The sequence below is a fragment of the Ylistrum balloti genome, unplaced genomic scaffold (assembly GCF_031769215.1).
Source record: "Ylistrum balloti isolate Yb309-2 unplaced genomic scaffold, AGI_CSIRO_Ybal_v1 Utg370240, whole genome shotgun sequence".
Taxonomy (NCBI): Eukaryota; Metazoa; Mollusca; class Bivalvia; order Pectinida; family Pectinidae; genus Ylistrum; species Ylistrum balloti.
This window is the reverse complement of record NW_026782195.1, coordinates 1,850,002-1,922,090: the sequence shown is the minus strand read 5'-3', so window position 1 is coordinate 1,922,090 and position 72,089 is coordinate 1,850,002. Positions and strand designations below refer to the sequence as shown.

Here is a 72,089-nt window from a genome sequence, read left to right as displayed (position 1 = left end):
CGTATGACGCCTTTTAATTTGGCCTTTGATTCTATTTTATCTACGGATCAATTTTGGTTTGCCATTCACTTTTGTGTGCTTTGTTCAATGTTTAAACATAACGAGCGGATCTAACTTTTCATTACTATCAAGAGTATACCACCGATGATAAGATGCCTTAAGATAACATATAAATCTCAGTCTTCTGGAACTAAAACCCCTTTTCTTTGTTACATCATGCAGGGGTGATTGATTATTTTCCTCCCATGCTTATTTATCGATGTCATTTGTAATGATGACCCCGCACACTACGCTATCACCAGTGGCGAATTTACAAATTGATACCGCATACCGCAGCAGTCCTATAAGTGTGGACACGATATCAGGCTAAAGACGTAAGTAGGCTGATATCTATAGTGGAGGATACATATAAATTCATTTTTGGCATTATTCAGAATTTATAACTAATTATCTGTGCAAAGTTGAATTAATAAGTAATAAAACCATTATATATAACAACATATCAATGTAGTGTAACTATTATGCTTATGTCAGTTAAGGGTTTAATGCTAATACACAGGTGTGATATTGTATGATACTTATATATTGATGCTCCATAGTACTTCGGAAAATTTCCGTAAAACATGTTTGTGTTTACTTTTTCTTCACGTTTTTCTTCTTCAAACAATAAGCATACTGCATATTGTGTCATTAATCATCTTAGATGATCATACGACCATCTGCTTATGAATTAAGTCTCCTTTAATCGGCATTTACCCTTTGTGCCTTTTATAACACTCGACATAATGGCTTTGACCATATTAAGTATTTTATAGAAACCAGCCGAGCTTCTGTTACGATAAAAATGAAGTGAATGTTTAATAACTCGTTGTTTAAAATAATTTGAAAAGAATACTACGTTGTATTTTTAGCAATTTCAAACGGAATTTCGATTATGTCAGTAGAGCAGTTATTTTGCTGCTGTCTCAGATTAAAGAGTATGTTTATCTCTTGCCACTCTTGAAATAGAGCGATGTTCTGTATATTTAAGACAAACAATAAACTCTCTCTATAACTGTATTTGTGTTTACATGATAACCTCTGATAGCGCTTACAATGATATTGACATTTTGACTTCGCTCCGTCTCGGGTAAACTAGTTAGCTTCATGGTTCACTTCATTTGCAAGAAGTTCACTTCCTTCATTAGTTCATTTTTAATAGCATAGAAGATATAAAGTGATTTTAAAAAAAAACGTGAATAGTACATTTTAATATAAATCCAGAGTTAAGTACAATAAAACCCAATAATGAATTAAAATACATCGTATAGCGCTCCATCTAGGACTGATCAGTAAGGATAAGGAACTAAAAACAAATCTAAAATGATCGAAAGAAATTTCTAAATATAGCTTTGTAGTAACAAAATAAATAAAATGATCAAATCATAATGTGGAGATAAGTCATCGTAACGATTAGTTCAATACCACATGTGACACATAAATAAAGTATGTAGATCTGCAGCATTTTAGTTATACACTGATAGGTTCCATTTCATTGCCACAAATATGCTTATATGAAAGTTTTGACATCGTACTTGAAGCATGCAACGAAAACTGTGCATTTTAGTCTTTACCACAGCTGCTGAAAAATCCAGCTTACATGATTTGGTAACAAGTATACATTTCAGATAGTAAGCATGAACGTTTGGCCGCACTTACATTTTGTATTTGATTAAAAGTACAATATTACTATTATTATTAGAGCACCGTAGATAAATCCCATATGTAAACGAGACAAGTAATGTAACTATTATATGGAATTATCACTTCTCCGGTTATTGATGTCTGAACACCTAATTATCGATATATATCGAACACGTGAACGTAATTTGTTCATTTAAAATTGATCACTGAAACAAGCTTCTCATCTATGTTTAACTCCATATGCCGATAACTGTCATTAATTTACTGTACAGGGAGTCGAGAGATACGGGTTGATGACGAGTATGGAGAAGCATTAGGGCCACTCTCGTGATCTCATTATGGAATATGCCATTCCTTTGTGCGATTTGAAGTTATTGTCGATGTCTTTAATGGCCCTTAGTATGTTTGGTGGTTTCATTGCTGTTAACCCTGTTTTAAAATGAGAACAAGACGTAAATGACTTGGTGGATAGTCTTAAATTCTTACAATAAAAATCTTTTAATATATAAGTCTATTTAACGATAGAAATGGTGTGTAAGTCATTTAGTGTTTCTAATTCAGGGAATTAAACACGTAACTCTTCTAACTACGTTTATATGACTGTGTCCACGCATGCATAAATGCTGTTGAATTTATGTGTATATATAGATTCATTACTCTCTGAAAACATGTTAAAAGATGTATCAAAGTCATTAAGAACTGCCCTTCGTTTTTATGACTATTTTCTGCAGTTACGTAGAAACTTATATCATTGCAAAACATTTTTTTCACTTCCCAAACTAATCAGCATGGCGAATGTACAAAAGACACAAATGAATAACACCTTTCCATAATTTAGAGTGAGATATAGTAGAGTCAAACAATGAATTAAACTGCATCATACAGCTGGACTTGTCAGTGATGCTAACATTTTGAAGTCTAGGAGGCGACTTAAGAAAATCTAAAATGATAAAAACAGGTCAAAAACAAGACGGGGAGGTGCAACAGCTCCATAATCAGATAAATTTTGTGATTTTCATACATCAGATAATTTAAGAAAAGCGTCAGGTACCTGTGTATTTTGTTGATCGTGCCTGTGTTCGTGTGAACTAAAATGTGGCAAGCAGATAATGGCAAACCTCGGGGACTTAAAGTCCACCAGCAGTGTCAACCACCTGTTGTCTTAAAGATTGTACAAAAGACACAAGTGAATAGCACCTTTTCATAATTTAAAGTGAGATAGAGTCGAGCCAAACAATGAAGTAAACTGAATCATACAGCTGTTTTGTCCTTCTAGGACTCGTCAGTGAAGTCTAGGATATATTTAATTTTGATAGAATATATATTTAATACAGAATATATAGCAAGTAACACATTTACCGGTGTGGTTTAAAAATAATTCTCCTTTTATAGCAATGAGCGAAAATGACATGAAAGTTATTGTATGTCACTACCTCCAAGACATATCTATATTAAGAGTACACACATAATGAGTTATCAAAATTCTCAAACACCCCCAATCGGAGAAACGATCTTCAAAACGCGTGGTATTTTGAACACAACTCGCTTCTAGTAGACAGTTGCGCAAAAATGTCTTTGTTCGCTGAGGGTTGGGAAAATTTCACCGCCTTCGGTTATGACGTGTGCTCAATTATCAGATTGCTGAACATAAAATGAAATCGACTGTAGCAACAGGTAGCATATTAAGAACGGAGAACAACTGGAAACATCAATACCTATGCCTGTAGTGTACATAGCAGTGTCACATCATATATCAATTCATGAACTGTAGTGTCACTTCTTGAAAGGATCATTTATATTTGATTTCTGTTGCAACGTAAGTATGCAGAATTGTTACATTATGATGTTTTGTTCTTTATTTATACTTTACCAAAGTTTTTTCTTCTTAAATCATTAAATTTTGTTTCTCTTACAGATATTATAAATATGCATATCTTACACACATACGCCGGATATACCAGTGTTGTTTTCATCATCGCTCTGGCTGTCTGTTTACAAATACGTAAGTACGACTTGCTTATTCTTTTATAAATCAAATATTTTTAATCCAGTTTTTATGAATAAATTGGTGATAAATATGTGACATAAATGGTAAAATAGCTATCTTAATAATGTAAAACAGCAGGCGAAGAATATAGTTATATTGGATAATTTTTCATCCTGAATTTGTGAATTAGTCAGTCATAAAACTTATTTAAAAACTGGTGTCTATTAATCATATTGCTGGTAAAATAATTTCACACACGTGAACATTCGCTCTCCTAAGTATAGTTGTAAATACTAGCAATCAAATTAATTTGCTTTTTCACACATACGCTTCATTCTTTATAGGAAAGAATAAGTCTTACTAAAAAATAAAAACAATAGATTGGACGAAAAAAGAGAGCCTGTAAAACAGTTTTCGTTCTACACTGTAAACTATTCTAATAGAAAATTACATCTCGCAACGTTCTTAATACTGACCATTCTTTAAATATCTGCATTTGTTAATGATATAAACATCGATGTTGTTACAACCCTAACCACTGAGGATATTTATCCAGTTATGTACAAGTAATTATACATTGGCGTACAGGGGATTAAACAGCTTTACTGTTGGATATACAGTTCAGTACATACACTCACAAATCAGTCACACAAGTGATACCTCTGATCCCCCTATAGCTGACATTATCAACACCACAGGGGAATCTTGCTGGTTAGAAGGAAGGACTAGCCTCAACTAAATGGGACGACATGAATGGACATATACCTAATGTACTCGGACGATAATTCCTTATTTTATTGCGTTGATCCTCTTTACTCCTAATACAGACACATAAATATGCCACATCTAGCTCCAGTATTGGGTGAACTTAATGTCAAACATCCTTGTGGAGTTGATATTCTACAACGATAATGACAATGCTGGAAACTTAATCTTTGACCCCTCTTAGAAAAATATTGTTTTAAATTTCATTAATCCTTTTCCGTGTAAAAGCAATTAAAATTGAATTCTTTGTCTTGTGACATTTATTTTCTTTGACGCTTCAATTATGCTTCAATTCTAACCTATTTCGTTCGATAAACATAAGATGGACTTGGTTTGACTTTACCGAATTCGGCTCTTTTGCTTTTTTTCTCAGGGAACCAACAGCAGACTAACTTACACCGTACGCTCGGCAAAAATAAACGTATTCTGTTAAAATCATCTTGAAACTTGCTTGACTGCACGTCATATCTTATTTCATTCGAATAGTGGCACGATACAGAATATAAACATGTACTACACTTTATTTTAAAATTATCTGATATAAGGTTTGGCCTTGGTTACTTTGGATTATCCTCAGTCACCTGAAAGACTTCAAAATTTAGGCTCTTAGCAACACTGACAATTCCTGGACTAAACAGCTGTATGATGCAGTTTAAATCCTTGTTTGACTCTAAAGACTCTAACCTAACATTTACATTTAAAGGTGCTATTTTCTTGTGTGTAATTTGTACAATTGATAGGGCATTGACTTTGGTCATTGTGTATCGTCATCAGGTGTTAAGTGTAGGACTAAAAATCATTAGAATTGCCTACGAGTAGCTTATCCTGCTGACAGCCGACATCAATATCTCATTTGGTTCTCAACTCGATTACGGTAACATTAACTGTTAAAATTCAATCATCCAGATTTCAACAAACATTAAATGAGAAATGATATTAGATTATATTTTTAACATGCTAGATTTAATTATAGTAAACTGTTGCTAATGGTTTATCATAGCATTGTCATCACCGGGAGCAGCTATATCAAATAAGATTCATTCGTTATATGGTATGTGTCAGTGGTTCCTGTTTGGCAATTACATAACATATTACATTAGTGTGATTAAATCTATCCTGACTGATATTTCTCTATCTATTTCAGATTTTGCTGAAAGTCGGTCGCTTTCCACAGATGAATATTTCCCAAACACGATATTCAAAAGAAATTGTAAGTGTACACAGTACTGTAATAGATATTGCATGACCATGTTAAATATTGGTGTTCAGCAGATTTTCGAGCATTGCTATCATATTCGAGCACTTCTGTTGGGGAAAATTAAAGACCTTATGAAACTATCTATGATGTAAAACATTTCGAACAATACTTATAGAATATAACCGAATTAGAACTCCCTTTACTTGTGAAATTGTTTTAATCATTTCATTTCAATTGATGCGTTGATTATGCAAAGGTAAGGTGTATTTATCATATGGCTGCCTTGTTTTTCATATTATATGTTTCAAGTTTAGATGAAACACTCACAGATTGCATTGTGACGTGACATTGGGGACCATTGATATCATTACAATATATGCATAGATAACTGATCACGTGATTGATAAAAAACGGATTTTAAATTCGTTCTAATTTGACATGCGATTATAAAAAAAAATCGTTACATAATTATTACCATTTTTTTTTATTTTCGTCACACGTGTCCTAAAACTATTTGAGACTGGTTTCGTCAATCTTATATCAAATTCATGAAGTTATTTCTTGTCTGATGCTACACGTGTTACATGTATGATAATAACGATTGATTAACTTTAGATAGTACTGGATGTGAAGCCTTCATATTTGCGTTAGCATGTCCTTCGCATTAAGCTAGAATACAATAATTGTTAACATTAAGCATTAATATTATAATGCCATTAATTTCTACATAAAAATCCTGTGACGAAGCAATCGATATGTTGGGGTGTAAAGTGCCTCTCTTCGTGTCATTTTGTCAATGTCGGAGCAACTGTATTACCACAGAGACTTCATTAGAGAAATGCATAATGATTCACTTCAATCTAGTTTTAAGTTTCTGCTTTTCTTCTGCTTTTGACAGCCTGGTTTAGTAAAAAGTCAATGGAAGACTTACCACCAACTTCACAGAAACATGGTAAGTTGATATATTGCCATTTAAAAGTTATGTTAACAACATTAAACATCATGATACATTGCTTTCTCATTATTCTGTTTTAAAACATGATCCAAGTAAATAGCTTGGCTATATAACTTTAGCTGAGATATATTCTGTATATAAAGGATTTTCTAGGTGAGTCCTAAATACATTTTCATAAGCCGTTTTCGGACAAATGCATTTAATTTTGCATTTGCAACAAGAAAGGCAAACGTATACCAATGTGGTTGATGATTCGGAGCATGTGTTCCAACCCTTCGCACGCCAATCCCGAAGCAAAACTTCCTTGTTAGATATGTCGAAGGTGAAAATATTCTTAAAATCATTGCTAGTAATTTCTAGGCAGCTAAAACAGTTAGTAAACGTAGTATTTTTTAAAAAGGTAACACGTTCAAGTCTATTAAGTCATCAGGACATTTTTCGATCTTATCTTTGATTGGGACAAAGGACTACATATAGTTTCGCTCTTTTATGGAACAGAAGAAATACGTTAGATTCTACAACCGTTAATAATAAAGTTCACAAAGCACTGTATTTCCCTGTTACCATGGTAATGATATAAATAGTTGTCCCAGCTGCGGCGGTGACCCCATAAAATTACCATAAATTAAGAAGATCAATTTTTCATATTTATTCTCACTTGGTAACTATTGAGCGATTTCTGAACAAAGGTTTATACTTCTGATGGTTATAAGTGTCTGCATATTCTTATTTAATATTAAGTGATAATCTCTGTAACCAAGGGAAAACTATGCACGAACCTGACAAAATGTACTTATTATATCACTTTTCATGCAAATCTTAGTGTATTTTTATGAAAACCATGGACAGCCAAATAAATGTTTTCAGAAAAAACGGGAAGTCTGTAAAATTGCAAAACAGGTATTTCAAAGTTTGGTCAAAAGCGTTAGTGGCCCCTCTCCTCTCGATCACTTTTTCTAGAAACATATAAAACACAAAGAACATTTCATCTGCTAATATTTTATTGATACAACTTCCTTTTTTCCGCGTTATTTTAAGCCAAATTAATGAATGATATTCATAAAATGTTTTGTATTTTTTCAGATGATATCACTCCAATGCAAGTGAAAACTGGCTGTGAAGAAGCTCTCTCTGTATACAGTAAGCACCTTTCAATACTTGTAGCTTGTGGAAATATCGAAATTACCGAATTATTGATCGCATCTGAATAAACATATAGTCTTTAATGCATCAAATTTATCGCTTTAAGTATTACTGCTAGTTTGGTTATAAAAGAGATCAGACAACACATATCTACTATATAAGAAAGTGATATCATATAAGATAGTGGTTAAAAATGTATAACGTATGTATTCATCAGCCTATATATAGTTTTGTTTTTTTCCAGGGTGCTATGCTGATATGTGCGTACCGGAATTTGTGGAGTGCTCGAGGACGTCTATGAGTAACGATGTGTATGAAATGTGCAAGCTGGAACACAGCATGTGCGCGTCTCGATGCTTTAATGGTTCTGGACCGGAACTGGAAATAAAATGACACCTCTGAAAAGTTTAATGCTTAGCAGAGAATTTATTTCACAGAAAGCTGACATTTTGCAAATATTTTCCTCTCAGAATTAATACATTATAAAGGTTACTTCATCTTCCTCCCACTGTATAGTCATGTCAATAAAAGTGTATATTTTCATATGCAGTACGTTTGTAAGTCGTCCTGTGTTTCCTGTAATCAAACAGAATAACAGCAAATAATACAGTATGATGCCGAGCTTCAGTTATAATTGTCGTTGTGATAAATATACAGAAATGAAACTTCTGTGTTTACAATATTTTTTTCAATATCTAAGTCCAGACATTATTTTTTTTCTTTTATATCTTTACTAAAATATTAAAAGATTTATAACAACTACGAAAATACCGACATTTTAACAGAATCTTCACTGAAACTCAAAACTCAAAAAGCTAGTGCAAAAATATGTACAAAAATATTTACATGCAAACACCTAAAAAACAACCAAGAGAATTAGACCATGTTGTACGGAAAAGTAAGCGTCTCGGAACAGGGTAAACAACAACGAAAATATCAGGCATACTAACGAGCATCAAACACGTTCGACGTCATATCGCACAAGGAAATGGGTTACTCTCAAAGAGATCTTTATGACGACCGTAAAACTTTCCCATCATCTTTAACAGCCTGCATCTCTCGAAACCCTGTGTAAAAGTTGATATTGATTGAGTAGTTGTCAAAACAATTACATGGTTAACATTTTAACATGTCATTAAATGACGTACATGCTTAGTAAGAAAAGAAGGAGAATAAGACCATGTGTTACGGAAGAGTACATGTCTCAGAACAAGGTAAACGACGAAATCATTTGTTAATGAGAGCTTGCGGAAGCACTGTCTGTTGCGGACGGCAAGAATCAGTAAGGTCTTGAAATATCAATCTCTGGATAGCAATTCAAGATTCATTATTCCTAACTGAACTATATTTTCACAAACCTTCCTGAGAAGAATTCCTTGATAATATCCACGCCTTATTGATATTTAACTATGCGATAGTATCTAATTTTTTACTCTTAGTAAAAAGAAAAATCGAATTCGCAAAAAGAGACTGCAAAACAACAGCAACAACCAAACCGAATTCATTTGAAATGACAAAATTGTTCACCGAACATAACACATCTGCTTACCGGTCCTTTTTTTAAAGCTGTCTGATTTATCATCGGATATACATTAACACGTAAGCTTCCACATCGGTTATATAACTATATCATTTCTGATCTCAAGTCTTCGGCTTGGTTTAAAAGAATATTGTAATTGAACAAGGAGTGAAAATAATATTGATGGTGGTAGAGGGCTACTGCTTTCTGTGAAGAACATATCTAAAATTTAAAATGTTTGAAAACGCTAAAGCTATAATTAAACACGACAGGTTGCATCTGTTTTTCAGTTTGTACAATTGACACTAAATAATATGATGGCGCTTTGTTGTACTTTTTTCTGTATGTCGTTACGCCATCTCGCCTGCATTCCGTGGCTATAGAAAACAAAGCGAAATTGCAGAATCAGCACCTTGTTGCCAGGAATCCTTAATTAATGAAAATAACAAGAATTCTCTTATCAAGGTTCCACAGCTAATGAAACGATGAGAAGCGACTCAGGTTTTCGCAGTTCATATTTCCACATCAGAGGGTGCTTTCCTCAGAGTTGGATATGACTCAGAGATGGCATCGTTTTTATCAGAGAAATGATTTCTAATATCAATAATTACTTTTAAAGTGCTTCTTCATACAATCTGGACCTTATTCGTAACCAGTTTTATAGCAACCTTCCCCTATCCCCTCCCCTCCCCGAGTTGTGTATAAATATCATATATTATATATATATATATATATATATATATGCATAAACGTAAGTATAAATATATACTCTGTTCAATGTTGCTCACTTGCTGTTGTTCTGATTTTTGAACCGACAGAAAAATAAACAAAATTGTGCCTTCTCACAGTTGGGTTATGGATAAGGTCACTACTGGTCACTTTTTTTCACATGTTCCCTTTTAAAACCTTTTCGTTTGCCACGCGCTAATTTGACGAGAACACTGTTTGTGTTTCGGAATAGTATTTTATAAAATTGTCTTTTCTTTTTTTTTTTTTTTTTCTTTTTTGTTCAAATAAATTTTATTTTAGTCAAAAAGAATACATTAAAGTCACCGTTTAAAACACTTCTTGCATTTTCTATGTGTATTATTATGTTAGTAGGATATTCTAAAAAAAATTGAGGCTATGCAGCAAAGGTTTTTTTGCGCAGTAACATTACTCATTTCATAAAACACCCTTCTCTCTAAACAAATATTGATATTCCAGGTAATCATCTTTTGCTTGCATTCAATCATTGCTATACTAGAATATCTAAATGCAGACATACATATGTATCTATGTACATTATTTTTAATTGATTAGTGTTGACTATTTTTACTGCATGGATTTCCGCAATCGTTATAACAAACCATTCGAAACACCGTTCGTGTTTTATGGAATATGTTTGCCTGCACAAGTTCAATGATAAAAGTTACACAAGACTTTGTCGGGAATGAGTGGATTTTCCTTTATGTTCCTCTCAACGACTCCATTATCGAATCTTCGCAGCAGAGCGTTTAGGAATAACACAAAGACGTCTTTATATTTGACCAGAGTGATCAATCTGTATTCGCCCGCTATCTAACCTAGTTAATTTTCGCCCATTAAAGTAAAGAAGTGAATGAACTCTGAACCGGCTCTGTATCAGCTGTGGAATCATGGCCTGATCAATGTTGCGATGTTACAACCTAAAGTAACTGGTTGACAGAAATACGACACAATAGTTTCTTTATCCGTCTAGCATTGCATTATACCTTGTCAGGAATCCAAAGACAATGAAAAAACAACAAAAGTATGCATTGACATCATCTGTTCAAGGTTTCACAGCTAATGAAATGATGAAAAGTCCCTTAAAGTTTCACTGTTAACTTTTCCACGTCAGATTACGTTTTCCTGAAAATTGGTTCTGACTCTGAATTTTCATCGTTCTTATTTGATAAATGATTTCACATAGCAATAAAACCTTTTAAATCTCGATACAATTTTAACAGGGAACAAGTTTCATTACAGTTCGTGATCGAATGGAATCGTCCATCTCGATAAAGCAGCAAAATATTTCTAAACCAAGTCAAACTTTTTCCGGTTGACTTTATATGTATAATAGCATATGAGTGGGCATAGCGATTAGCTTATTTGGAGTACATTCATGAGTTCACTTTAAAAATCAAACTGATTTAAATAGAGGCTGTCAAAGATGGAGCATTCCGTTTTATTACAATGAGGTTTTTGTATTAACATTAATGGTCCTGCTGTTAAGATTAGAACAAACTGAGATGAAAGAGTGTTGAAAGCAATACCAGCCATGCCCAAGATAAAAGAAGCTTGACCTTCTAACAACAGAATGGATTTGCTACAACCAAAATTTTTAAAGACGCTTGCTGTCTTCAATGGTAACCGATAACTTGCTTGTCATTGACAAGACCCACGCATTAAGAACAATTGACACCAACCGATTAAACACAGTGTAATTACAGATACATATTCTAAATGACTCTTTAGATGAGCAATATTCGCTGCCGGAGAAATGAGAAATATACGCCATGTCTTCATCAAAAGGCGACTTATATGTATTCATTATCATTTACTATATTTAAAAAGAAATAGAAAAATAAATGAAAAATAATTATGAGCCTTACTTACAACATATGAACCCCAGCACGTGGCTAACGAAAACGTTTCTATATTTCGTAAGTAATTTTTTTCAATATGATCATTGTGAAATTCGAACACAGCAGGTGAGCAACTATGATTAAAAAAGTGTTATAATCATTTCAATCTTTAACAGTGCTATCATCGCGTATTACAATTACTTAGCAAATAAAAATCAGTTATCAAGTTGCCTTACAATACACCGAACGCTGGTTGTTTATAATGATTTTTTCCAGAAACTGAGCTGTTTTGAATTAGTTGACATTTTCTTGAAATCAGTTCAGTTGAATTTCATAAAAAATAATTTCTCAAAACCTCTATCGTTTGAAAACCTGTATTTGGTTTTTAGATGTATAAACTAACGCAATACTGTGTCTGTCGAAAGAAGAGATGGAAAGAGGTAATGGCAGGCTCCATGTCGACAAAACGTGAAGTTGAGTGTAACCAAAAAAGGTATCCCAATTATGGTAACGTTTTAATGTAAACGCTTTAACATCCGATCATACCAGGATCGGTCGATCAGGAGTTACCGCCCTTCGTGAAAACAGTCTAATACTGCTGCAGCATCTTCGGGGTCGGTTTCTTCCTGCATTTATAACGGGAAAACAGCCCGACTGTAACAGGCCGAAGCATCAACGAATGTGTGCGAGAAGCCACATCTTTATGCGACATCATCCCATCAATCGCCTTGACTGGGCTGAAAATGAAGATGTCTCTTACGTGTGTAGCCCAGCGTGGCAGATTTGGTGAGTATAGTGTGATGGATATCATATGTTAATCCCATCAGATTTGTCATTGTCCATGGAAATGTACATGCTGTTTGGTATCCATTCGGTTCCGTTTTACAGCGTCAAGGATCTGGTTCTGTTTTGCAGCATGATTGTATAACATCCCACACAAGTCACGTTACTAGGACGCGATCCCAATCATACCACCTGACAATACACAGACTCCATTTAAACGTTACCGGATTGTACTTCTATAGTCCTAGCCAATCGTAGTTAAACATTTTTATCAGAGACAAGAAGTCTCTGAAAAAGTACAAGGAGAATAAGACCAGGTGTTTCGAAAGAGTTAGCATGCAGCATCGCAAAGCAAGCATTTTTCTACGCTTTGGACAATACTGTCTTTATGAAAATGAATGAGCATTTGCTCAAACAGTAACGCCTTAGACAAAGTAAGGAAGCATACAAGAGTTGAAAAAAATTTAATCTAACTGAAAGTTGCAAGCGTTGATGTATGAGTCTTATTAGACAGTGGCTTACTTTTGAAACAAAAGATACGATGTGATGCGACTAAGATAACTATTATCAATTTGGACATTTAGATATATTACGGATGTTTAAGGAAAGGCAATTACAATCGCTTGTCTAGATATTCTTGTCAAAACGCTCATGTCATGATGAGTTCCTCAGTTGCCTTATTACTAAGTTGGATAAAAGGGAAATAATACATGCGGACGAAGATATTTGCAACAATCCGCAATTAGGATGATTTCTCATTCGAGGATACTCTGGAAGAATACTTCCGCCACATTAATTTTCAACGTTGACATTATCATTTCGCCATTGGCCGAGATGCCAAGCTTAACGCAAACACATTTAAAAATTTCGATTTACGTGGTTCAGAAAATACTCATGTACTTGTTTTCTTTCTAAAATTATTAGACATTAATGTCAAAATAATCACAACCCATAAAAAGGAAAGATTTACACGGAGATGAATTTAATTGAAGTGTGAGAATAATGTTCCTTCCCATCTAGACTTTGATATTCGTTTTGACAACTGTTTCTTCAGTCGTCCCCTAGCTTAATACTTCAGGCCCTTTATGTCACTGACATATCCTAAAAGGACAAACATCTATATGACGCTGTGCTTGAATGTTGCACAAACTCCGGAAGATAATCTGTGAAATTTGGACGTAATTTCTGTTTGTTCAATGAGATGAACTGGATTGAACAAATAGAAAATACGTTAACGTTAAATTGAAATCGGATGACCTAATATTTTTTAACGAATATAATCAAATGAGTTAGATTTTTTAATTAACTGAAATACATGAAGTCATAAATTGGTGCATCCTATTCAATGATCTAATTTCATATATGCAGCCAAGCAAAAATATATGTTACTCATCTATCCACAACGTAATAGCATGATTCAGTTCGGGCGTGTTTAGATCCAGTCAGCTGCAACCGATTTTCATCCATTTCAGTATCTATTTGTAACAATTAATAGATGACATCAGATTGGAAAATTGACTAATGTACTGTCTAAAATATTTCAAACTAACAATGTACAAAACGTATCTGCTTTCTTTTGTTAGTATTTAGAAAATACATTTCGCATTATCGTCTTAGATTTTCGTCCTAAGTTCAATGACTGAACGTTTATGAGACAATCACAGTCATTTCAAGTCTATGATTGTTCCCTAGTTTCTCAGAATTCATAAAATACTAATTCTTATAAGGTTCCATGCTACACAACTCACAAAGGGCTTTATTTTAAATTTGTTTCGAAACTGCAAAACGTTGGTAAAGAAAATTCTTCCTTGAAACGACCAACAGAGGTATTAACAATATTTCTTGATCGTCTTAGACATAATTTCTCAAACCAGTTTTCCTATCCATGAAGGAATTGCAGCTGGTATAATATTTATTATAAAATTCCTATAAAATGAAATAATATCACAGGTTATAAAATAAAATGTTGAATTTTTTTCAACTTGTTATTGTAGACAGTATCCACGTACTTTGAAATTATAGAACTATAAATGGGACGTGAAAACAGCAGGATTCCCAAATCTAAGTTGGCAATATTCCTTGTGGATGAATCTGATAATACTGATAGCTATTGATGGATATGAAAAAAATATATATACGACTAAAAACCCATTACAATCAGCATAATAAGTCAGATTATCAATGTTGACATCACGCCTTGTTTTCTACATATCATACTTGTTTGGAGACGAATTCATACATTTTATTTATACTTTTTTGTCTATTCTCTCTAGTACCCGTTTATAAAAAAAAAATCAAGAAAATACAGACATGACAACATAATGATAATTCAATATCAAAACAACAAAACTAGTGCAAAATATGAACAAAAGAAAGATTTACACGCAGACACCTGAAAAAGTACAAGGAGAATAAGACCAGGTGTTCCGGTAGAGTAAGTGTTTTCTGCTTCATCGACGACACCAGGCATGTAAACCTTGGTCAAACCTAGGAAGTAATGTCACGTTCTCAAATGGAAGGCATACAAACAAACTAACATTTATCAGAAATAAAAGTTAAATGCAAAACTAAAAAAATGCTTACATGATAATACACTCAAATTGATGAAACCGGGTTGAATTATACACCGAGACCCCTAAACCATTAACATCCATGTGAAAATAAAAATAGAAGCAGGAAGATTAACAAATATGAAAAATCAATGAAATTATTGAAGAAGAACCTTTGTTTCCAAATAGTAAAGATGTTCAAACTGTGTTTCTACAATAAACAAATAATATAGGTGTATTTCATCCAAGAGATGACAAAGGGCACAAACAGTGGCAATTTGTAAATGCCTTCTGGAGGAGATTTTGAAGCAAGAAGTATACTGATACCGATTACTCAATTTAATCACGATATGATTAAGAAATCGTTGCTCTCTGCAATCAACCAGACAGACCAAAATGTATTGAAATCCGCGTTCGGGAGGAGTGGTGTTGATGACGAAAAGCTGACGGACCGTGCACGATGACCGACGATAAAGGTGAAATTGCCCTAGTCGGTAAAGATCGAAATCAATGTTAAATGACTATTTTCATAGATATGCATAGTATACGTAACAGACACTATAGTAACATATACGTGTATCACATGATAAGTGCATCTCCCCATGGAATTGAGATAGGTGGATCGCATTGAGAGAAGAAAGACGATTAAGCACACACAAGGCATGCAGAGTGTTCGCAACTTAAACATCTTACCCCGAGAGTTGAGATCGCTTATCTCACTAACAAGGAAGTAAATTATTTTTCTCTTACTCTGCTGTCCTTATCGGGTACTAGTGTGTGTTTTAGTTTAGTCTTGTTTTTTGTTTTGTTGCCGTGCTCGAGTAATTGACTTGATTTAATTGTTGACGTGAAGTCGGTAAATTGTTACTGTGACATATCATAGTCCTGACATTAAAATTCCTCGTCACAAAGCTGGTGTGAGACAAGGAAATCTCCTACCGATAAAAAGCTTGAATTTACCTGTCAAGAGTAAGAGAATACATAATTCCGTAGACATTATTATCCCCATAGCTTAATTGATGACGTCAGGAAATATAAATTGTCTAGGAGCAAAAACGCCTTCTTGGCATCAAAAATAGACACAAGTAAAAAGCTTATATGTAAAAGAACATTACAGAATGGTCTAAATTTTATTCCAAGAGATGACAATAAAGTAAACAAGGATGATACACGCTTCTGAATGCAGTTGCGTTCTTCATGTATTATCCAAACAGCATTGCACATATAGACTGCAGTGAATCAGGTTCCATGTCGCCTCTCAGTTGTTCAAATATACCTAATGCGAGTGCTTTCTGTTCCTTATCTCTTGAAATGATAAGTTCGCCGTACAAATAAACGCCCATCGCCTGAAAAACGGATATCAAAAGGCCTCGATATTAATCCCCTTAGCAAACTGTGATTGATAAAACAAACGTAATAAATTTTATATGATGACAGCTAGTATATTGTATACCATGTCAAATATCAGACTGTAAAACACAAATAAATATCTATTTTTTTCCTAACAGTTTGATGTAGCGTATATACCATAAATATACATGTACAGCAATGCGTGATATGGTTGGTGCCAAGCTTAAAGATAACCATCATCAGAATCACCTCTAAACAATCTCTAACTTCGGCAGAAGTTGACAAGGATTCTACAATCACTGACCTCCAAAAATTTATTTCAAAGCACCGATTGTCACAAAGTAGAGATTGTTTTCAACTGGCAATGAATCGAGAGGATATCGATGTATTGTTACCAGTTTGCATACATAATGTTCTGAAAATTGCCCTTCTAAGAATCCTGTAGAAATGAACCTACATACAGATGACTCTGTATGATAATTTCCCTAGGTAGCCAGGTTTCGTTATATCTTTTAATTTCCACAAACTCCATTACTTATGATTAAGTTTTAAAATGTCATTTAAAATTGCATGCCTGAATAAACCCAAAATTACATACTGATATTTCAAACCATTTTTTTCACCTTTTTGATGTGTAAGTGATGTTAACTTATTTAGAATTTAAGAACATTGGGAATTTTCCTATTTGTTCATAATAAATGCGTTGCCAAATAAAGGAAAATAAAATCCTCCAAAATCAGAAAGGATGCCAGTTATAATTTAAAGCTGCACTTATGAAATTAACATAAGAGCCTGAAAGTAAATGAACCATGACAACTTAGGTATAATTTGATTTGCAAGTATGATGTCACGATACAACATGAATTTGAAGACATTATCTTAATGTTTCTATGGTTTCCTGAGAATATCCTGTACACGAAATTCTAACTTTGCGTTCACGGAATAACAAACGCATGGCGCAGAGTCAAAGATACATATACATTATGCCTTCTTCCCAAGTTTCGGTATAATTGGTTGGCTTAAGAAACAAGAAGTGTGTTCTTCAACCAAAGGACAAACTTAAAAGTGTTTATCACTCAAAGCATACAAAACAGTTCCAGTGATATAAATATTAACTTGGGAACTTCAGTAGTTGGATATCTTTCATACTTGTGTATGTGGATATGTTAACACACCTGATGATGAACAAGGAAGTTCTTGATATCTTCGTAATGTTTTCTTATTTTGTACTTGATGACGAGTTCACACCATCGATGCTGGATCTATAAAAAAACAAATCAAACAACAAATCCATATAAACATCCACTATTAAACATTTCGTTAATAACACAAATTATGCACATGATAAAACCTGTAATTAATCTATACGTATAACTGAATATATTATTATTTATAAAAAGCTAAGTATATGCACGGAGTCGAATGTTATCAATTACTCGTGTTAAATTAAATAACTATAATAACTTAAACTCGGTCAGGTTTTCATCATCATTCCCCAAGAGCACAATCAGTGACTATTCAGTGAAGAACCACAAATGCAGTGTGCCAATATGGCACACTTTCTTCGTCATTTAATCAAAGTGTGTATAATTGTAGTCAGAAACACGCAGGATCTGAAAAGTGAAACCAGTCTTTATCAAAAGACAACCATGTGACAATGATGACCACAATACTTCATTAAGGCAGTGAGCCTGAAGTTGTTTCCAAGTTCCTAATTCATCGTTATCTTTAAGAAAAACGGAACTGGGAACCAGATCCTAGTTTCCTTTTAGCTTGAACGATTAAAAAACCAAGGAACCACCTTCAGGTATTCAGTAAGACAAACTGAGACATGTAGATATATATCAATAAAAGATGCTGTGTATCCTTTTCTGTATTAGACATTAAACGTATGCTAGATATTAGTATCGCACAATATCATTTTTTCTTCTGATTTTCGAGTCAATGACTTGACCTTTCATTTGCTCTAAAATCATTCATTTCGTAAGGGTTTATTTCCTATCTTTTCGAGGGTACTCTTTATCATCGAATTTCTATCTGCACGAACTGAACAAAATAGTATAAGGAAAAGAGGTATGGCGTCTTACTGTGAGGGAATACTTATTTCAGTTCATTGCTTTTGCGATGCCTCATGACGACAGGTAAACGTGCATTCGGGGTCATCCTGTTTTAATATAGAACATGCACGTCCAGAAAGTGGTGCGTTACGATTAAAGCAAGGAATACACAAGAAAATTGAAAACCAAAGATCAATTCATTGGCCGGATTACTGTTTGATATGTGACATTTTATAATCCTAAAGAAATAATGAACATTGAGATGATATAAAATGTCTTCATCAAGCAGGACACGGTGTCACTCAATCAAAATCACTAGCGATATTAAGCTGGGTTTCGGCCAACAATCGCTGCAATGCGAAAGAATATGAACAATTAGATTAATCGACGTCGTTACTACAGTTTACAGCAGAATTATTGAAAATGATATAACAATATCATGATGTTAGTAGCAGATATCAAACGTGACCCCCATGAAAATAGATTAACGTAGGATTTTACCTACCGTCTGTATTGTAGACACTGATGCACAAAGTTCCGACTCTTTCATCGTAAATTCAAAATGGAAAACATTAGTACGTATCATTTTAGGTCCAATTTTATTTTCAAATTTTCGGTATCTGCGGATGCTTATAAAATATTTTAAGGAAAGGATTTGTTTCATCTGATCACTCTAGATTAGGTTCAGATGTCAATATGTTGGAACCGCACATATATGTTCTGTGTGTTAAAATTACATTTACAGTGGGGAAGATTCCCCGTGTTTTAGCGCTATTGCTTAAAGCAGCAACTTTGACAATCAATAAATACTAGTAAAAGATAATACATGAGACATATCTCAGCTATTTTACTGTTAATTAGCATCTTGAATTAACTCATTTTAATTACCAATCCAAATTCGTCAATAAAGAGAAAAAAAATTCCAATTTCATTGTTGGCCACATTTAGTTCGGATCAAGCGGTTACACGCCATACCTCTCAATTGAGTTGTATTTATTAACGAAATCAGGTGTCCACATTTATTTATTTTATTTTTATTTTTTAACCCATGAAATTTGAGCAAACAAAAATACATGGTTTTACAATAATACATTATATTATCTAAAACCGTAATTCAACGCTCGTTGTGCTTCACAAACATTATTCATGAATCATGTAGATTTATATCATTGAATAGTTAGGATTGTATTCACTTCCTGTCATGACCACTATCGAGAATGAGTGATCATATTCAGACCATGCACTTCGAAAAAGCCTCTCCATTATAAATTATTGAACCCATTCTGTTCTGTAAAATAAAATAGTAAATAATCTTTATTTCCATATACAACGTAGAATAAAAATAATATAATCACAGATATTCTGGTTTTCTGGCCGTACAGAAATTGAGTAGCATTGCGAGTCATAGCAATGTTGTCATATTCAGAATTGTGTACCATTAACATAAACCCCCCATAATCTTATTTCAGGTTTTCCGATAATCCCATTTCTTTCTACCGACCCTATTTTTACAACACTGCGGCAAAACAATTTCTCTAAAACCTGCTGGCGACGCCATAAAGTATAAGTACCATCAGGAAAATTAATAAATGTCCACTAACGTTTTAGTTACTTTTGTTGGTCTAACGACCACAAACTTCGGAGCAAGGTGTCGAGAGCATGTTTGACATGGGTCTGTGTAAAGATATGTCTAGCGTCTACTTGAAGAGGTAATGTTGAAATCCAAAAACAGAGAGCCCCCTTCCCCCCAAAACAAAAACAAAAATACAGAAACAAAAAAACATAACTTAACAAAAAACAAAACAAAAATCGAAAAACATAACTTTCACAAAAAGGTTCTGAAAATGTATGCATTTCAAATGATCTCTTCTGAATGTGATAAATCTGCATTGCTTTTGTTTTCCAATTTTTTTTTTATTCTGCAGCAAACAAGTGGGAAGAGTAGAATGAATATAAAATAAATCAATGTCAAAAGCAGGAAAGAATTTTTAAGCATACCTCTGGGTTTTGGGTTGATATGTTATGAACTTTTCCGAGAGCAGAGAGAACATCTCGACCCAATTTATCTGTGTGTAGAAGCTCCTCCATTAGCAAGGTCATCTGAATTGCATCCATCTTAAAGAGAGAGAAAAAAGATCTATAAATTCAGGTAAAATGGTTTACACAACGACTCGGATGTCACCACAAACTTATCGGTCCTTACGTACCACGCTACTGTATCTGTATAGTTTTAAACAAAGACCCAGGATTCATCACTTGAAAACAACAAGACTTCTTTTTTTCTTTCTTTGAAAACTATAAACCGGGTTATTCATTATCAAATTATCTATCAATATTATGTAAATACTTATTTATTGTTAGCTTTCAAATAAATGAGTATTTATATAATAATCCTAATTTTTATGTTAATGGCCGTAGTGACAATAACTAATCTGAGTTCATCATGATTACATTTGATGATCTGACAACATAATACAAGATATATTTGCCGAAATATATGCTATTATATTCCAACCAAATCTTTGTCCTTTTGTCGCCATCTTGTTTACACTATCACATGCGTGTTTTAAAGAGTATTTTATAACTTCGAAATGATCATGCTCAAAAGATAAACTCTCTAAGAATGAAATCAAATATCGATGTTTTACTACCTCTTTTTTTACCTCTCTCGCATTGATTAACTCATAACGAAAAGATTAAATTTTGACTTCCAAACAAAAATCTTTTTAATACGAAAATATAACTTTTAGTTAAATATAACGTTCTAGTTCGAAATCATGTTAAAATGTCTGAAGAAGAAACCGAAGAAGAAGAAGAAGAAGAAGAAGAAGAAGAAGAAGAAGAAGAAGAAGAAGAAGAAGAAGAAGAAGAAGAAGAAGAAGAAGAAGAAGGAGAAGAAGAAAAAGAAAAAGAAGGGATATATAGAAACTGAAAAACTGAAAATTGATGTAAAATTTCGAACATCTACATTGGTATGAGCACAGCTTTAACAGTTTATTGGTGGTGATTCCGAGACAATTATGAAACATGCAATAAATAGACATTTTCGATGAAAGGGATTACGGAGGCACCATGACGCCCGAAACTGCACTGTCTTTACGAGTTTAGTCCTTTTTTTTCATCTTTCCATTCTTTACTCTTCTTTTCAATTGATCCATATGTCAAATATGAACAACTGCTGGTCAAAGGATATTAAATGATCCATCATCTACTTTTTTAAGAAATAATGATTACAATTCATATCTGTGAACATCTACGATGGTCGCCTGAAGGTCATTTGGTTATTCTGATCAGTCCCAAACGAATTTATTTTCTCAATCAAACATGGATGTGCAAGGAAGAGCTAGGGTCAAAGGAAACCTTAATTTTGGAATCTTAGAATAATCTTAAATAATTGCTGAAGACATAATAACTATAACGATCAAATTCCAAGATGGACGCCTGTCGGCCAATCTATCCTTTCACAAAGTCACAAAACAGAAAATGCAAGTAGGATCAAGGAGGGAAGATCCACGAAGAACTTCTCGAGAAATAGTGATTACAAACTATAATGTTCAAATCCAAGATGGCCATCTTTCATCTATATCAGACACAAAGTTGACGACAACTAAGGACGAAGAGAAATCGTATATTAATACAGAAAATGGTCAATTCCAAACTGCTTAATACTCCCATCGATAGCTTTGTTTCTCTGGTCAGTTCCAAAATGGCAGTTTGAACATGATTCAGTATTTCTTAAGAAACAGTGAAAATTATATTCGTTTAAGGAAGGAAAGACGATGGACGAATGGCGAGTTGAATAGCTTAAATACCAAAATCAGACCAATGATGGTTTTACCTTTAGTGATACAATCTACAGCTCATATAATATACAACAGTTAAAATGAATGTATGTTGAAGTTCTACTTATATCTTTTTTACCAAAGGAAGTACCTTAAGAAAATGTAATAGTAAACACATGTTGACAGTCGGGTAAGATATGAAGTAAGTTTATCCCTGTCGAATAATAACATATCAGTAGTGATCTTCGTTAGTATTTCATAATTATCAAGGACAATGGAATAAATTGTGAATGAAATATTAAGTAAAGAATATATATATGCAGGTATGATTCCCCATCCCTGGATTTTTCTAGCCATTTTCTGCAACGTAAACCACTAATTCTATGTACCGTAACGCGTATCCGAAACACAGATGGTCTTATTGTGAGGTGTCGCTTTTGAGCCGATTACTTTTCCAGTGGTTTTGGATATGTTAAATAGGTATACAATTTGAAGGAGAGTACAAAAGGCACAAGAAAGTCGCACCTGGCTGTACAAATAACATATTATATACAATATATGCAAAATAATCAAACTGCATCAATCAGCAAAGCATTGTTCTCGAGTGCTCAACGAAGAAAGATCGCGTTCATTTCACGCTAATAAAAATATGGTCTTTCCCAACTCAGATTGATTTGAGATTTAGGAGTCGATCCTACTGCCAAACATCAACAAAGAATGGATTTCGTGAGCTTAACCCCACCATTTAATGTCAACACAATAATAATAATTTGGCTAAAGCCAGTTCATTAAAAATACAAATGCAGGGAATGGTGTTAATGACGCGAAACTCAAGACAAAGTAGCCGAGAACAATTATTTCCCGACTTACAGGTGATAATCGCTTGTTCCCAGTGTCGATGTTAGTGAAAATAACAAGGAAACATATATCTCAAATGTAACCAATGTGACCTAGTTGTTCGAGTTTTCATGCGTGTATTTACGCTGAAACCACACTATTGAGGTCACATTTAGGACACGACAGAAGTGGTCATAATAGAGGGTGGTCTGAATAGCAAGTATGACCGAGCAAACATGGCTTCTATTACAGCCAGATTTGTCCATGTTTACAGTCATTAAATTAACACGTTCGTTTCATATTGTTAAAAACATAGTAATTACGGCTGGAATTCAGTTTAACACCCAAATATATCCAATTGATCTAAAATCTGGCAGATGTACTCGGTGGAATAAACAACAGGCATGGATTTTAGGAATGGTCCGTTGTCAAATTAATACGGTGAAATGCAATGCAAAATTTGTCTCTGGGACTTTTTTTTATTAAATGGTCTTAATTTCGTGATGTAAACAGTGAAAATTACAATACAAAGACATAAAGAGGAAGATTTGAGGCTGAAAAGTGGGTTTTAATAGAAATGTTGTCTTAATTTGACTTTTAAGAACGGCTTCAGCGAAAATAAGGCAACAAAATGGCAATATGCATGTAGTAATCATGTACAATACAAACATGAATGTAATTAATGTGGCCTTATTGTCTCTCGGCGATAGCCGGTCGCTTATAGCTACACTGACGATCGAAATCAAATGTTGTGAAACTTTTCCGCCGAAAAGTACTATGCGTTTGACATGTACAAAGGAATTCATACGACTTCGATAACATCAAGTTTTCGTGAATGACTATAGCATTTCCATTCAAGTTTTAGCAACTGAAATCTGCATATAAATTATATAGTTGCTTGCAAGTAGAAGGTGGAGGAAGAGAGAAATTTCGCAGTAGATTATGACCTTCGATATCGTCACGTTCATTCCAGGAAAAGCTTCCCTCGTTCTAGCTTGTTAAATAAATCTTATTGTTCCTTAATCAGCTGGATTGAGATACCATATATCATACCCCGCGATACCATTCTAATACCATATTAAACTCAATTAATGTTATTGTTTATCAATATTACAGATATACACCGTATCGGTGTATGAAGGAGACGCAAGCGGAAGATTGATCTTTTCCACTGCAGAAAACATAAGCATTTGAACACTGTGAGAATAATGCATGGACATTTATTGAAACATCAATGAGTTGTACCATGATCTGATCGCCAAATTTACATAATCATGTAGACCTATTACTTTGAGTGGCATATCTTTAAGCACTAGCATTAGCAGGGTAAAAACATTTTTAGTAGCATGCTCAGAAAATGGATTAGTTTGAAACACAGGGTTTCAAAAGATGCAAGTTGATGAAAATTATGAGGAAGTTTTACGGTCGTCATAGTGATCTCATTGAGAAATACTCCATTTCTATATGCGACGAAGTTGGACGTATATGATCATCGTTAAGTTTGCCTGTTCTTTCCCTTGTTGTATACTTTGTTCTCATTTAAGTATGTGACATTACTTTCTTGGATTTGGCCGAGATTTACATAGCGGGTGTCGTCGATGACTCAGAAGACACTTACCCTTTCGGTACACATGGTCTTATTCTCATTGTACTTTTTAGGAGTCTCAGTGTGAAGCTTTCTTTTGTTTATATTTTATTGAATTTGAGCTTGGAATATGATTATGTTGACATATTATTTATATTCCTTTTTAAGGATACTGCTTTGATCCGCAATATCTTTAATAAGGTTTTTTAATTAGTCTACGTGAACAGAAACGTTGATATCAAAAACACGTGGGCAGACTCAATCTAAATTTTCGGCCACGGCAGCTTGTCGAAACAATAACATGAAACTATTATCAGTTACGTGACTGTTGGTTGCATAACAAGAATTTAAACACAATATCTAGGTCAGACATCCATATTATTAGGTCAGATAATGGTGGTAATTGGTTCATTATCGAAGACTCCAACTCAATTCTCACAGCTTCCGCCGTGTTTACTTTAGATACCTACGAATGTATAGAACGATATGTACTGGTAAGCCACATATGTAAAACAGAAAATGTCACTGTCAGTCAGGGGGAATACAGGACCATGGGAGAAGCATTTGGAACACAGGAGAAGCGTCTGCCTTCTGGATTGGTTTTCTCACGAAACATGCTCAGTCAAACACTTTGATGTCACGTCTACCATGCGAGCGGTCACATCATTAAATTTCTCATTCTTGCGTTTCGAATGCCTTAAAAAGTCTCGGGACATATTCGAGTTGCGCCATATCAGTGTTAGTGATATTTGGAGTATGATCTAACAGAATTAAACAAAAGCCAAATCGTGGCTAAAACCCTTCCTAGACACTGTTTGATCATCTGCAGTCGACATACGTCCTTTGGTGCCATTCAACAGTGTCCATGATTTCAAAATTAAAATTTAACATTTTGTCTCCGTGAACCGCAACTTGTCTTTGAAATATGGCATTTTGCCAAGACCAAAATATACGAAAAGGTGGTCCAATGGCATTGACGGTCTATTGGGTGTAACTAGAAAACAAACCTTCACGAAACATGGTCGTTTACGCTGCAACTTCTTTTTAGAAGCCTTCCCATTTATGGAGATTTCATTCAACGCACCAACCTAATAAAGGAAGTTATGACATGCATAAAACATATGTATAATCAAAAATACAATTGTCATCACAGAACGTATATGTTGTATTGGTGGCAACAGTTGGGCAAAAAATCCCGATGTCTAAAAAAGAAACTGCAAAGAAATCGCAACGCCTTAATTTTACCAGCATGATAAATGTAATGAAAAAAGGAAAAATCTATACTCTTAGCGCCGTCCATCTTGTCAAATAGGAAAACGTTATGAGGTAAAATAGATATAATATACAAGTTTCTTCTCACATTTAGTGTTCAACCAACAGGATTGCACCAAATTACGTTTCCATGGTGACAAATAGAACAACGAGAGAAAATATAAACATTTAATTAATTGTAAATGCAGCCGCCATACATTGTTCTTCGGATTTTTTGAAAGGACAGGAAGGTGGAAACTTTGAAGAACGGAGAGATAATATCTATAACTCTGCGACAACAATAGCATACGTTTTAATGCGCCTGTGTTTGTTTATGTATTAGTCATTTATTGCTGTTCATAGATAAACAAGAGCAATAGATGCAAATTAACATTACATGATTGTTGCTCAACCAATCAAAACCTACTTAACAACGCAGTCATCAATATCACCATGCCGTGGGAACCCACTCTAAATGTCTTACAATAAACCTATTTTTCTTTTAGAATAACATTTAAAACATGAAACCAGCATCAAACAAAATGTAAAACGTACATAAACCGGCGTTATTACAATAATTCATCTTTAAAGCTTTGTAGTTTAATCATTTTGTTGCAAGAAAAAATAATGGTATATATCTTAGGTTTTTAGATCATTACTCAAAACGAATTCCCTAGTGCAAAACAACTAAGCCAAGCCAAATTGTGCTGTAATATTGTAAATATTGCTAGGGAAACCAATATCTGGAGGATTTTAAATAAAAACATAAAAAACAAAACAAAAAATTTACCAAAATCATGATTCACTTTAGTCAATGTGCCAAGCATTAACACTTGATACCGCCTACCTTCTCCAACACACACTTTAGAGCTCTCGTTTAACATGACATCCGAAGACAACAAAATAGCGGATAAGAGGTAGAGAGAAAGCTAGGCGAGGATAAATAAAGTTATGGTAAGTATTACATCATGAAAATTGGTTTTTTTATGTTACATTGGAAAAACAGGTAGGATAGTTTCGGTATGGCAATTGGTCTTGCCTGATTATGAATACTCCAAGATCCAGGAAAACGAGGCAAGTAAATCATGTAAACGTTACAATCATGAAATACTAAAGAAGTATGAAAGCCTTTTGGAACAGCAGATTAAAAAATAGGCCCATTCTTCTATACGAATGAGAAATGAGCAACTCTGAGGGGAGGGGAGGGGAGGAGAGAGGTCAATCAACTAATACAGAGATATCATAACAACCTTTAACTGTATCATTATATTGTTTCCGTGTCTTTCCATCATGGTCTTTTATTACACCATTCAATAGATCACTTTGAGTTTGAGCTTACTGGTTGTATTACAGCTTACAAATAAATAGCATATTGTATTTCAAACAAACATCACTCATTACATGAAAGATATTACCTCACTGATCACCTGGGTCGCTATAACATTATCTTTGTCCATTTGGAAGTTTTGTAAATGCTGAAAGGATAATGATAAGTATAACGATAACATACTTTGACAAAGTCCAACTCATCGGGTGTCAATCATAAAATTCAATAACCTGTTTTGTATGTATTTTTTTATCAGTTGTTAAATTTCCTTTTTTTAATTGAAAGCCCTGATGATATCTAAGACATGCAAGAACTTATCAAACTACTTTTTCCCTTTAATACTTCAATAATGACTTATATGTACCTGAAAATGAGTCAGTCATACATAATAGATTTAATCTACCAGTTAACCTACCAACAACCAACGAACGAAGGGCAAGGTGATCATGGAAATCATATGTTAAGGTTTATTCTTCTTTTAACAAACAATAAAACCAAAGTGTACAAGTGCTTACATAACATATATATCTTCCAATGCACCCTCTCACATGTTACTTTCAAAAAACATTAGATTGCTACCTTTGATCCTGTAACTCTGACAAGTCACGACCCAAATACATCAATTACAATAGCAGTTTCTGTAGTAGTTACAATATTATGGCGTGAACTTTTCCTTATTCTGTCGACAGTTACAAAAGATATCTTCTTCACATTTTTGCATTTCAAAAGTGATCATGTGTGACTCTTTATCCTTGACCAATGATCGCTATTTTAGTTCAGATATCAAATGTTCCATTTTATTTGTAAACAAAGTAAAAGGAACGAGGACGATAATTTACCTTAGGTATACCAGGACAGTCCAACCAGTCACGGCTGAGTGCATCTTCTGTAATATGTTGTTCCCTACAAATATAATTCTATTGCTTATATTAGTCGTGAATAATAACACAATATTTCTGAGGAATACTGTACTTAATTTAAAATATATAAACAGCACGGGATGATACTTACCGAAATTCTGAACAATTTCCAAGAAAAAACGTCAACACATCCTGAAATGAAAATATTCCGATTTCCAAAGAAATGTTTCTACTTCAAATCAACTCCAAAAATATTCATCGTTTCTTTATCCTACTTGCTTAACCTTGCTCGTCGCCAATGTTCACTATTTCGATATTGCACGTGAGCTCTGTTTTGTATGATGAAGCTCAAATGCAATATCATTGATAAATATATATGTAAATAGGATAACGAAATTTTACAGTGAAACTAATTTGTCCTAAAATCTAAATAGTGGATACTTGCATGTGAGCAGTATTCTTATTTCTTCGGGCTGTTTATGCCCAAATATGGAAATATATTCTTTATGAAATTGAATAACATGAATGACACATCAAACAGTCTGAACTAAAGACAATCAACAACAGCTATTTAGCACAATTTGATTACATAAGCTATAACGCCGAGAAAATCATGAAGTGCTAAATACTCATACGTGTTACTTCAATCATTCTGTTATTGAACGTTTCGTCACGTTCCCAACAAAACATTAAAAGCTTGTAGGTCATTAACATCTATACCACAACACTGCGAAAATAACTTTTTTTTTATTTCTCTTCCATGGTTAATGCTATCTCGTAAATTTTGAATGGTCGTCAGATTATATTAACACTTTGAGTGGTCATCAAATTGTAGTTAGGAAAATTGTTCATGCAATCTAGGTTAAAGATAAAGAGAGTTAGAACACGTCAAGATGGTTTATCTGTCACCCGAATTTCATTCATTTATTTATATCTAAATTAATTATAATTTAACAACCTGTCATTTCAAAGTGTTGGCTAACGGAATATCAATATGACATCACGATGACGACATATTAACATCTGGTTTAAAAAATTGGTTCTATACCCTTGTGAATACAATCTACAATAAAAACACTTCAAAGAGAAGGCTTCCTAATAATTTAAAAAGCAAATACATTATTTAAGATTCCATGTTTGGACGTTCTCATAGATTGTGTTATGGTATTTAAGTTTTGTGACAGTTCGTGTTATTGTTTTCTTTCGTTGGGATAGATCGTGATGTTGTGTTGGGACATTGTGAAAGATCGTGATGTTGTGTTGGGACATTGTGATAGATCGTGATGTTGTGTTGGGACATTGTGATAGATCGTGATGTAGTGTTGGGACACTGTGATAGATCGTGATGTAGTGTTGGGACATTGTGATAGATCGTGATGTTGTGTTGGGACATTGTGATAGATCGTGATGTTGTGTTGGGACATTGTGATAGATCGTGATGTAGTGTTGGGACATTGTGATAGATCGTGATGTTGTGTTAGGACATTGTGATAGATCGTGATGTAGTGTTGGGACATTGTGATAGATCGTGATGTTGTGTTGGGACATTGTGATAGATCGTGATGTAGTGTTGGGACATTGTGATAGATCGTGATGTAGTGTTGGGACACTGTGATAGATCGTGATGTAGTGTTGGGACATTGTGATAGATCGTGATGTTGTGTTGGGACATTGTGATAGATCGTGATGTTGTGTTGGGACATTGTGATAGATCGTGATGTAGTGTTGGGACATTGTGATAGATCGTGATGTTGTGTTAGGACATTGTGATAGATCGTGATGTAGTGTTGGGACATTGTGATAGATCGTGATGTTGTGTTGGGACATTGTGATAGATCGTGATGTTGTGTTGGGACATTGTGATAGATCGTGATGTGTTTGGACATTGTGATAGATCGTGATGTTGTGTTGGGACATTGTGATAGATCGTGATGTAGTGTTGGGACATTGTGAAAAATCGTGTTGTGTTGGGACATTGTGATAGATCATGATGTTGTGTTGGGACATTGTGATAGATCGTGATGTTGTGTTAGGACATTGTGATATATCGTGATGTTGTGTTGGGACATTGTGATAGATCGTGATGTTGTGTTGGGACATTGTGAAAAATGGTGATGTTGTGTTGGGACATTGTGATATATGCGTTATTGTGTTTGGACGTTGTGAAAGATCATGTTATCGTGTTTGGACGTTGTGATAAATAGTGTTATTGTGTTTGGACGTTGTGATAAATAATGTTATTGTGTTTGGACGTTGTGATAAATAATGTTATTGTGTTTGGACGTTGTGATAAATAATGTTATTGTGTTTTGACGTTGTGAAAGATCATGTTATTGTGTTTGGACGTTGTGATAAATAGTGTTATTGTGTTTGGACGTTGTGATAAATAATGTTATTGTGTTTGGACATTGTGAAAGATCATGTTATTGTGTTTGGACGTTGTGATAAATAGTGTTATTGTGTTTGGACGTTGTGATAAATAGTGTTATTGTGTTTGGACGTTGTGATAAATAATGTTATTGTGTTTGGACGTTGTGATAAATAATGTTATTGTGTTTGGACGTTGTGATAAATAATGTTATTGTGTTTTGACGTTGTGAAAGATCATGTTATTGTGTTTGGACGTTGTGATATATAGTGTTATTGTGTTTGGACATTGTGATAAATAGTGTTATTGTGTTTGGATGTTGTGATAAATAGTGTTATTGTGTTTGGACGTTGTGATAAATAATGTTATTGTGTTTGGACGTTGTGAAAGATCATGTTATTGTGTTTGGACGTTGTGATAAATAGTGTTATTGTGTTTGGACGTTGTGATAAATAATGTTATTGTGTTTGGACGTTGTGATAATCTTTTAAAAAATATTTGGACGTTACATGTATAAAAGTTTGCGTTATTGTTTGGACGTTGTGATATAATTCCTTTTTCATGTTTGGATATGCTGATAGGTCGTGGGGATAGGACTAAAATATATCACATTGAATAAATCACAGAAAATATCAAAACCTAAATATATTTAACAGATAATCTGATAGTTAAAGTTATTCTACAGCATGAAAATAAACCTGTAAGTGGTTTTCATACACCTCATTTACTTCATCAGTAGTAGACCTATGAACCTTCCCCAATCATGATACCATGTATGCCAAGGATAAGATACAAAGACCAAATCCAATGATAGATTCACACGAAAGATAACACAAAAATATAAACACGTCCTTTACAACTAGCCAGAAGGACTTATTCCAATCTCAAAAGTATCTTATTTCAGCGAGTTTGTATGGTATTGCTGTCGATATAACAGTTTGCAAATATCATCGCCAAATAAAATCATAAGTGTGTTCCAACAGTTGTGTGAAATATGAATTTTTACATGTATCTATTATATTAAACCAAACAATGGGTTTTTTGTCAAAATAATGCTTGTAAATATATGATTTTTATTTTCATACCTGAGATGAGACCAGTCTTCCATGGAATTGCTGTACATAATTTTTCATCAGATGAAGAAACACGTTTCTTCCTGCCTTCCTCTCAAGATATCTCAGAAGGAAGTAGCCCTGTAAACATACAACAGTCAAGTAAACTGACACTGGTCATGCAATTGACAGTTTTTGTCGTTACAGCACAAGAATAAAACAGAATTGGCACTGGCAGATAAACTCACAACACAGGATTTCAAGAGATCCAGGTTGGTTAAGATCATGGGGAGGTTTAACAGTCGACATCATTGGGAAATATACTCGTCCCATGTGTAAAATGAAGTTAGATGTATTTGATGCTTTCCTGTTGGTTTCATTAACCTCATTATCTTTTGACTTGAAGTCATGTATAAGGCATATTCTTGTGTGATATTGCTGAATAAACATCTATTCAGATTTCATTGATGAAATACATCCAAGCAGGCAACACACCATGTATCTTCCAGTTGATCTAGCAGCTATTGAGAAATTCTGGTTCGTAGCGCATCATTCACTATGACATACCACAAGTAACACTCTAAAGGTTACTGGAAGCATGATATATGATGCTCTAGAGGCAGGAATCTGGCAATGTAAGAGTTGATTAGACGAAACCGGGGTCATTGGCAGATATTAGGACCAAACATGCAAATGCAGTGAATGCTTGGTTTTACTCATCTTCCACAGAAACAAGAATATTCATGAGGTGGGTGTTTCAAAATTTTAACCATTGACGTTCTTAACTGCAGGAATGTCTGCGTTTTCTTGTCACGTTTACATGTCAATATTTTCTTTGTTGTTTTTTTCAGTTTTCTTTATCAAAGTAAGGTGTACGACAAACCAAATATATGGCTGTGAACTATACTGAAGTGAATTTCGTGAAAAGTACATCCGAATCAAGTAAAAGGAAGACAAAGTCGTAAATAACAAATATATTGTGGACAATATCTCTGTCGACTTAGTGATAGAATCAGTTTGTCTGCATACCTATGGAAACAAAGACTGTACAAAAGACACACAAGTGAATGAAACCTTTTGATGATTTAGAGTTAGATAAAATAGAGCCGATGAATTAAACTGCAAGAACAGAAATGGAAATCAAGTACACAATGGACTCTTCTACATCAGCCTCTTTTCTCAAACTCGTTTTTCCTACTAATAAACAGGGAATGCTCTACGGAACGCTGTAAGAGAAATTTGATCATTTTAATTTTTTACTGTGAATTTTCTATTTCTGGATAGCAACATCACCATCTTGAAGTTTTTCTAAGTATTCGATATTCAAGGGCTTATTTCTGGTTTTGTGCAAGATGACGGCAACTGAGAGATAACTAATGATAGAAGGTTTCTAGAGATCTAGGCTGATGAAGATAGTTTTAGGGTTGACATAATGACCTTATTAGGAAATGTTCTGTTGCCTTGTAAGATATAAGAGAATGATATATTACTTACTTGGATTGACCAAGATTTAAATGACGAGTGTCGTTGATGAAGCAAGCAGAAGATGCTTCCTTGTTCACAACTCCTTGTTTTGTTCTTTTTGTATTTTTTTTTTTTTTTTTTTAATCATATTCTCCCCTAGATTTACATTTCTTTTAGTATGATTAAGATTATGTTGACAGGGAGGTATTTTCTTTGTAGATCTTCTAGTCCTGATGGAAGCTTTGGAAAAAAACATGAAAGAACTAGCGGAATCTGGCATTAAATTCAAAAGTTTGCAACTTCTGTCCATTAAAAGAGACCTAATTATTACAAACCTCATATTTCTTCAGAAAAATGTTGGATGATAGAAGTGTGTCTTCTACTCTGCCATTTTTATAGTATGCGATCAGAAACTGACTTAAAAAGCATATCAAACAATCTAACCAACAAACTCGGACCTTTTCCTTGACTCACATATGTCAGAGAGTGTTACAGCCACTTCTGGAGAAGTATTTATGAATACAACTTATTCAAGACAACAAGATTCTCAACACGTTGCACAAGAAAAATTTCTGAATGCTTAAGTTTGAACAGATAGAACTGGCTGTTAATTCTTCATTTCTAGCTTTAATTGAATCTACATGTACTTTGATAATATACACGATTGTAACAGACTTTATATTTGGTATTTGTGTGACTACCATTTGAATGTCACAGTGCTTTTTAAAATTTGCTTTAAAAATCTTGCTACATAACCATATTTAGGAACCACTGTGTTGTATTAAAGATAATAAAGATATGAAAGCAGTAGAAAATGGCTTTGATTTCAACACTAAAAGCTGGTTATTTCTACGCATTTTCTGTAATGTCCATCAAGAGAAATAAGAAAAAAAATCAAACCAAAATGCCAAGGCCAGTAGAATTAAAACTAAATCGTTTATGCTAATTTTTTATGTAAATTATTATGGAATTGTTATCATTATTTCCCGTTTAGAGTTTGGCGTTTTCGTCACATGTGGCTTCTGTTCTTAGGATTTTCTTAACATTAAAAGGTTCCCTTGAGAATTATAATTTGTACCAGCAATTTTTATGACATTCTTAACAGCCCGTCAACACATAAAAGGTCATTAGGGCCATCAACCGGTAAATCACACAGCGATCCAAAAACGAAATAACATCAAACAAACTTAAAGGTAAAAGACAAATGCTAAAAATCTTCAATGGGTATATTATCACAAAAGATTAAAATGGTAAGTCATAGTCTGATATATAGATCAAGATTTTTCAGATAACCTAGAATTTTACAAATGTCAACAGTTTCAGAAAGGGCCCCTAGACTTGTAATGTTACAATAAAAAAATTCTTGAGTAGACAGAAAGTCAATGCAGCACAATGAAAAATGTTTACAAGTGAACTACCAGCAAGAACATAAGCAAACAAGGAGCTGCCTCTACATTTGGTAAATTAATAAATTACATTTAGGTAATTGTGTCGTTTAAAATGACTAAAATAACAACCATAATTATGATTTTCTTACACATGTGTATCCTGTAGTTACTCAACATTCACATTGAACATTTTAGAAACATGTTTCACAAAACCTTCCTGAACGACATTAGGGATTGCCTTGATGTAATGTAATGAACACGTTTCAGTAATCAATGTTAGTTTTGATCCCAAAGCTAAAAGCAACTATCTTAATTTGATGTTATTTTCATCAGGAGTAAGAAAATAATAAAAATAAAAAGGATTTAATTACATCGTAATTACTTAAAGATTGTATAAAAACCACACAAGATAACAGTAGCTTTTAATACAATTTAGAATTAGATACAGGAGCGTAGAGTCAAATAATGAATTGAAGTGTATCACACGGCTGTTTGTCCTCATAGGCCTACTATGTTCAGGAAATAGGTATTTTTTCCGTATTCACGACAAAATATGAACAAATGAAAGATGAGAGCTCTGAAAGATTCTTATATTCATTTACAACTGTCAAACCATTTCATGTTCTGCTTCATTGACAACAACTGCCATGTAAATCTTGGTCAATCCAAGTAACTAAGGATATATTCTTAAAACAGAACAAGGTATACAACAACAAAACCACATTGTGTATAAATGGACTTCAAACAAATCTAGCTTCATATCACTTGCAGAAACAAAAAACATCCCTACAGGACCATAAAACTTTATCTTCATCAACCAGCATCTCTCAGAACCTTGTGAGTTCATCTATCCTCTGATGACACCTTGCACAGAAATCATCATAGCAGGAATAATTCATTAAAACGTTAATCAACTGTTACATGTAAACAACACAGGTTGTGGTAGCAGATGTTACTATCTAGAAATGGACAATTCACAATACTAAAATCAATCAGAACCCTCACACTAACCCTACAACTTCATGCAAAACTGTCCCTATTGCCTTTGTTGTAGTAAAAGATCAAAATAAAAGGATGATAAAGAAGAGTCTGTCATATCCTGAATTTCTAATTCTAGTGGTTATATACAACTGACAAGGTCAATATTTTGTCTGTTATCTACGGACAAGACATCATCCATAAAGAATTTTGTGATCCGTTCGATTAAACTTTTCTTCATCTCTAACTAAATAAGCATGTTTCAAATGCATGTATCCTACAAACATCACCAAAATAAAAAAAAGCTATACTTAAACTTGATTACACTTATGTTAAGATAAAGAAACCAATAAAAGAAAATTAATATAGACTGCCTTTGAATCATCTTAAAACGAGTTTATCATAAATGGGTGACATTTCATTGCAGTAGCATGACAAGTATATTACTATATCTTCTTTACATTCTATGTAACAAAATAATAAAACATGAGCAAATAACATGAGGCAAATCATTCTGTCATGTAGGTTATAGAGATGTCAGGGACTGATATTGGACACTGAACTCTTCCTATTGTGCTCATCTACATCATCCGCTATCTCTTTTTAGCAGTTAACCTTCAAAAACAGAGGAATAAAGCAACCAAATCTACTTTTAATAAGGGAGAGTTCACAAGTATGACCTACACCTAACATAGGTTTTAATTACAAGTTTTTTTATCTTACTTCTGAATCATTTAAGGTAGATAAATATAAGAAGGCACTGACCTTGAGATAATGAACCTGCATAAACCTTTTATCAGGATTCATTCCATTTTTTACATAAGTCACATATGACTCCTCTTCATCCTCTTTGTTTGGTCTGTAACATAAATTAGCAAACACAGGTACACAGTAATCAATGAATATAGTTAACAAACTATAAAATACATTATCTACACTATTCTGTACAATAAAACAACATCCCTACCCCAATCCCCGACCATTTACGCCCAACAATTTACCCTTACCCCATTTCCCAATCAATCTACACCCAATAAATGACCCCTACCCTATCCATGACCATCTATACCCAATAAATCACCCCTACCCTATCCCCGACCATCTACACCCAATAAATGACCCCTACCCTATCCCCGACCATCTACACCCAATAAATCACCCCTACCCTATCCATGACCATCTATACCCAATAAATCACCCCTACCCTATCCCCGACCATCTACACCCAATAAATCACCCCTACCCTATCCCCGACCATCTACTCAATAAATGACCCCTACCCTATCCATGACCATCTATACCCAATAAATGACCCCTACCCTATCCCCGACCATCTACACCCAATAAATCACCCCTACCCTATCCCCGACCATCTACACCCAATAAATCACCCCTACCCTATCCATGACCATCTATACCCAATAAATGGCACCTACCCTATCCCCGACCATCTACACCCAATAAATGACCCCTACCCTATCCCCGACCATCTACACTCAATAAATGACCCCTACCCTATCCATGACCATCTATACCCAATAAATGACCCCTACCCTATCCATGACCATCTACACCCAATAAATCACCCCTACCCTATCCCCGACCATCTACACCCAATAAATCACCCCTAACCCATCTCCTGACCATCTTAACCTAATAAATGACCCCTACCCTATCCCCGACCATCTACACCCAATAAATGACCCCTACCCCATCCCCTGACAATCTACACTCAATAAATGACCCCTACCCTGTCCCCGACCATCTACACCCAATAAATGACCCCTACCCTATCCCCCGACCATTTACAACGAATAAATCACCCCTAACCCATCCCTGAACATCTACACCCAATAAATCAAACAGAACATATCACTGAGAGATACATAAATATACAAGTTCTAAGTGAAAAATCGGTAACACGCTTTAAAAAACTGTAAGACTCAAAATGATAGCCTATGGATTATGATATCTTTGTTGGGAAAAAGTCCACAGAAGTAGATAGTTTAGGATACCATTATTTTTGCTAAATTTAAACTTGATGAAACCTGACTGTGGGTGTTGCTATCCAATTCTAAATTGAGATTATAGCTAGTAACCTTTTTTACACCAGTCCATGCTGTGACCTGTGCTAAACATGACATGGCAATATTTATGAACAAAGCACTTGTAACTGTTTTTGCCTTATGAATATTCATTATAACATGTCCCTACTACAATGCAATACCTGGCAAAGTAAACTTCAAGTTAATACTTCTCTGTTATACTACATTACCCTCACAGTATGCGGCCACATAGTAGGGGAGATAACTTGTATTCAGTAAAAGCAATCTACAGTACTAATTTGTATAAATGAGGATACACACCTCAGCGTCTGGAGCTCCTCATCTGTGTGCTCCAGCTCAGCAACCAGAGTTCTATATCTAAGGACATCTCTTATCTCTCGATGGTGGTCCCCATACTCTTCTGTCCATCCTGCTACAGTCTGAACAAGACATCCAAACTTTCCATTATAAAGTTTTGAAAACCAATCCCAACTTCAAAACATTATTAGCGATAGAATTTATCAAAAAAAGGTAAAAAAGAGCAAATAGATATTTATTTCATAAGGTTTTGAAGCTAGTTAGTAAGTACATGTACCTGCATAGCCAGATTGTGTATGACATCCTCCGTGTAGGTACAGAATCCTTCCGTTAACCATTCTTCTGTCCAGTCACTTGGACCAATAGCAAGACCAAACCAGGAGTGACTAACTTCATGAGCAATGCGGACACACATGCTAAAGTCTCCAACCAACAGAGACTGGGACAGGTATAACATACTGGGGCTGTCAGGAAACAAACACAACAAATATTACATCTGACACCAACACAGACTGGGACAGGTACAACATACTGGGGCTGTCAGGAAACAAACACAACCAATATTACATCTCACACAACATAGACTGGGACAAGTACAACATACTGGGGCTGTCAGAAATATACACAACAAATATTACATCTGACACCAACAGAGACTGGGACAGGTACAACATACTGGGGCTGTCAGGAAACATACACAACCAATATCTGACACCAACACAGACTGGGACAGGTACAACATACTGGTGCTGTCAGGAAATATACACAACAATTATTACATCTGACACTGACACAGACTAGGACAGGTACAACATACTGGTGCTGTCAGGAAACATACACAACAATTATTACATCTGACACCAACACAGACAGAGACAGGTACAACATATAGGGGCTGTCAGGAAACATACACAACAAAGATTACATCTCACACCAACATAGACTGGGACAGGTACAACATACTGGGGTTGTCAGGAAACATACACAACAAATATTACATCTGACACCAACACAGACTGGGACAGGTACAACATAATTATGCTGGATTTATCAATGAAATGGAGATATGATTTGATTGTTTTCATGTTTCTGTCTGGCTGAAAAGCCATTATAATATATTGTCGCAGAGATATCAAACCTATGTCAAAAGTTAACGTAAACAAACCTTGCCATGCCAAGGCTGTCAAACGACGAGGGAACCACCACAATATCTAGTCTCCGAAACGGATGTGGCCCCAATGTATTATATGCAGCTCTGAGACAACTGCCCATGTACCGACCAATCTCCTGAGATGCAGCATCCATCAGGCTGGATGCACAGAACAGTCGACAAGGGATTGTTTTCTCACACTCTGGTTCAGACAAACTGATTTGAAAAGAAACAAACACAATATAACCATTACAAGAAAATTGGAATTTAAGTTAAGCAACAGTTTAATCGAGTTACATTTCAGATCAACAAGTATTTAGGAAATGTCTAGTTTTGTAAATGTTGCAAATTACCTTTAACACCTACCTCACAAATGCAGACAATAGCAAGTAATACAAAATAAAGTACAAACTAGATTTATCACATAACTAACCTGTCGTGTCATATAGCTACATCATAAATATTGCACAACACAGGTATAATACAATATTGCAACATCCTAAATAAGTCATGTCTTGATGACATCACATGATTGTATCAATGTGAAAAACTTACCACAGTCATCGAGAAAAGTCTGTCTTAAAGGGAATTAAATTTGAGAGTTTTTGCTTATTTTTCAGAATATGTATTAAATGATAAATAGAATCTTGCACTCTTGCTATATTAAACTGATATTCATGTATGATCTTCTTTTTACCTGTCCATGGTAATGAGAGATTTGACCTGCCAATGTCCAATAGCCAGCGATATGGTGGAGGAAGGCATAACCATTTGTGTGTTGAAGTAAAAATGAGTCCATCCTGCAACACTCAACAAAAATAATTCAATTCAAACTCCTCACATTTTTCTCTTAATAGTTAACCTACACAAAAGCATGCAAATTAAATTTACACTCAGGAATATTCGTCAACAGAAAAATAAGCTTTCTAAATTTACTACACTCGGTATAACAATACAATTTCCCTCATCTATCATTCTAGTAAAACTTTCCTGACCTGAAATAACCCATGGACTTACCATCTTCTGTGGTACTGGTCACAGGTTCCTTGTCTCCACTCATCACCACCGAAACTGGCACTTCCACAGATACCACAGCTTGCCAGGTAGCCATGGAAACAGGGACATCCTGGCTTGGAAAGAGTGAACGGTTGTTTATCCAGTGTCCATGTGTATACACACACGGCCTGAAAATTACAATTTATGAAAGCTGCAGTAACAAGTTAAGTTAAGAGAGAAGAAATACACTTTCTGGGACTGTTTTCCTTAAACAAAATGGTTCACTTGAATAAGGGCAATCAGTCTATGTACCATAATTGTATACTGTAATCCTTCATGTGGTGAAATGTATAAGTCAACTGCCAACCTTGTGGGTTTTCAAATAATGCTTGCAACTCAATGCCATTAGAAGGTTTTCAAAAGATGTTGAACATACAAATTTGAGCCCTCTGACCTTTAAAATAGCTATTAAGTCAATGCCATTTCCGTTAATCGGTTACAATTTTATATGACTTCAAAATAGGAAGACAACATGATCTTTTCTGTTCTTAAAAACAAGTCATTTGGAAATTTTTGAAATATATTTGTACTATGTACATGTAAATATAACCTACACATATTTGTAACATGTGACTTCAAACAGGTGGGAGAGCGAGGGGAGGGGGATCAAAGTGATCCAGTTGTACCACACATTGGAATCTTACTTAGCTCTTACCAAGGAAGTAAAACATTAATGAATATCGTATGAAAATACTTACTTGCCATCTTGATCATTTGTCCATTTCAGTGACTGGCCTTCTGGTTTAGTCAGAAATGAAATCTTCATTACTTTAGGGTAGTCTTTTATGCTTGTACAACCAGTCTTAAAAACTCTCAAGCAGTGCTTTTCAACAGTGAACTTCAAATGATTTTCATTCACATTTTCATTGTTTCCAAATCTTTTAATTTTATTGAATGGGTCATCAGAAATCTGTTCAAGTACTTCCTCACAGTCGGTTAAATCCTCAACCTTCAAAATATTGATATCACAACAGTCCAATATCATCTGAAACTGGGGTGAAACAACTTCATCAGAAGACACTGTGGGAAAAGCAACTGAAGGTAGCCGATTCTGACTTGATAACAATTCATTATTACATTGTTGTTCATCAAAATCTTTTGATATTGTTGACTGTAGCACATTTTTGTCGTCAGGATTGTAATTGTTGTGAGCTGTATCACCATGTCTTTTCACTTTTCTTGTTAAGGCATCATCTTCAAGTCCATCGCTAGGCAATGACTTTCTCTTTCTGTCAAAAACACATATTTCCTTCTCTGAAATTTGTGACTCACTAGAAATCTTTGAATCAGGCACTGAGGTCGAACTAGAAGCGGTCACTAACAGATCCTGTCTGTTTCCTGAGAACTGACTTGTTTCACCATTACAAACAGGCATCTCTTTACAGTCAGCGTTAGAGTCATCACAGCTTGGACTGATATCACTCGTAGTTGGTTTACAGAAAACCACAACAGAGCCACTAATTGTCTTTTCCTCTAAGTGACATTTAAGATCTAGAATGTAATGATAAACAAGGATATCCTTTACATTTGACATCAATGGCAAATCTTTCTCATGACAAGAATCCTCCTTGTCGGACATCTTGATTAATGTTGCTTAAATCAAACTCTCTTTCAACTGAAATGACACAAAAAGTGCATAATAATTTAATTTATATACAGTTTGTTCATAATAATTAAATACTATTTAAATGTATATTTGTATTATACACATCTCGACAGATTGAAGAAGGTGAAATTTTATATCTTCAGTTAGTATCAAATCGTAGAAACAATGTATTTTGTAAGTACCAAAACAACCTGGTACTGAAACAACTTGCCATCTTACATTTAAATGTTTGAGAAATTTTCTTTAAAATGATTATAAACAACTTGATTGCACAGAGGTAGTGCCTATACAGTATTTCATATATTTTTTTATAAATCAATTAGATAAAGGTTACAATGCAAATTGTACATGTAGTCAGGTACTAAGGTAGGAAACAGGGCCCAGTGGAGGGCTTTCTGGCATTGGCTTTAGAGTTTGGTTGGTGAGAAATCCCCTCTCCTTACAGTTAACATTATCATTTACATGTACCTGTTTTTATTTCACTTTAATTCCATTCTGTAGACTGCGTGGGCTTTGTACTGACTGTCCTTTCCTGTGCCAGTTTGTCAACCAGTGATGATCCCGTAGCGAATCTCAAAACAAAAATATTACTGATAAATAACAACGACATATCATGATAAATACCCAAGTCAAATGGAAAATGACTTGAGGGCTTTTATTATTGATTTAGAAATAATTTTCAATTTGTAAAATTATTCAGCTTTTTACAACTGTTCATTTTGAGAAGCAAGGCCAGTTCACAAGATTTTTTCGATGTTTATTTCAAATATTGTCCCTCTAATATTGTTCCATGGTGCGATGCATTTAGCTTACTAATAAAATAAAAGCTACCATATTTAACTGCTGTCTGTCTATTTACATAATAGTTATTCGTATTATTAATCTAAACAAGTTTCCTTTTAATGTCTATATCAGTATACACCTGAAGTATACACGTGCATTTTTGTTTGAACTAGCTATTCGTGTAGTGACGTACCGTACCACGAGCTAACTTTGAAAGTGGAAAATATATGACGTCGCAAAATATGCAAAATGTAAAATAAAATCAACCAAAGAAAAAAATTATATTTACAAAATTCTGAGACCGAGACCTCTAATTAAATCTCGACAAAAGGAAAGTAGACCGGAAGTTGATTTGACAGCAACCGGAAGTTATGATGAAGCAAGTTATCTCCCGTGTTTGTGGTTGGCCATTTTTGTTGATTTTATGGAGGTTGAAAAATAGAATATTTTTGTAGACCATGGATCGAGACGAAGTCTGTGCTAGTCTGATAACATGGGTAAGTGAACAGGGAAATGCTTGCTTTTGATATGTGTTCATATAGTCACCGACCGCAGTCCATTGAAATAAATATGTTCATTAAATATGGATATTAGGAAATCGGATACTCTGTGAGCTGTCAGATCACGCCTGGTTTTTTTAATTAGTCCTAGAATCATCATATCACTAGTGAACAAATGACACAACGATGAGAAGTACAATGAAGAAATGATACATTTATGTGAAATAATGAGACGCAGAGTATATAAATGTATGTATCATTTTGTCTGCTCAAAGATAATTTCATATCCCTTTTTATCGACTACTTCATTTACTGTTAGAACTGACTGTACTGTCACGATCCGTATTTAAGTATGTATGTTGGTATAAGGAAATAAAAAAAGGAATTATTTAGTTAGTTTATACGTAAAGATGGAGCTGTACTGTAAGAAGGTTCAATTCTTTAACCTTTCGCTCAACGTTTTTACGCATATGTTCGTCCTCTTCGCTTAAACCAAGATTAAATTAAATTGAAATGTTTTCTGCTTGTAAAAAATGTTTGTTAATAAGGTACTTTTATTTAATTTATTGTGTCTATTGTTCTTTGAACATCCAGAATCACTTTGAGAAAGTGTCTCCCTATAGAAGTAGGTGGTGGGCATACTCTCCAAAGCCATTGAGATTGAAGGACAAAAATAGAACCACATCAATCAGTATTCATGTTTCATCTTTCTAAAAACACATGCTCTGCCAGCTGAGCTGTTATGCTCCTATACTGGCATTGAGAACATGACACTTTAACACTGAAATATGTCAGCTTAGTGTTATAATTAAGTACCACTTTGAATGTATTTGAAAGTCAGTTGCATAAATATAGACTAATCAATTGAATTCAGTAAAAAAAAACTATTAATTCTATTAAAGATATGTGTATATTCATTTTGTATTTGAATAGCTATTTGTAATAGCTACATTTAGGAAATATTTATTTGGCAGATGGCATGCAACTTTAATTCATAAATATTTATCTGGCAAATGGCATGCAACTTTAATTCATAAATTAGTAACTTTAAGAAAAATTCAAATCTTAACTTATTTTTCACATAATTTGTTTCTTACTGATTTGTCTTATTAGTGCTAATATTTCTTATGTATAATGATAGATTGTACAAAAAACACACAAATGAACAAAGCACCTTGCAATGCGAAAAGGCATACAAGTGAATAGTACAGTGTTTATTCTAAACTCTGCCACTATTGTATGAATTTAAATGTAGCATGCAGGTTACAACAAATCTTTGGGACTAAAAAATCCACCAGTAGCGTCTTCCACCTGTAATCTTGTGCAAAAGACACTCAACTGGATAACACCTTTCAATACTTAGTCAGAATTGGATATAGTAGAGCCAAATAATGAATTAAACTGCATCACGCAGCTGTTTTGTCCTGACTAACAATCACAAGGAGCTTAAAATATTAAATGAATTAAGCACATTATTGTTTCCTTTGTGTATATATAACAAAGTTTTATTACATAAAGCAAAATACTGATAAAAAAAAACCCCAGACATGTACCATGCAGATGTCTGAAATAGAATCAAATGAAAATGTGTGTTATTGTTATTTGCTGAATATGCTGTAAACTGTAACTGTTATTGGTAAAGCAACATAAACTTTAAACATATTTTCATTGGATAGTTTTTCACAACACTCTACAGGTATCCAGTTCACAACAGACAGTTATTGTTTATGCACTGAGCTGGTTTTATTATGCTTACTACTGTATTGTTATGTAACATTATGATGTTAAAAGACTATCTTGTCAGGTAGAAAACCAATCTTTGGATATTATGATAGCACATGAAAAGATGTTGAGTTTTAGATTTCATTCCTTTCCCTTCGACGAAACACTTTTATTCTGAGTCTTGTACATGTTGTTATTGTAGATGCAGACGTTCGGGATCAGTGGTCCGTGTCAATCTCCCGAGGATCTTAGTGATGGTGTTGCTATGGCACAAGTACTACATCAAATGTGCGTATTGTTTACTACTGTACACATGTTTCTTACTTTTACATAATTAGAGGTATCTGAAGTATAGATCTTGAGTCAGTCATTCTTATCAAAAACTTTACCTACAACCATATATTTAAATCAGAAAACATAATTATATGCATCAGGAATTTATTATAGGGTAAAAAGAAAACCTACTCCATACTGGTTTTCCTACTATGTAAATAATGTACATACCTGTACTACAGGTTTACACATTTGAAGTGTATCTATCATAAATATGCTTGATTGTTTATCAGTTACCTGCAGGCCCATCATTGAAACACAAAAATGCAGTACATGTATGATGTACAAAATATGATATTAGATATTTGTTCAATATGTGGCTCATTTGTAATATGTATGATGTTTTCTGATCAAGGTGTTCTACAAATTTGTATAAAATTTATCATTGGCATTATTATTACAGCTTAGTGTGAATACATGCTAATATGATTAAGTAGGCCTATATAGCAGTAATAAAATTGACATGATGATAATGGCCATTAAGTACATAAAGTTTATGTTACTATATAATAACACTTCAGAAGCATAGTATATGGCAGTGGTGATCATTTTACTTTCAGTGCACCTAATTTCTTCAATGAAGCATGGATGTCTAAGATCAAGACAGATGATGTCACAAACTGGAGACTTAAGGTACAGTGTTGAATAACCTCTTTTTACTACCTCTAAGGTTATTTTCTTTACGCTTTGCGGATCATGAGAGTATTCTTAATTCCAGAATCACTTGTGATTTTATGTAGAGTTAACTCTTATATGCTTATACTTATAATTGTACATACTCTTTAAATTTCCTTAAGTAATAATTACTATATAATTTTGATTTGTAGCCATAAAATTTAAAAACTGCATATGATTTGAATTTTGCTTTATCAGTAATATATCCAGTGTATTTATCATCATTTTATTAAAGAATTACTAGTATTTATCTATGTCATGACCATCAGAAACTATATTTATTCTATTTGCTAACTGAAATATTTTATAGGTCAGCAACTTGAAGAAAGTGTTGAAAGGCATATTGGAATACAATCTAGAGGTGAGCTTATTAAAATCTCAAACATTGATACTGTCCACTTTTTCTGACTAAGCAAAGGAGAAGTTATTTGGTCTAGCATCAGTCTATAAACTAAAAATCTCACATTTAATCCCTTGTGGAGGCGTTGTGACATAATGACCTCTGTTCATACTTAGTATAGTGTATTGTACTGCAAGTGCAATGTGTGTTCTGTTCCAAATATACTTTAACTTCCTGTTTGCACTCATACTCCTTTTAACTAGAAATCTGAAATTGAATTATATCAAAGCTATTAATCTGAAAGTTACTTTACTGGACATGCCTTGAAGTTTCCAAATGTCTATAGACCATAAATACCTGGAAGTGAACTTCCTGATGTGCTAGACTGACATGTTTCTTGGAGAAATTATTCAAAGTCAAAAGATTTGTAGTTTGTTTTGTTTTTACCCTTATCCTTCATTTGTTTATTTTCATTAATATATGCAACTTTATTTAAGTTATTGTGAGTCAACATATCATATTTACAATACATATGGTTAAAGTTGTAACAGCTCTGGCAACAGATGCCTGAAGTTAGAAGTCACTCATGTCACCTGTGATGTTGGTACATCTACAGTATATAAGTAGATATTGATAAGATTGTAGTCATGTTTTAATCCTTCTGTTGTAATTACAGGTGATTGGTATACAGATCCATGATTTCCAAATGCCTGATGTTAACTCTATAGGTAAGTTGTTCTTATATCATATCTGTACTCATGTTACAGGTAAGGTGTTCTTATATCATATCTGTACTCATGTTACAGGTAAGGTGTTCTAATATCATATCTGTACTCATGTTACAGGTATGGTGTTCTTATATCATACCTGTACTCATGTTACAGGTAAGGTGTTCTTAGATCATACCTGTACTCATGTTACAGGTAAGGTGTTCTTATATCATACCTGTTATCATGTTACAAGTAAAGTGTTCTAATATCATATCTGTACTCATGTTACAGGTAAGGTGTTCTTATATCATACCTGTTATCATGTTACAAGTAAAGTGTTCTAATATCATATCTGTACTCATGTTACAGGTAAGGTGTTCTTATATAATACCTGTACTCATGTTACAGGTGAGGTGTTCCTATATCACACCTTTGCTCATTCATGTTTGCATTTGTAGCAAAATGGAATTTTATATGTGAGAAATGCATATTTTCATTTATATGCTCCAGCTGATAACATGCATGTAGTTCGACTCAAATATAGGGTTAAGTCAGTTTAATCAGAAAACTTTAATTTATTGACTCATTATACAAAGGATTTTAATGCAAACTTCTATGTGGCTAACAATACAAGTCATTGGAGAAATGGGCATTACTTATTTAATTTCCATTTCCCTTCCAAGATTAAAAGTAGTCTAATTACTATTCTTATATTTTATTGCAAGACGAATGTGATTATATCAATAGATTTAACACCATTATCCATCAAACCATCTTTTATGCATTAGCAATTTTAAATTATCTGATATATCATAGGGACAAGCAACAACAATATGGTGTAATCCACTGAAATACATCTACAATGCATTCAGCTAAAGATTATAATTATTATGGTTATAGATTAACCAGTTTCCTATATATACATAATATGCAGGTACTCCACAGCCATCCATGTAAATATTTATTGTTACATGTAGTTTAAAGATTGTGTTGAGTTCACAGTTTTAATGTACTTTTCTTTTTTTCTTCGTTCTTCTCATAAAATACTTTTCCTAAAATTTGAAACATGTTGATCTAACTGTAAATCAATTTTGTTCATTTCATTAATGAAATAATCCATTTACTATATTGATGAAGTAAAAAATGAAAATAAAAGATACACTGTGTCGGTAGTTAATATACAGAAAAAAACTTTAACCCAGTACATACATATATACAGAAGACTGAACTCAGAAGCTACAGTTGTATCTCTATGTATCCAGGAAGGGAAATATTAGGTCTGAAGTAGATGTATACACGTATACTGACTAACCTTGCTATTACAAAATGTGGCCACGTTCACATCCTGTTGTACTTAAGATGTATGTCATCACAGGGACCATAATTTGTTATATTTTATATACACTGTTTGGATGTACTGAGTTTGTTCATCCTTGTTGTTATATTACTGAGTTCTGTGATCCCTGTGGTTATTGATATAGTCCTCTTCCAAATATTTGAATGTAAATGTTTCTTTAACTGTGGTGAATTATTTATAGAATGGCTTACATCAATTCTATCAACTTCACTTCAGATGGTTTAGAAATTTTAGGATGTTCTTTGTGTATATATAAATCCTATTCTGGGTCTAGTCTTTGTGAGATACTGTAAAATTGTTAATTTTCATCGGGGAATTATTTTAATTGATTTTGTGGAAACTCTTATTCTAATAATTCATAAGTCCATGGACTGTTAAAATCAGTACTGAGGAGTACAGTTTATATAAAGTAACAAGGTAGATGTATTGAACTTTTTTATCCACAAAAATTAAGTATCAATAAAATAGTTTTTCCTCCTCTCTCCCACCTCGGCCCTCAGTCCTCCACCCTCTGCCTCCGCCCTTTACCCCACCCCATTTTTTGCTATCTGAAGTCACACAAAAATATATAATTTTACCATAAAACAAGGTCATACAAGAATAGGTAAAGCAACTGAGTACTGGTATCAATCTAGATCAGACAAAAGATGGATGATGGCTCTATAGTACATTTATACTAGATGCTAGTGGACCTTATATACACCCTATCAGCAAATAACTTTCAGGTATTCATCTGAAGCATCACATCCATAAATCTACTCAAAAAAATAAAAGGTACTGTTGTGTTTTCCTCTAAACTCTAAAGGTCTTGATCTATGCAGCTGAATGAATGCAATGATAACCACTGTTCATGAAAGGTATCATTGACACTTTCCAATTGTTTATTAGGTGAACACAGTAACGTGCCAGAACTGGGGCGCTTGCTTCAGCTTATCTTAGGCTGTGCTGTCAACTGTGATGCTAAACAAGAGTACATCCAGCGTATCATGTCCATGGAAGAATCGGTACAGCATGTGGTAATGAATGCCATACAGGAGGTAGGTCACTCAACATACAAGCCATCTTAGGGAGTAGGGGAGTGGATCATTCTCAAATTTTGTTTGTATAGAAATTCCTTTGTTAGCTCCTGACCCCTCATTTTGTCCACTGAATATGGAGACTCATATTAAAAACAAAAAATGTTTAAAAAGTAGCCATCTGTGATTTGTAAGTAATAATTTGTGTAATAAAAATGTTATTTCTATAGAAGTATTTGATGGAACTTATTTCAATATGCTGATTTTTTTTGTTTAATGGTATTCACAGGTGATTAAATCACATTTTAATACCAGAACAAATGTGTTGTTAGAGTAGTCAGAGGGGAAATTTGTTTTTTACAACTATAAGCATTTTGTTATAAAGTATTATGGTCAGATACATACCAGTTTTAGTACTGATATGTCAATTTTTCTACATTTACATATCTTATTGTTAAGTATTGATATAATGATAGAGACAGTGCATGCAAGATCTACATATGTAGATTTCCAGGAGAAAGTAAGACTTCACGCTTAGAACCCATATTCTGTGAGGTCCATAGTTTTTGGTCACATTTACTAAAACATTTCATAGTGGTAATGCTTAAATTATGTTTTCTTTTTCTAGCTCATGACAAAGGAAATCACAACCAGCAGTGATGGTGAATCAGAATTAGCAGAACAGGTAAGTAAATAGGATTTATTTAAACATATAGTGATAAGGGACTTAATGATGAATGTATTAGATATGTATAAAGGATTTACAATCTGCCTTAAAGTTTAATGCATATTGATGCTGACTAAAGTAATATTGTACCTTTGTAGATCACTATCTTAAAAAATTAATATTTATCAGCAAATGCTATATTAAACTCATTTATCTGTGAAAAAAATAACTGAATTTAGTCAATTATCTACTAGGCTATTTCTTATACAGATTTCATAACATAATTCCAAACCTTGTCTCACAGTATAATAAAATTATCATAAAATGAAATGTCATTATTACCACAGCTAAGACGGACAACAGATGAACTAAACAGTGCGTTAGAAGCAAGAGAAGAACTGACACAACGATGCCATGAACTTGACCAACAGGTAACACATACACCCACGGCATAAGTTTTGGACAAAGGGATATTACTCTTGTTGGATGGTTGTTAACCTTAGTTTAAACAGTGCTTTATTTCAAGGGGGTTGTATTTTGTTATAGCAGTTGTTCTATAAACAATGTATGTTAGGTGATGGATATTGTATATCAAGGTACTTTGACTCCATGTTGAAACTATTTTTCATCAACAGCAAAAAAAAAAATTTTAAAAATTAAAAGATCAAATAAATTAGGACTGTGTGACTAATTAAGGTGTTTCATGAGAAATTGATCATTCTTTTTTATTTCTATTTTTTTTTCTTTTGGTTTTTAAATGATATTTCTTCTTTTTCATTATAACACAAACACATTTAATGGATTTTTTATACTTTTTATACAGGTGGCTGGCTTAATAGAAGAAAAGCAGGGCTTAGTGTTTGAAAATGACAAATTAAATGAAAGGCTGAATCTAGCAGAGAATTTGGATGATCCTGCGTAAGTAGAGTTCGTTGAAGTGCAATGGAGTTGAATGGCTGGAATATCTGTTAGATTATTAGTGTCAGTCTACAGACAACTTAAACATTTTCATGCTTGGGAAAATAAAGCTATTTTTTATTAAAGGTTCTGGTATTAATTTAAAAGTTAAAACATTTCAGGTAATAAACAACTACATAAAGTAACTTTGATAAATTGATTTAAATAACATGTATATACATATTTTGCCAACCTAGCATTAGGAAAATTGATCTTGATAAAAACTAAATCATAAAAAGAGTTAAAAGATATCAGTCTGGCATATTAGTAGTCATAGTGATCAGAAAGTTGATAAAACAAAATTCTGTTCTTTCTCGATAATTGCATGATTGATATTTTTTAGTTTTGACATTTGTAGTTTTCTTATCATTGATTAATGACATGTGTTTTTGTATGTTTAAAATTAATTTGCTTATTTGGATGAAATATACTTTTAGTTGTCTGAGATTTTTCTTAAATTTTATTTTGAAGTACTACTAAAATACCTGATCCTTCAGGTACCCCAGGATATGTGTGGTATTTCTAAACTTTATTTGACACTGTTTTTGTGGTAAATAAGGTAGAGAGCAGCCATTATCATTTGCTTGTTAATTTTCATTTTGGTTTTGAACCTCAGAAGTTTTCAGTTTGATTTTGGTTTTGCTACACTGCATAATGGATTAGCGGATTTTGTTGGTACGAATTATTTCAGCACAGCTGCAATTTACCTGTAATGATTCTTCCTTCACCAGGTGTGTCAATTACATTCTTCAGTCAAGGTAACAGAGCAATAGTGTTAATAGGCATTTAAAGAAACTTGCATGAGGAAATAGATAAGCCATTTTTCCTACATTTAACATACATTTTCTCAGTAACCATGCACTAAAAATCTCAGAAGTATTCTCAACTTGAACTCGGATATTTTTATTCAAAATAGATCAAAAGTACATTCAATAAATTGAATAGGGTGCAAGCTTGAATTTTTTTATTTTTTTTTTTTTTGGAGGGGGGGTGGGGGGGAGGGAGAAGGTACATTTATGTAAAGTATATTCATGAAAACATAAAACTTAAATGTTTCATTGGTTTATTGAAATTAATCTCATGACTCAATAGTAATCAAATTGAGGCTATTTTCTTGAGATGTTAGTGCCAGTGAGAGCAGCAACTCTTTCACTGCGTGTCTATTATAGACAGAAAGATCGTGAATGATTGAAAAATGGGCTACGGTGACTCAATTGAATAAGAACCGCTGTACACAAACCTGTGTTTGATAGTGTGGTAACTTTTAATTACTCGGATCGTGTTTCACTCTGCAAGTTTGTGGGCATGCCTGTTGACATGATCTGCCCCGTGAAGGTCTGGGGAAGCACAAAAATTGGCATGATCTGACAGTCCCCTGTGTATCATACTGTGTTTATCTATTAATTCCCAACAGAAAATCAAACATTGGTATCATGTGATAAACATTTAATGATAGTACAACATGTTTCTGACAGTACATTTAGTCGTTTGTATAGATTTTCAGACCTGGGTAGGGTAGCTATATTATGTTTTGTATATTTCTGAATTAAATGCTTTGCAACAGCTTTTTAGTACAGAAAAATGTTTACCAAGGTAAGCTCTTAGATCCTTCATACAGTTCACAAAGTTTAGATATAAAGAAGATATAAGATCCAGAGATATATTCACTTGCTACATAGCTAGTTGCTTTGTTGTTTTGTCAAATGGATTTTTTAAAATTACTGAATTAAAATCAGTATGTATCGTCAAAACAATTAAGATATACTATAAAGCTAGATAAATTATTTTATCTGAACAAGGAAAGTATGTACAGGATGTATTAATAGGTGTATTTGAACTTTTATCATAATATCTGCGTAACTGTCTTTGGCCTTTTACCCCTACTTACAAAGCATGTTATTTCTCTGGACGGCTTCCTCTATGGACTATGTGTATGCTGAAGCTTCAGACCCACTAAATACTACATATATAGTACATCAGTTCTTTCTAATTTATATCTGGATGTTAAAATGACCATTGAAATATTAATAAATTATCTCATCGTCATGGCCACCAAATAAATGAGAAGTTGTAATATATAGTGTTACATATACATGAGTCGCATGGCAGACATGGTTGTCACATATCCTTATTCACTGTGCTCTTCATAGTGTTGTGGTCTGTCTAGTTTGGACAGGCAGCTAAATCAGACCCATTTTTACTAGATGTATGTAATAACACGGTAACCTTATCATATTACATTTCCCTGGATTTGTCAGTGTGCTGTACTCCTAAGTGCGACCTCACCTCAAGGTGGAACAGATAACATAGATTTTGTAGCTTTGAAAAATATAACAAAATTTCTGTGCTGTATCTGTTATATATTTCATCATCTTTATCTTCATAAATAAATATTTCTAGTTTTATACACATTAAAACCACTATTTTCCTGAAAAATCCTTGAGCCTATTTTTTTTCCCTTTATATATATATCATTTGTATTTGCTTACTGTTTAAAGCACAGACTGAGTTCAATCTCAGTATTGGTAAAAATATTGAGACACTGTGACAAATCTAGCTAAAGTAGCAATAAAATGGAATGTTGTTTCACCTCGTTAATACAAAGATTTGTATGTTTTTGTTGATGATACCAGCTTTTATCGAATGAAAATACATGTATTATTTGTTTGACTTGTCAAATTAATAAGTATATAATAGTTTATCATATCAATATTCACTACCTTTGAATGGTACAGTTTCCATGCATTACACATAGCAATTAACGTTACTGTATAAATGATAGTTGAATTCTACCAATGTTCTGTCAGTTCTATTTATAGAACTTGTGTGATCTATTTCTATTTTCTACTTGATATATATAACTTATATTTTTCTTGGAACTTACAAACATTTTATGAAAAATTTCTAACTTGAACTTATCACCACTGAAATTTAGATGTTTCTAATTCTTCCTTAAGTTATTAATACTTCTTAATTTTACTGTCCTCATCTTTTTCTTTAGGGACATGTAAACTCAGTATAGTATTACTGTTTGATAAATGGATTTGAAATTCATATAAACTATGAATGAACCAGTAAAAGATTAATTCTAAAACAGCAATGCCCTATGTTAAAATATTTTCATTGTTTTCAAGTGGATTCCAACTTGTTCAGACCTTCTCATGAAATATGATATATATCAATTCATAGATAAAAAATAAAACCGATTACTTGTATATCATTATCTTTCAAAGATTCATGAGTGTCTGGATATATACATTTAAACAGGCTTGCTTTGATATAATCACACTTTCTGTAACTTTTTATATACCAGTATACTGTATACATCTATATACAGAATGTACCTGTATATAATATAGTGGAAACATTTCTTATAAACTTATTAAATATTGTTTACCATGTGTATTTTTGGAATACCTTAGGCTTAATTCCTTAGTGTTTTATTATTTATGTATTTGATACAGACTAAAGATTTAACCCAGTTTTATTCAGTTATAATGAAACTCAATGCTACTAAAGTGATATTATGAGTCAATGGGTGGCATAAAATTTTAAGCGATACATAACTTCTTTTTTTTTATAAAATTTAACACCAATTTATGAACAGAAATATTATTGTAATTCTCGGATTACTTAGATTTAGTGATAGATAATTGATTCTTGTATAAAATATTAATATCCTTTGTTTTGAAATATTTGTTTATTGTATTTTTGTCACTGTACTGAGTTTATGGTAATTTGATAGTCTGAAGATTAGAACTAATTTAAAATGTGAAGTTGCATGTATGTATTGTAATGTAGTTGATACTGGAAGATTTGTGATCTTAAAGATTGTGATCAACGCACTATAAAATAATACAGTTAATGAATTAGGTTAATATGTTAGTTTGTATCATATATTTTCATTGATTAAGGTTTATATATATATATATCTACTTCTAAATCAATATATTGATAATAGCGTGTGCATTATGTTTGAACAGCTGGCAGATAGAAAGTATACAATGATTTGTCACAACAACAAGACCATGACACTATTACAAACTGAAGGTTATAACTCCAACTTGTTACTGATATGTCGTTTGTGGTGATAGATTCCAAGGATTCATGGCTCACAAACTGAAGGTTATAACTCCAACTTGTTAGTGATATGTTGTTTGTGGTGATAGATTCCAGGGATTCATGGCTAAACCTTTTGTTGTAGTCACAGTCTGGTTCATGTTGGAAATCCCTATATATGATTAGAATATTGGGCATTTGGATATAATATAAATCTGTGTACCTAGTAGATGTATTTAAGTAAACAGGATGGATGTGACAGCAGATTGTGTTAAACTGTCTATATTGAGATATTGATTAATGAAGCAGGATATGAACAAAACAATTGTGTATGTTTAGTGATGAAACGTTGGTGTGTCTGATGTTTTACAGCACTCCAGCTGGTAAGAGGTTTCAGCAGCTGCAGCAACAGGTGGATAAACTGCAGGAGGAGAATTTTAAACTAGAATCTAGTGAGTAAATCAGTGGCGAGACAGTCACATCAAGACAGCGCTTCTCTTAAAGATATCTCCATCATTATCACATCAAGACAACATTTCTGTAATTCTCCATCAATATCAAAATACATGTCTTGTATGCCTGCCTTCAAACTGTTGACATCATATGTCGAAAGAAAAGAGGAAGATTTCAGGAACCATGAAAAATGTGCCTCACAAAAAATATGGTTTAACAGTAAAACAGTCATCATTGCTAATTGTTTTTTCTTGTATGAATATTTAGATGATGTGTCAGATGTTTTCTGTAAATTTACTCAGTACTTGTCTATTGAGACATGTATGTAATGTATTTAATGTGTATATCCTCCTCGAAAATGAAATTTTTCAGGGGTGCATATACTCACTGCTGTGTTATATTGATTTTTCACTAATGTAATACTTCAACTTTCTTTGTTACTTAGACGTGATATGTCTATTGCTTACTTACAGGTCGAGATGATTTAAGAATAAAGTCGGAAATTCTTGCAAGAGATTTTTCTGAACTTAAACAAAAAGTAAGTAAACTTTAGAAGAATCCTCTATAAGAAGCCAAATGGTTAAAGGTTATGATATTTAACACTTGTCCATTTTAAATACTGAATTTAAGTGGAGTTATCATGTATTATAGTCAGTGCTATAATAGATAGATATTTACATAGATTATTTTTGACGGTGAGTTAATCATAACACTAATTATCACATCGCTGTTGTCAGAATGTGGAGCTTACAGCGATAGCAGATGAGGCACGTTCTCTGAAGGATGAGGTGGATGTTCTCAGGCATACATCAGAACAAGTCGTAAGTATACACAGCAAAAACAATTGTTAAATCTTACCCCTAAGGATACTACAAAATAAGTTCAATTCTAGAGTTAAAATTGTAGTGAAATTGTTTACTAGAAGTTGTTAATGAAACATTTATATGCTTTGGGTAACTGGATTCAGGAGTATTTGATCCTGTTAAGAGTGTTCCAGTGGCTTTCCTTAATGACATATAGAATGATATGTGCAATAAAAACTCTCAGGCTGGACTAGTAATTATCTTTACAGACTTACAGAGATTGAAAAAAAAACCAGTCATGAAGTATAATGACTATTTTGGGGCTGTGTTCGAACACGTCTTATTTTATGCTTCATTTCTCATTGGCATTGATCAAACATCCTTGAGATCATTTAAGGTGGAGAAAGTTGTGTCTTTGAATAACAATACTGATGAATTGACTCTAATGCTCTTTGTCAGACATGGTATTAATATATCTTATTTTATTTACAGTCTAAGTATGAAACAAGTATAGAATCTTACAAGAAGAAAATGGGTAAGTGTTTAAAATAACAGCTTCCTTTTGATTTTTAACTATCAGGTGACAAATCACCTTCTGCTCCAAATGAGGAGAGACAAATCAAATTCCATACAGACATGGCATCTTAAAATCAGGTGACAAAAATTATTTTTAGGATTCAAAACTATCTAGGTTACAGGGTGAAATGTTGAAGTTTTGCTAAAGGAGAGAATTATTGATCAGTTGCAGTGCTCAAGCTTGTTACTTATGGGGATACCTTAAGCTTGTCGTTTATCATTAAGTCATCTCATCTGTTCTTGTATTGATTATTTGTTTACCAATACACAGCGTGTCTATTTCTAACATCTTAATCAAAGCTGAGGATTTAGGTATTGATAGATAGAGGACATGTATACGTCATTCCATCTGATAGATTTATGGTCTGTAAATTCATTATTTCTACTTATCATCTGAAGATCAGAAAATCAGGTATTTGGCAAAATTACTTTTTTTGTTATTTATCCAATTAAAGCCAAGGTGATAAACAGGAAATTTTCTTCACATGATCTGTAAATTATAGCTATACACCTACAACTAAAGATTAAATGAAAACTTTCAAAATAAGTCCATTTTCATGATTATATCAACATGTTGGTATTTTCTTGATGTTATTTTGTTTAAGTTGTTTTACATTGTTCATGGAAGATCAGTTATTTCCTAATATATATTTGAAATTGAATTTTGCAAATGAACAGAGAGTTAGAGATAAAGTATCAACTATTTTAGGTATATTTTGTAGATGGATAACCTCCTTAATAAGTGGTGCTGGTTATCTGATTAAATGGATGTCTTAAATTAAAGTGTATGTATTGACCTGCAGATGAACTCAGTGACCTGCGGGGCCAGCTGAAACTGCTGGAGGAGAAAAACACCAAGTACATGACAGAACATCTGGAGCTAGAAGAGGTAAGTCTTCCACAAAACAAATTTTGGAGCTCACAACACAACATCTAGATCTCAAATATCAATATCTGTAGCTAGAGAAGGTAAATGTTTCACAACATAATTTCTGGAGCTAAAGGTGGTAAGTATTTCACTACACAATATCTGGAGCCAAAAAAGTTGGTTGATTCCTTACCATCTCATACAGTACGTACAGCAGTGCTAGTATGCTCCACACTGGTTGTTTGTCACGTGAAGGTGACCATGTAGTCACCGAAACGTCACACTAAAATCTTCTATTGGTTGTAAGACCTTCTACATTATTGATGTTACGAACCTGAAGAAAATGTTCAGAAATAAGTTGACATGTATCTTCACATTATTTTTCTTCTGTATTCTTAGGCTAAGTGATGATCCGGACTAGGTAGAATTGTTATGTAATTTCACCGCCCTCTGTTCAGCTGTCAGTTTCTGTGCAGAAAGGTTGTCTCAGGCTCACCAGGATCATTTCCTATGCTTTTGATCTAAAATGAAATTTCACATATTGTCTGATACATCTGACATGTTTGGTTAAATGTTTTATGAATACAGTAATAAAGAATAGTAAATAAGTAGAAAAACAGCTCCATTTCATCATCCGTTAAGTGTAAGTTATTTGATAATTCTTGCAGCGACTTTACTTTTATTGATTGTTCCAATTTACCAACAGGAACTGAGGAAGGCATCATCATTGAAACAACAGCTAGAAGGCTACAAACGTCAGGTCCATGAGTTACAGAACAAGCTAACCGAGGAAACAAAGCGAGCAGACAAGGCTGACTTCGAAGCTAAGCGTGCACAGGACAAAATGTCTACTCTTCAAAGAGAAAAAGAGGTGCGACGCCGAAATAGAAAACAGAAAATTTCAGATGTACAGTGGCGTGATTTCACTTTTATTGGGTTATCTATATATGGTTATTAATCTCTAAATTATTGAAATTAAGTTTATCCTGTTTCCAATTAAAAGAACTAAATTTTTTTGTGGTAGTGAAACAATCCTGCAGTCTTACGATTGTTGATGTGTAATTATGAAAATGTACTATGATTGTGATGCTCCAGAGAATGGCAGAGGAGAGAGATTCCCTGAGAGAACTCAATGAGGAGATGAAGCTGACACAGTTACAGAACATGGAGGAACCTGGAGAGATAGCTACATCACCTAGGCTTGAGATGTTGTCACTGCCACCAGAAGTCAAGTCAGTCAATTTCACATCATATCATGTTACTTTACAGTCAATACAAAATAATTTTCTCAGTAATCTCTGATACAATTAATGTACACCTATTCTCTGAAAGTTTCTTTTTACAAATTTGACACACATGATGATTACTGGGTTTGTTTATTTTGAAATATGATCTTTTCAAAATATTGTTTTATGTAAACTTTGTTTGAAGTACTCCTTCTAAACTTGAACAGATTAAAATGAAAATCTATACACATTGTCACTAACCTTTTTACCTGAAATATATCTATTTATCACATACACGCTCAAACATCAATTTGAAACACCACCAGCAATATCAACCGTTACATATTGTCACAAAGATAAATCCTATTTCAAGTTTAACATATGTTTTATGTAGTACATAACAGTTTACTAAGAGTAACTCTTTATTTTTGTAGGGAGAAGATGCTGAGGCTGGAACATGAGAATAAAATACTGAAACTTAGGACCTCTAATGATGATAGTGAACAGGCACCTATGTTACAGTCCATGCTTGATGATGCTAATGCTCGCAAAAATGAACTGGAGACAGAGCTACGGTCAGTCTATGTACATTTACCTTCAGGTTGTTTGAAACTCTGTATACACATTTTATCCGTTATTATCTAATCCTGACTTGATAATGTAATTCTGTTATGTTTGTACTCTTACTAGAGCCTTTAATTTTTTCAGTACCTGACATGAGTCAAGTTATTCGGTCTCAGAAAATTCTTAAATTAAAAATGCGACCATTGAAATCATACCTGAATGTTAAATTGCAGTTTTAACATCTGAAATTATTTGGTATTCTAACAGCAACCCTTGGGGAAACTAGATCTTTTACGAATTATTTTTTAATGTACATCATTGTGGTTATTATGACATGTTCTTCTCTGCTTTAGTGACAAAGATTTCTGACGTTATCAAGAAAGTTGAATCTAATTTTTTTTCTCCTATTGAAATAACACTAGACATACCTGAAGTGTTGAACTTTACAAATTGTATTCGTACACAAAAAATGAAAAAAATCTGTGATAGTTCATGATTTAATATATATGGTTTTAATATCACAGGATAGCCAATCAGCGAATAATGACTTTGGAGGCTCAAGTCGAAGATATTCAAGAAAGTCACACCACAACATCGAATGAGGAAATGCTGGACATGAGGAAAAAAATAAATGAACAGATTAAACGAACTCAAGATACTGAAAGTGTTCTACAGAAAAATAAAGAGACAATAGGTGACCTTGAAGCAAGGTTAAGTGGTAGTGTAGATAAGGTGCAGGAGTTAAAAGATCAGCTCAAAAGGAAGGACGAAGACATGAAGTTAATGGAGGCTAAGTATAAAAAGTACCTGGAAAAGGCTAAGTCGGTACGTACAATCCAAAGTAGCTTGTGTTGTTGCTGTCTGTATCTTGTTGTGTGGTATTAACCAAATCAAACCTTTGAATTTTACTTTGTGGAATGTTGATCTTCTGTTTGGTGATTAAGAATGAAAGTCTCATATCTAACATTGATAATAACAATGTTTAATATGTACAGTGTTATTGGTCTTTTTAGAAATTGAGTTGTTTTTTTTTGTTTTTTTTGGTCTTGTTTTTATTTTGTTAATTTTCAACATTATTTGATTTCAATTGTATAGCTTGTGTGTACAGAAAAAATGTTTTCCCTCTAAGTGTGTATGTCTTTAACAGTGTTATTACTAAAAAAACAATCTGTCATTGGTTAAGCAATGTATGGTTTTTCCAGATGGTTATCTCCCTTTGCATGTCGTAGTTTCTCTCTTTTCCTGCAGAAAGCTTTAAGATCTCTATATGTGTGTTGCCCCTGTTCTAATATTAAGAGTATTAATTAGAAAATCTCATTACAGCCATATTGAGCCAAGTCTTTTAGATTACAATTTCAATACCCCTGAAGTTGATTTGAAAAATAATTTTTGTTGTCAGTGTATCAGTCAATGATAAAATATTATGCTAATTCCCCAGAATTCTTTAACATTCTACTGTCATGAAGCAGTGAAGTGATAACTTTCAAAATAACACAGATTGTTAGAATATATTCCGAGAATCATTAAAAGGAATTCTAATATTGGTCTCATGTGATCTCTAATGTTCAAATATATATTTATTTATCTTTATAAATTATGAAATTAGCTATTTATTTATCTTTATAAATTATGAAGTTAGCTATCAATGGCTGTAATACTCCTGTTATACAAACTGTCCTGTTTCTCGTTACTAGGTGTTCAAGGCAATAGACACCAAACAAAACACAGGAACTGTCCCAGAAGTGACAGTGACGGCCTTAAAAAATCAGCTGCAGGAAAAAGAGAGATACATTGAACAGTTAGAGGTAATCCTCACCTATTGCTTTCTGATTGTTCTGTCATTGCTTCAGCATGTTGTTTAATTTCATTTTTTCACATGGAATGATTATGTTTCAAAAACAAGTCATGTATGGTGTCAAATATTTGTGTGGTATGATTGTATTTTGTGTTGATGAAATTCAGTTTATTACTTTTTTAGGAGAAAAATATATCGGGGTCCTAGAGTTGAAATCAACTGAAAGAGTCGTGATTGAAAATAGCATCTTTTTTTCATTTTTCAGTTTCAGTAATTGTGGTAAAACCCAGCCTATATACAAAATCTTGTGGCATTTGATGTCAAATGAGATGTACTCTTAATGAAATTCAAAGTCTGGAATGAAAAAATGTCTTGTTTCCAGCTTCTATTTCGAATGTTCTTGTACTTTGTATTTCGGTACCATATTTTCTGGGTTATAAACTGCAATGGTATGTAAGTTGCAGGGCCGTTTTATAACAATTTTATCTACATGTTACCTGCATCAGAATATACCTCGCCCTTTCTTATGATGTGGTATCTGTCATGTTGATCAAAGTTTGTTGATATAACAGACAACAGAAGGCAATTTATCAATATCGTCAGTGAAATATTGAATATAGGTTTGCAAATGAATTATACACAGATAGTCCCTCTATTTTATTTTATTGATGTGTTTCAACAAAGTTAAATAGCAGTTATCAAACTTGTTGGCTTGGATGCCTTCACAGATTGTCTATGCACAGATATAGGGCCTGACATTATGTACAGTTTACTTAACAATATCTCCATCAGTATCTGTACTGTTGAGTATTAGTGAAGGCCCTTGCTTGCTGACAAAATTCTTATAAATGAGAGAATGTTTGATATGTGTGATGTCCATTTATCAATGACTTTGGTATAACCCTTGTATCAAACTTATGTTGTCAGCCACTTTTCTAGTAGACTTAAACATCTATTATTATATAATATCTGAAATTTCTGATTCTCACCAATTCTAGAAAGAAAATGACAAGGCGAAAAGTATACGAGAACAAGAGGAGAAATACATTGTGTCTGCTTGGTATAATTTGGTAAGTTGTCTGTAGTTTGAAAAGAAATATGAAATTATCTTTCTTGTTTGAAAGTTTCTAGCATTGTGTTAATGGTCATTACATCTAACTGAGTGTGATAAATTATGTCCGATATCAGAACTGTGACAATATTTGATGATCTGTGTTTCAGGGGATGCAATTGAATCGTCAGGCTACAGAGGAAAGGCTGGCCAATGCTTCCACAGGACAATCGTTTTTAGCTAGACAACGACAAGTGCATTCACGCAGGACTCAGTCTATACCTAACTCTCATTCAAATTCAACTCGGTGAAACAAAACAATTTTTTTTTTTATTTAGCCTTGTTTACCACCTGATCTTTAAATACTCCATGTGATGACAGGAGTGGCGCACTCCAAAGTGATGTATCGTCTCTGGTGATTCAGGATCATATCGAAACAGCTGGTTGTACTAGTTATGTCTCTGTGAGGCTTTGATGATGTCAAACTCCACCTGGACAACACAGTGCAATATCAGTACTCAACACAACCCCTGGATATCGTTCAAGAAACAATACAGATATTTGCCATAATCATGAAAAGCATTTTTGAAATCTCAAATTCTTAAACAGGCTTTTTTAAGATCTACTCATTGTCAGGTCATACTTGTTCATAGGACTGAATTTGATTGATAAACAAACATGGGTTTTCGAATCCCTTCTCCTAGTCAAGAATATGCTACACCTATATAATGATAGGTAATTGCTATTACGTGGACAGCTGAACCTTATGTCTCTGTGAACCACACTCTCTCAGGACAATCTGCACACTCCTCTCTTATTTCTATAATCTTCTAAATCATTGAACATTCAATTGGCATAAACAGCTGATGAAATTTCCATGTCATGTTGATATCGTATATCAGAAATGACTCTGCTGTCATGGTGATAAGTAGCAGTAGTTACCATATATGGAAAAAGCTGATTTTTATTGGTTTTTCAAAGAAGCTTTAATAAAGTTTCCTTAAAATCAAAATTGAGTTTCCAATATACCACTAGTATTGTAATCTGGCCTAACATGTGATATACAAGACAGAAATTTGATCACAGGTTGTACATTTATGATGCTGGGAGTTGTAAATTTTTTTACAAAACATAATGAAACAAATATGTCTCGACTGTCAGCCAGGTTTATTTATGCTGGTATACTATAATGAAGTCTATTTACCATTGATTTGTGAACCATAATATGTCATTTTGTTTTCACATATACAAACAGGAATTTGTCGTAAAACTTCCTAATTTTGTCAGAATCATTTAAAAACATTTATCTTGTAAGAATGTAAATTCTAATGTAACATATATAGAGACTTGTTTATAATAAATTGATAATGCATTTAGGATTCTATATCAGCAGTGAATAGTAACTGACATAATATTCAAGTTGGGATGTTTCACAGTGATAAAGGTATTTATTGAATATTATTTAACATCCTTATTGAGGAGAGACAACAACTTGTATCCATCTCTTCAAATGACTTTCAAGTTAATGCCAGCTTTTTCTCGTTGAAATACGAATTCTGATAAATTAGACTATTTATAGTTTTTCATGTGTTGTCGGTTATAACTCTCAGTAACCCTACACCTTTATTTCTGTAAGGATAAACAACAGTAATTTTGTCTTCCTTGAGACAGGTTAAGGTAAAGGTTGTTTTTTCATATGGTTCTAATTGTATTTCAACTATGTAATATAGTTCAGTAAAAGTTTAAGTCGACATAGAGAACATTTATACAATATCAACATGTTGAACGCTCAATCTACATACTGAATATGAGGGCTGTTTTAGTGCGGTAAGGACATGGAAAATTGACCAATTTAGTTTAAAACTGCAAACATAACATCAAAAATATTTTCACTCACTTGTGAAAGTAAAATTTGCCATACAGTGTGGAACCATATAGTCAGATTTCTAATACTTCATATTTATACACACAAGTAGTTCAAAAAAGCTAACCTGCAAAAGTTTCAAATTAATTTAACCAGCGAAAATTTATTCCAGTAAAAAAACACAATTACATGTATCACAATATACAATAGCTTATGAGTATCTTGTTAATTCAATTTGTAATTTATTACTGATAATAAGAATAGTAGCAGTCTTTATATGTGTGTATATTGTTTAAAAATACATATAATGATGAATCGGACATATTCTGTCTGTAAATGTGGATGTGGAATACATGAAATGTGACATTACTCTGGATTAGTAACAGATTTAAGGCTTAACCCAACTTAACATGTAAGTCCTATGCAATGAACACAGATCTAACGGATGAAATTTCGTAATTGTGCATTTTAATCAAAACATAATCTTAAGCTGTCATTTTCATCAGCAGCACAGAGCAGTCATATCACCAGGATATTTAAACAATGGTTAAAAGATAACATCGCCCTCTGTAGGATATGGTAGAAGTGTAAGGACAAAATCACCAGGTACATAACGGTAAATAATCTATGCAGTCTGTACATATACAGTTTTAAATAGGTTAATTTTCAGTATTTAATGATGTATTAAAGTGACTTTTTTTATCTACAAATACATGTAGCCATAATGCTTAGATGTCAACTGTCCTGCATACTAGATAGATAGTCCTAGTTGTTCAAAGTCACCTGATTAGCTAAAAAGTTTCTTTACTGTAATTTTTGAGATTTGGTTGAAAATCAAAAACTGTTTTCATGTCCCCTGTGCATATTTGTATATGTTATTTTCAATTTTACATACAAATTTTATTGTTGAATTTGAACGTTTTATGTATCTTGCCATCAAAAAAATTTGAATTTTAATAACTGGGTCTTGTTGCACGGTGGAAGATTGCACTTTGATATCATCCAACGTACCATTGTTTAATAGTCATCGTATCACGGCCAGTTTTAACTGTGAATCTCACCACACCTGGTATTATGAAGTTATGTACATTTCATAATTAGATGCTACTGTAAGTCATTTCTAATTCAGTAGAGTGAATGACAGTGAAGTAAGGAGATTTCACAATATATTGTTGTCATTTAGATGTGAGACCTTTTCTCATATTTTCTCAAATTGTCCGAGAAAGTATAGGAATTTCTACAATAGTTTTGTATATATCTAAAGTGTTTTTCACTGTGTGTAAATACATAGCTAGATGATATTTGGAGTGGACAAGACCTGTGATATGTTGTCCCCAGTTATAATAGACATTACTGCCATTTGGTGTGCAACTAACCGGTTGTTATAACTGGACATCAGTGCCATTTGGTTCCTGACTGACCAGTTGTTAAGTTACAACTGGACATTCACTGCTGTTTGGTGCGTTACTGATCAGTTGTTAAATTACAACTAGACATCACTACTGTTTAGTGCGTGACTGACCAGTTGTGAAGTTTTAACTGGACATTCACTACAGTTTGGTGCGTGACTGACCAGTTGTGAAGTTTTAACTGGACATTCACTACTGTTTGGTGCAAGACTGGTCAGTCGCTAAGTTATAACTGGACATCACTGTTATTTGGTGCGAAACCGGTCATGTGCTTAGTTGTAACTGGATATTGGGTTTTTATATTTCAGGGATATCTGTGATGATAGAAGTAACTGGGGTCTCTTGATACATTTTTAATACATTTTGATGTTATTACAGACATGGTAAAGATGTGACCTGGCTGTACCATCTAAGGACTGCATGAATACACTCAGAGGTTGGGGGGCTTCAAGCCATTCATAACTGCCAGTATATATTATGTGAAGTGATTTCACCTACAGCTTGGTAGTTTAAGTAATTATAATATCGGATGTTTCTTGTGATGTTTGGAATATATCAAACTTTATTTTTAATACAAATTTAAGGTATTATTGATAAAAAGAAAAATTTCAATAATTTGTTGTGTGAAGAAAATTTACCAACAAACCATTAGACAGATTATCTCAGCCATATGGTTGGTGATTTGAGATTTTAGGAAATTATGTAATTATAAATTAATAGAAAGTATTAGTAGAGAAAAAGTACATGTATTTACAAGTAATGAGGAAGTTTTTTAAACAGTTTGTATTTATAAGTAATTACTGGAAATTTGTGTATTTATAAGTAATTAAGCAATTTATATAATTAGAAATAGTCACAGGAGGTACATGTTATAGTGAGTGACGAGGATGAAAGCTGATTGGTTATGTAATCTATTGCAACCTATATTTTGTTATTAGAATTAGTGTAGATTTTAAACAAATCAACCAAACACTGTGATGGTTTAGTATTTATTGGTGATGAACAGCCTACATACATTGTCATTAAGGATGTAATCTTCAGGCCCGTCAGTAAAGAACAGAATTTTCAGTTCAGGCTTGAAGACTGCTTCATCATCCTTGTTCAACTATATATATACATGAGGGTGTCGTCACTAAGGATATGTGCAATTTTTAGTGTGTATCTGGTTTTATCATCATTAGTACTAACTGTTTTGTAGGAGGTATTATATAGGAATCTGCTAGATAACAAATAGCTTCAGATAAATGTATATACCTGGAATTATAAGCTACTCAAGCATATCTGCACTCAGATTTTCTGAACACTTAATCCGAGCTTAGCACTTAAGGCCGGATTAAGTAGAAAAAGAAGGTTAAAATTTAATCCATTGTGTAAATACTGAAGAATGTACGAGAATCATTCATTAATGATCTCTTAATGATATTCATCTTCTCTGTCACATATATATAGTCCGATCTATTGTATCACTTTGTATGATTCATATATATCACTGCATTACTCAAAATATACAGAGCTGAAGGCTCTGTTTGTGCTTCGCTTCATCACCTTTTTTATTTATACGACACAGTGCTAAATCTGTTAAATCATGTTACCTTTCTTCCTATCAGCTGAACATAATTTATCACATCATATTTTCTCAGTTTTTTTCTTCATTTAAGAAATATTAAGAAAAATGCTGGGAGTGTTCATTTGACAGAGGTTTGGTTCAAATTCCAGCCTGATTATCCCCCTTGGTTCTTTATTTAAACTTAGAATTTTAAAAAAAAAATTATTATTAGAGTTAATATTGTTTGATTTTTCCCGTTTTTTCTATTATAATTATATTTTAGTATTTATGTTATATAGTAGCTTGATTTATATCATATCATGTCTAACAGTTCTGGACAGGAACGCTTGTGTAAAATAATGAAAATATGCAGTATCCACACTGCTTCAGTATGGTGCTGAAAGAAAGGAGGAAGTGTTTAGATATTAGATTGGCAATCTACTTTAGTTTGAAGGTTCTATAACCTGGCCTTAGATACTTAATTACATAGATATTCAAACAAGCCAATTACACCATAAATGTGTGGTAAAAGTATGAGTGACATCCCCTGGCGTTTGCTAAAATTAAAACTGCCGATTGATTGATAATAATTATTGTTAAAACACTATTTCTATTTGCTATTACTGTGGTGTTGAAGTATTCAATCTCTACCTCTGTATGTATTGCTACTGTTCTGAACTACTTCATGGTAACACAGAGACATGGTAACCATTTTATAGTGAGGTGATACTCCTGGTATATCATTATGTACAATGAGTTTTTCATAACTGGATATACAAGACTTTTGTTCTGTCATTGTAACTGATAGTGTGGTGGAGGCTAACTCGAGTCAGATTTATAACTAACTTTATCACAACAATACAAACTTACGCAAAAAGCATTATTCACATTTTCAATTTTAATCTTGTATTTCAGGGTATCCAATATCATATTTTTTAAAGACCAAGCAATTTTGTAATAAAAAATACGGCATTAATTATTATTTTTTTTTCATTTTTAATTAATTGATCCAAAGGGTCAGAATGATATTTTCATTATCTTCCATCCATTGTTGTATCTCCATTTCACCAGCTTTTCACGTTTCAAACTTCTCAAGTTCCATCCATGGGATTAAGCTCAAACTTGCCTGAAATGATCATGAGATTGTCGTTATCAAGTGAAATTCTGTTTCAAAATGATCCAAGATCCAGTTTGGCCACCATGGTCATCAAAATTCCTGCACATGGCAGCTGACCTGAAACTTACTATGGATGGTCCTGAAATGGTATTAATCAAGTGTTCTTTTGTGGGCAGCAACAAATCCAAGATGGCCACCAATTTGAAAAACATATCAAACTTCTTAAAACTCCATTGGTGCCATTAAGTTGAAAATTATGTTATGTAAGAGAAGGAAGCTGACAAAGTGAATATATTTTTTAGCCTCGTCAAATATTAAGATGGCAACTACAGTGGCTATTTTGTAGTGTGATTGTGCAATCATGGTTTTCTTTGGTCTAAAACTTTCCATGAATGATCCATAGATGGTGCTGACTAAGCGTTACGATTTTCTCGGCAGGTTCGTAATCCAAGATGGCTGTCATCTTGAAAAATATTTTGAAATTATCAAGTTGCATTAATGCTGTTGAGCTGAAAATTGATTGTTGAGCAAAAGACGCCCAAACAAATGTTCTCTTTTTTTCGGCCTTCATAACTACAAGGTATATAGCTATAGTAGCCATTTTGTAAAATGATTATCGTGGTCCTTGATGAAAAACACTTCTCTAATTTCAGCTCAAGTTTTATTGACGGGATAAAAGATCAAACTTGCCAGAAATGGTCATGAGGTTGTCCTGTTCATGCGTTGATTATTTTCCATAGTGTGCAGGAAAGCGTAAACTATGAAAGTTTCAAACTCCATGGATTGAAACTTTCTAAACCAGAAGTCCAAAGCCCCGATCGATGCTGGCCTCTAAAGCTACTTTACTGCACACTCCTCTGTTATTGCACTACAAAAAACATTGTTCTGTCGGGATTTCTGATTAGAAAATGTTTCCTTTGTCTAACTTGCTGATGAATGAGCTGACTGAGTGTGAGGGCACAGTAAAATTATCGTCTCGTTTATTTTAATAGTGGCGTGTATTTGTTGATAAGCCAAAATAGACATCTTTTTTACGAATTCCATGTATGGAAACTTGCAGACAGTCGATAATTCAACAGACGGTTCACACTTTAGCGTTCCGTTCTGGATCGAGAATTTGTGCGAATATGGAATTGAGTTTTAGAAAGGATTGTCTAAATGGCGGATACACAGCCAAAACAAGGTGCTATCAACACGTCAGCCAAGTCGTAATTCAAACTTAATTCGATAAAAAAAAGGACAGAAACTATTGTGTGCACTGTATACTGATATATGTACCGGTGTACAGACTATTAAAGTTCAGAGCCTGTACTCTTTTGAGTTCAAAATGAAATCTATTCATAACATTGATTTCAATCGAATTTTAATAAAAAGTGATTTAACAATCGGAAAAGAGAATGAGCTATGATATAATAGAGCTGGTATAAGTGGGTATGATTAACACCATAGTAGTGAAATAATCCGTCAGAGCCGAAGTCAATAGAACGAGCGGATTAGTTGGATTACGATGACGTGGTCGCTTACAGTAACTTCTCAATCAACTCCCATTGCAGTTATTTTCTGATATTACATTGGAACTGACGGTAGATAATTCCTACATCTGGTTAAAATAGACATTCTTTCACGAACCAAACAGCCCGACATTTTCATCCCTCTGGATCGAAAGATCACGGGAATACTGTTTTTTGTGCAGTCTGTCTGTTTGTCTATTGTTAACCTTAACATTGACCTTAACCATTTCACCGTAAGAAGTAGAACTTTCATATATTTAGCATTTGTATTCCTCGTGACACGACCAGGTGACCTTGACCGTGACCTTTGACCTACATTTGAAAAAAAATAACATTGACCATAACTATTCAACTAAAACCGTCAAATTATTACCATAATGAAGATAAAGTGTTTCATTAAGTGTGCATGCAATTAACAGATGTGCTACACAGTACAGTTTTAATGTCCCACTTCAGAGTTTCATAAGCGCATCTTGTTTTCTCTGTCTCGTAGCACGAACACTTACACGCACGTAAATTACCCTTATCTCATTTTGCCGTCAGAGGATCGAACCGCTGACCTCTGTACACGGCACTCTCGTCGTGACGACCGGGAAAAATAAGTTTTACTCGTGTGTCTTGAAAACCTGCAATCTGATTGGATTTTTTAAGCGGGCCGACTCCTTGGAGACATGAACATATTAGTAACTGATTTTCGGTGGTGTAACAAGAATGCTTGTTGGTGTAATTGATTTTGTCTCGAGTTGGGTACTTACTCATCGTAACTGCAGGAAAGATGTGGGTACACAATACATTTAAAATACAGGAGACTTGAGATTAATGATTACACACTGCATCGGCAAACCAAAATCAAAACAAACAAACGGATTGCAGCAATTACCAGCGAAATAAATTATTGTTTAACGGTATCGTTATTGTTTGTGTTGATAGCACATCGATGTTTTAAGAAGCACGGCTGTATGGCGTAGTATCTGTCGTATAATCCTAGTGTTGTATAAGTCTGTTTTACTCATCAAGCTGTTTTTTTATTTGTAAGACTGTATTTCCTGTTGGCGTGGTGTTATTCCATCCTAGCGAGAAAAAGAGTGAAGTCATTTAAAAATCTATGCAAGATTTTATCGGTGTGTTTTAGAAATGCGAAGAGAATATTTCATGTCGAAGTGCACCCATTTCGTAACGAGCGTACAACACGCACAAAGTGCATCCTGGGTCGGTGCCGAATGTCCGCCGTTAGCAACAATGCAGGCATTGAATCGATGCCTTATGGAACCAACCAAGTTGTTTTTTTGTGGCTGATGTAGCCGGCAATTCATCTCGTCCTATGTTATGGATGCGCAAAGTTTACGTCAATACCGCAAGTGTTATGGCAACAGATTCATATTCTGTTGAGTAAAGAAACAACGCATGCAATGTGTACAAGCGGTCTAGCGTTATCTTCTTGTAGTTTGACGTGACGTTTTTTTGACAGGATGATTGGGTTTCTGGTATCTCAACATGGCACAGCGTACACTGAACAAATTCCTATCACTTATCACCACAAGTATCCCGCCACAACGCCAAAGGAGCGACATTTTATCACATGTATTTGTCCTGAAACAATCTCCCACGTGACGACATGCTCTACAAAGGTAATCCCTACTGTCAAATTAAAAAGCGAAATTCTCCTGAGAATAAGGTAGATACAGTAAAGCAAAGACGTCATCAGCGATACTTAAGTCCTACATCACGAGGACGTTATTTGTAGGGAAAAAAGGACGAAAAGCGTATATATATACCGTTCATTCGAGCAGTTTATCTCGGTTCGCAATCGGATCTGCAGTTTGGACACTGGACGGTCTGCTGTGTCACCTGACTGTAAGAAACGTCTGAACATGGTACGGATGGTGTTCCAATGCACGCCTAGGTATATAACAACAGTGTATTAAGTAACACCAGCCTGATTACTTCCACTTTTTATTAGTTTAACTTACCAAATGGTTAAACGAAATATTTTTTCTGTAATTTTCATAGGATACTGAACTAAAAGTTGAAAGAAATCGTCCGTGTTTTGTTGACAAACGGTCGCGCGTTGCCATTCCGTCTGTAAACAAGCATTGTTATCACTATTTATGGAGATCACTATTTCGTGAGAATTAAGTAATGGATTCTTCTCTAAGTTCGTATGTAGATTCCCTAGTTATTACTTGCACATTTTTTCCTCAGACAACTTGAAAAAATAATATGGTCAGCCATTTTGTTTTGGACAGTTATAGCTCGTTATCGCGCTTTCTTATGAAGTACTGTATAGCTTATTCTCGAATTTCATATATAGAAGTCCTTGGTCCTTAATTGTGCATCATCTTTTTGACAGATGTATGTGTTGGTGTATGTAGGGTTTTCAATATCCTTAGTTTTGTACTGTGTATCCCGAGACTAACAAGAAAAAGATGGCCGTCAGACAGGCCTTTGGCAGCTATAGTTTCCTATCGTTATTTCTTGAGAAGTGCCGAATGGCTGTTTTAGGGATGGGAACTTACATTAAAATCATACGACGGAGGATGCTT

The 72,089-nt window shown here is 33.7% G+C and overlaps 3 protein-coding genes across 5 annotated transcripts; 2 read left to right on the top strand and 1 right to left on the bottom strand.

The window, feature by feature from the left end:
- Positions 1-3,609: 3,609 nt before the first annotated feature.
- LOC132552168 (uncharacterized) lies at positions 3,610-8,124 on the top strand. The gene is made up of 5 exons (XM_060216312.1): positions 3,610-3,685; positions 5,580-5,645; positions 6,532-6,585; positions 7,672-7,728; positions 7,976-8,124. The coding sequence occupies exons 1-5, from the start codon at positions 3,610-3,612 to the stop codon at positions 8,122-8,124; spliced, it is 402 nt and encodes a 133-aa protein (XP_060072295.1).
- An 8,173-nt stretch (positions 8,125-16,297) lies between these two features.
- On the bottom strand, positions 16,298-42,752 carry LOC132552184 (aminopeptidase O-like). Of its 2 annotated transcripts, XM_060216330.1 has the most exons (17): positions 42,717-42,752; positions 42,113-42,216; positions 40,737-41,653; positions 40,000-40,166; positions 39,680-39,782; positions 38,998-39,198; positions 38,110-38,296; positions 37,836-37,954; positions 36,235-36,328; positions 31,673-31,780; positions 28,371-28,411; positions 28,199-28,262; positions 27,448-27,507; positions 25,789-25,869; positions 20,576-20,692; positions 17,696-17,782; positions 16,298-16,516 (listed from the first exon to the last, which is right to left on the bottom strand). In XM_060216330.1, the coding sequence occupies exons 3-17, from the start codon at positions 41,615-41,617 to the stop codon at positions 16,373-16,375; spliced, it is 2,454 nt and encodes an 817-aa protein (XP_060072313.1). In that variant the 5' UTR covers positions 41,618-41,653; positions 42,113-42,216; positions 42,717-42,752; the 3' UTR covers positions 16,298-16,372. The 2 variants fall into 2 exon arrangements, with proteins under 2 accessions (XP_060072313.1, XP_060072314.1); XM_060216331.1 differs by lacking the exon at positions 25,789-25,869.
- Positions 42,753-42,863: 111 nt separating this feature from the next.
- LOC132552157 (protein Hook homolog 3-like) lies at positions 42,864-67,894 on the top strand. 2 transcript variants are annotated; one of them, XM_060216297.1, is made up of 22 exons: positions 42,864-42,924; positions 44,852-44,937; positions 45,543-45,615; positions 45,968-46,018; positions 46,674-46,725; positions 48,953-49,101; positions 49,709-49,765; positions 50,095-50,178; positions 50,571-50,665; positions 51,436-51,462; positions 55,136-55,215; positions 55,690-55,754; positions 55,954-56,037; positions 56,512-56,554; positions 57,399-57,484; positions 58,170-58,334; positions 58,559-58,695; positions 59,124-59,264; positions 59,778-60,078; positions 60,948-61,058; positions 62,047-62,118; positions 62,270-67,894. In XM_060216297.1, the coding sequence occupies exons 1-22, from the start codon at positions 42,886-42,888 to the stop codon at positions 62,408-62,410; spliced, it is 2,139 nt and encodes a 712-aa protein (XP_060072280.1). In that variant the 5' UTR covers positions 42,864-42,885; the 3' UTR covers positions 62,411-67,894. The 2 variants fall into 2 exon arrangements, with proteins under 2 accessions (XP_060072280.1, XP_060072281.1); XM_060216298.1 differs by lacking the exon at positions 60,948-61,058.
- The last annotated feature ends 4,195 nt before the right edge of the window (positions 67,895-72,089 follow it).

Coding starts and splice junctions, on each gene's coding strand:
- LOC132552157 (XM_060216297.1), top strand. CDS start 42,886: ATGGATCGAGACGAAGTCTGTGCTAGTCTGATAACATGG. Junction 42,925..44,851: donor GTGCTAGTCTGATAACATGG/GTAAGTGAACAG, acceptor TTGTTATTGTAG/ATGCAGACGTTCGGGATCAG. Junction 62,119..62,269: donor TGTCTGCTTGGTATAATTTG/GTAAGTTGTCTG, acceptor TCTGTGTTTCAG/GGGATGCAATTGAATCGTCA.
- LOC132552168 (XM_060216312.1), top strand. CDS start 3,610: ATGCATATCTTACACACATACGCCGGATATACCAGTGTTGTTTTCATC. Junction 6,586..7,671: donor ACCAACTTCACAGAAACATG/GTAAGTTGATAT, acceptor GTATTTTTTCAG/ATGATATCACTCCAATGCAA. Junction 7,729..7,975: donor AGAAGCTCTCTCTGTATACA/GTAAGCACCTTT, acceptor GTTTTTTTCCAG/GGTGCTATGCTGATATGTGC.
- LOC132552184 (XM_060216330.1), bottom strand. CDS start 41,617: ATGTCCGACAAGGAGGATTCTTGTCATGAGAAAGATTTGCCATTGATG. Junction 39,783..39,999: donor GACCAGTACCACAGAAGATG/GTAAGTCCATGG, acceptor TGAGTGTTGCAG/GATGGACTCATTTTTACTTC. Junction 27,508..28,198: donor ACTGTCCTGGTATACCTAAG/GTAAATTATCGT, acceptor TTATCCTTTCAG/CATTTACAAAACTTCCAAAT.